At 32.8% G+C, this 71,447-nt stretch overlaps 8 protein-coding genes, 1 long non-coding RNA gene and 1 pseudogene across 10 annotated transcripts; 6 read left to right on the top strand and 4 right to left on the bottom strand.

Moving 5' to 3' along the window:
- Positions 1-16,825: 16,825 nt before the first annotated feature.
- LOC146920578 (Homeodomain-like superfamily protein) lies at positions 16,826-19,973 on the top strand. The gene is made up of 6 exons (XM_085713996.1): positions 16,826-17,574; positions 17,931-18,007; positions 18,308-18,368; positions 18,569-18,641; positions 18,863-18,932; positions 19,432-19,973. Exons 1-6 carry the CDS (start codon positions 17,427-17,429, stop codon positions 19,834-19,836), a joined length of 834 nt encoding a protein of 277 aa, XP_085570122.1. The 5' UTR covers positions 16,826-17,426; the 3' UTR covers positions 19,837-19,973.
- Positions 19,974-26,230: 6,257 nt separating this feature from the next.
- On the bottom strand, positions 26,231-28,445 carry LOC146920577 (uncharacterized). Its single transcript, XR_015011833.1, has 3 exons — positions 28,120-28,445; positions 27,872-27,958; positions 26,231-26,414 (listed from the first exon to the last, which is right to left on the bottom strand). It is a non-coding gene; the product is annotated as an uncharacterized LOC146920577 (long non-coding RNA).
- A 1,137-nt stretch (positions 28,446-29,582) lies between these two features.
- LOC146920575 (uncharacterized) lies at positions 29,583-41,772 on the top strand. Its single transcript, XM_085710732.1, has 10 exons — positions 29,583-29,599; positions 29,898-29,995; positions 30,089-30,183; positions 30,291-30,326; positions 31,207-31,225; positions 40,551-40,567; positions 40,652-40,709; positions 40,893-40,964; positions 41,151-41,257; positions 41,602-41,772. Exons 1-10 carry the CDS (start codon positions 29,583-29,585, stop codon positions 41,770-41,772), a joined length of 690 nt encoding a protein of 229 aa, XP_085566858.1.
- Positions 32,123-35,676, top strand: LOC146920576 (uncharacterized; annotated as a pseudogene).
- Positions 41,773-43,091: 1,319 nt separating the features above from the next.
- LOC146920574 (uncharacterized) lies at positions 43,092-45,155 on the top strand. The gene is made up of 7 exons (XM_085710731.1): positions 43,092-43,173; positions 43,290-43,415; positions 43,515-43,638; positions 43,752-43,874; positions 43,963-44,201; positions 44,310-44,444; positions 44,856-45,155. The coding sequence occupies exons 1-7, from the start codon at positions 43,135-43,137 to the stop codon at positions 44,967-44,969; spliced, it is 900 nt and encodes a 299-aa protein (XP_085566857.1). The 5' UTR covers positions 43,092-43,134; the 3' UTR covers positions 44,970-45,155.
- Positions 45,156-59,202: 14,047 nt separating this feature from the next.
- LOC146920573 (uncharacterized) lies at positions 59,203-60,339 on the bottom strand. Its single transcript, XM_085711163.1, has 2 exons — positions 59,440-60,339; positions 59,203-59,355 (listed from the first exon to the last, which is right to left on the bottom strand). The coding sequence occupies exons 1-2, from the start codon at positions 60,337-60,339 to the stop codon at positions 59,203-59,205; spliced, it is 1,053 nt and encodes a 350-aa protein (XP_085567289.1).
- Positions 60,340-61,050: 711 nt separating this feature from the next.
- Positions 61,051-61,530, bottom strand: LOC146920572 (uncharacterized). The gene has a single exon (XM_085711162.1). It carries the CDS (start codon positions 61,528-61,530, stop codon positions 61,051-61,053), a length of 480 nt encoding a protein of 159 aa, XP_085567288.1.
- A 1,823-nt stretch (positions 61,531-63,353) lies between these two features.
- Positions 63,354-66,302, top strand: LOC146920570 (uncharacterized). 2 transcript variants are annotated; one of them, XM_085713995.1, is made up of 11 exons: positions 63,354-63,795; positions 63,866-63,962; positions 64,045-64,166; positions 64,292-64,376; positions 64,484-64,619; positions 64,865-65,019; positions 65,112-65,232; positions 65,328-65,531; positions 65,575-65,652; positions 65,766-65,822; positions 65,914-66,302. In XM_085713995.1, the coding sequence occupies exons 5-11, from the start codon at positions 64,593-64,595 to the stop codon at positions 66,085-66,087; spliced, it is 816 nt and encodes a 271-aa protein (XP_085570121.1). In that variant the 5' UTR covers positions 63,354-63,795; positions 63,866-63,962; positions 64,045-64,166; positions 64,292-64,376; positions 64,484-64,592; the 3' UTR covers positions 66,088-66,302. The 2 variants fall into 2 exon arrangements, with proteins under 2 accessions (XP_085570121.1, XP_085570120.1); XM_085713994.1 differs by having other exon boundaries at positions 65,736-65,822.
- Positions 63,504-64,386, top strand: LOC146920571 (uncharacterized). The gene is made up of 4 exons (XM_085711161.1): positions 63,504-63,636; positions 63,866-63,962; positions 64,075-64,166; positions 64,292-64,386. The coding sequence occupies exons 1-4, from the start codon at positions 63,504-63,506 to the stop codon at positions 64,384-64,386; spliced, it is 417 nt and encodes a 138-aa protein (XP_085567287.1).
- Positions 66,303-67,500: 1,198 nt separating the features above from the next.
- Positions 67,501-68,764, bottom strand: LOC146920569 (F-box protein At3g07870-like). Its single transcript, XM_085713993.1, has one exon. It carries the CDS (start codon positions 68,762-68,764, stop codon positions 67,508-67,510), a length of 1,257 nt encoding a protein of 418 aa, XP_085570119.1. The 3' UTR covers positions 67,501-67,507.
- Between the last annotated feature and the right edge of the window lie 2,683 nt (positions 68,765-71,447).

Genomic DNA, 71,447 nt, shown 5'->3' with positions numbered 1-71,447 from the left:
GGTCTTTGAGGGTTATAACTTGGCTTGGCTACAAAAGAAATGTCATATGTGGGGCAATTGAAATCAAAAAGCCTATCAAAGAGGAACATTCCTTGTATCAACCATTAAAATTCACAATCTTTCCTACCAATCATTACAAACCCTTGGTGCTTAAACATGAAGCACTTTGATCTTGACAACTTATTTTCTTTTTGGATTTTTCTTTCTTTTTTTCTTTTTCTTTTCATGTACACATTGTTTTTCTTTTCTATTTGTATTTACAACAACATGTTGTCTTGATCAACGATAAATTTACACCATTGTACTTGACATAAGATTTACATCTACCTTCTCTCCCCAACTTGAATCAAAATACACCCTATTTGAATGTTCCTTTACTCTAAGGCAAAAGGGACAAATAACAATGAAAGTTTAGGGTTCAACAATTAAAAACAACTCAGAGTCCTAAAGTGCGTCAAAAATGAACTGGATATTGAAAAGTTTTAAAGGCAAATTCATCAAGCATTGTGCTTATGAATTGACAGTTCAAAATTGAGGACTCCGATTCATTTGGCTCAAGTGGGTTAGCAAATACTCGCTCTTCTCACAAGGTAGGCTATTTGTGGTCAAGTACGTTTCTCTCATTAACAAAAATATGCCTTGATCACTTCCATGCCTTCACACAATTTTAAAACAAATATCGGATTTAAAATAACACAATTGAGTTAAACAATGAATCCGGTCTCCTTGCATATGTACAAACATTTGAGGTTTCCTCACTTTTAGGCTAGTACTACGTGGTTCACAAACAAATATATTATTACAAAGAACTAAATTACATGAAATTTGTGCAAAGTACCCGTTTCACATTCAAGTAAAAATCTAGAAAAACCGGAAACTTGTACCTTGGCTATGTGCTTTAATCAAAACAATGAATCATTATCAATCATCTGAGATATGCTCACTTTGGCTATCTTTCAAGCACATTGCAATTTGAAGTTTTGAGCATTTTTTCAATTTCTTTCAAACAAGCAATAGTTATAACCAAAATAAACTTCCACAAATTTTTAAAAATAGCTCAAAATGAAGTACATCCACAAAAATAAAATAACACAATACGTTACTAAAACAATACTAACAACCCGTAATTAAAACACATTGTCTTGACACACATCACAAAACAACATCCCATAGTACGGAACAATACATAATTCAAAACATCACTACTAGAGTCATACATAACAAAGTAAACATCAACAGAAGCAAATAGTTCAAAGAATAATTAACAAAAAGCAATAAAAGATGAGTTCTAGAAATAAGGAATTGACTGAAAGCATCTTCAAATGTTCTCAATTCAGATGTGCTTTCAAGTTCTGCTCCCTAAAACTCCTCCTCTTCGTAACTCTGAGCGTCTTCACTAGAATTTGTTGCACTCACCACCGCATCCGGATCATGTAAATCTGCCCCACCCTGATCATCATCAGCTGGATCATCAATATGCATATCTGAAGAACCACCCCCTCCATAGACAAATGGCATGTCCCCAGGCCAAGCACAATAAGCCTGAAAAGCCTCTGGGAAAGGAACCTGATGGTCTGCCACCTGTGGGTAACCGGCATGTAGCTGCATCCGGTACATAGAGTCATGCAATGATGTCATAGCCCGCTTGTTTGCATCCAGGTAGTCCCAAGTATAAGTAAAACACTGCCTCTGAGCTGGGTCCATGTGTGAGAAATCATCAGCTGATGTTGGAGCTTGAGGTTGGTGCGATGAGGAAGCTCCGGTACCTTTCTTACCCTTTTTCTCTTTGTCACTGTGCCTTGCAATGATAGCATCAGTGATTGGATTCTGCAGCTCCTCATGGACATGGCTAGGGATTTTAATGCGGAGGCTAATGATCAACCCCATTATCAATCCAGGAAAGGCTAAAGGGACCCTATCCTTGTTGCTTAAAGCAACATCTTTAAGTTCTTCAGCAATGATGCGGGCAATGTCAACCGGTTGATCGGTGAGAATGTAGTACAAGAGGGGTGGGATATCTATGGTGCAAGTGGAGAGGTGACTTTTGGGTTTGACATTAAACAAGATCAGTTTCAAGAGGGTTTGAGCAATGGGGGTCATGTTACACTTCTTCACTGTATCCCTCCCAGTCACACTCTTCTCATACCCCTTCCCCGGTTGTAGAATTGTTTCTTGAATGGCTGAGTGATCCCAATCCCCTTTGTTTTGTTGGATGTGGAAGGGACACAGCTCATCTGGGGTCTTGAGTTTGTACGGTTTCCCAAGGTAATCATTGATGCCTTCGCGATCAAAGGTGATCACCCTGCCCCTTACCATGGTTGTAAAGCTAAAACCCTCTCCTTCTAGAGGCATGGCGTTCGCATAGAACTTACGCACAATGTCAGTGTTGAGTTGAGGGTGTGGGGCAACCAGTTTCTCCCATTTTCTCTTTTGAATGATGGCCGCCAACACTTTGTATTTCCCTTGAGCTGAGATTTGGAACTGCTTGTCATGCCAAATCTTTCGGCTGCAGAGTTCCTGAAACCTTTCCTGATGGTCAGCACTAAAGAACCTGTGCTCATCATATGGCCTTGAAGCTTCAACAGTTTCAGATTGTTTCCTTTTTCCCCTAGCGGAAGCAGATGCTTTTTGTGAATTTTTAGGTGCCATACCTGTTAATAACAAAGCCAGGAAACCCATACAATTCACAGGACAAAAGATTAGAAAGAATTACAGTCAAAGCAGAATAAAAAAAATTCTGGGTCCAGTGAATTTCGCCAGGCGAAGGCTTAGCTCGCCATGGCGAAAATGGTTGAAATTTTCTGGGTTTTTTTATGAACACCTCGCCATGGCGAACTCAATGGCGAGGGAACCCAGAATTTAGAAATTTGCCCCTTTTTCACAAAAATTCACCAGTTGTCATACATTCCTTCTATTTTGTAACCCCTTAAACTTTTACAAAGTAATTTCGACCTAAAGGACAACACAAAGATGGACAAAATCACAGGTTCATGAATCTTTTTAAATTTATACCACAAAAATCCTTTTTATTAAAAATTTATACACAAGTTTCAAAAAGTTGTGGATTAATCATGAAAGGAACAATGAACCAAGCAGAAATGATTCTGTTTCATCTAAGTGGTTTGGGTCATAAAGAAAAACACAGATCCAAAGTTATCCACTACCCTAAGGTTTGTTCATACACTATTCATAAATTAAATTGAGAAATTGAGAAGAACACAAACCTGGTTGAAGTTAAATGCAAGCACAAAAATGAAATTGAAGATGAAAGTGGACTTGATTGCAATGAGGGTTGAAGTTTTGTGGAACTTTCTTTGGAATTTTAGGGTTTGAAGTTAGAAAATAGGGTTGGTGAAGAGAGAGGAAAAAGAAACCGAAATTTTTGAGATAATGAGGGTTAATGGGTGGTTGGGAGGAGTTATGGTGAGTTAGTGGCATGGGAAAACGTAACTGCCATTTTGGCATTTTCGCCAGGCGGAGGATTAGCTCGCCATGGCGAGGTTTCTGGTAAGCAGGTCAAATGACCTGTAAATTTCGCCAGGCAGAGGCTGAGCTCGCCATGGCGAACTTGAAAATTTCAAACCCGAATTTTTTCTTAGGTTGCTTTTGTTTTGGATTGACTTTGTTATGCAAATGACTCTAAACCCTATTATGCATTAAAACACTAAATAAACTTACAAAATTGGGTTGCCTCCCAACTAGCGCTTGTTTAACGTCGTTAGCTCGACGCCTTTTCCGTTAGGGTGGCCAAAATGAAACGGATAGCACATCATCTTTCGAAACCCTACGTTTTGGTAGGAATTCCATGAACTTTAAGTACAGATGATGAGGAGTCCATGACCTCCTTAACTTTGATTTGAACAAGGCACAAATTTCATCAACGACTCGATCGATTTCTACCTTGTTCACCTTCTTTCCCCTTACTTCCATTAAATCTTCCTTGATTAGTAACCGTTCCTTTTTCTCAACCACCATTGCTTCTTCAATATCAACGGTTGTAACTTCCTCATTTTGAACAACAACTTCTTCAACAATCTCTCCGACTCTTTCAAACATGTTTGGATTTTTTTCTTGTTCTCCAAGAGTGGATTGATTGTTGGCTTGGTTATCCATGATTTGTGCTTGAATCAACTCAATTTGAAGTGATAAAGTCTTCAATCTTTGGTTGGTATCTTGCATGTTTATCATGGATTGTCGCATGAAGATGTTCAAAGTATCTTCTATCACCTTGTATCTCTCATCTTCATAAGAATGTTGCTGATACTGAGGATAAGATTCATACTCGGGTGGAGTATAGAAGTTGAAGTAACCATGATCAGCCATGATTTTGGCTAGGTGGTGATCCTAAAACGGAAACAACTAACAAGAAACTTTTCTTTGTTTATCAACAAGGGGTTAGTACAAACAACTATCAAATAAAGAAAAAATATTTACAGATTATATACAAATGCTTAAAACGATAAATCAATCGTTCTATCTATGATAACTAAACACCATTCCCCGGCAACGGCGCCATTTTGATGAAGTAGTTTTGCATCAAACAAAATAAGTATTTTTGTATCGTCTCCACAGGGAATAGTGCGTTATCAATGACAGTTTAACATCGACTATCATTCCAAGTATTAAGAGTACTTGTTTGTTTGAATTGAAATGTAACTAACTAAACTAATTGCAAAAAGTAAAAGTTGAGATAAATAAGGATTGAAACTTGTTAGGAGTAGCGTTCCTTATCCAAGCGTCACACGTAACCTAATGATCCATACGAATTCTAGCTTTGTAAACAACATTATCACAATCAATTCTAAACTATCCTTCGTGTCCAAAGTGATATAATTATTTCTACGTTATCGTTTAAACATTCGTGTCCAAATCCCTTAAACGATAACAAAGTCGATCAGATAACTTAATCGACTGTGTCCAGCCTGGTTAAGCATCCGAAAGCATTAAACTCTTGATTATGGTGATTATCACAAGATTAACAAAGATGTCAAATAAGTTAACCTAAGATATATTGCTACTCTAGCTCTAGATTCAAGAGTTTGTGTCCAAAGCATCTTGAATCTCATTGAAAGCATTAACACAAGAATAACAACAATATTGAATATAAATTGCTAGAATCATATATTGCAAGATCAAAAGAATTACATGTTTAGCAAGATCAAGTACCTCTCGTCCTAACAAAGAGTATTTAGCTACACATCATCATGGAAGCCTTGCAAGGATGGATTGAAAAGGAAGGATTCATTACACTTGTGATGTCTCAACAAAGAAATAAAGATCCAACTTCCAAAATCACTCTCACTCTATATGATCTACCTTATTTCTCCCTAAGAAATATCTACCTATGAAAACTATCAGAAAAACTAAGATAAGAACTAACTTAATATCTAGAAATGAGAGAAAATGAGCTTTTATACAAATCTGCAAAAGTCAATTTCGCCTGGCAGAATATTACTCGCCATGGCGAGCTCAGTTTTCTTCACCAATGGGATTCTGCCACGTCACCAAAAATCAGATCAAACCGCCTTTCTTCGCCTTTTGCCTCGCCAGAACTTCGCCTGGCGAAATTTCTCGCCATGGCCATCTCAGTGGCGAAGTGGCCTGGTGCTCTCTGGAAGTCCTCGCCATTTAGCTCGCCTTTGGCTCGCCATGGCGAGCTGGCCTTTGCCCAAATTTGTTGTTTTTGCACTTGCTTGATGTTTGGACACTCAATTCCTGCACAAATGGGTAGAGTAAGATGACTAAAGCGTAAAAGGTCAAAATTTCACTTTTCTCTCGGCTTTTCCCTGGATAACTTGTGAAACAAGTAACAAACGTGCCATAAATAAACATTAAAAGTACTACTTCCTGGCACTTATCACACCACTTGACCATATGCCAATGCATATCTGATGAATAAATCTCTAAGATTTGAGATACCTGCATTTTTTGCCTTACAAAATATCATCAAATCATCAGCATAAAAAGTATGGGAAGGAACACTAACATGTCTAGTTCCTTTAATGAGTTCAAGCTTTCCATCATCAACTAATTTAGAAATCCCTCTACTCAAAACATCTTCAGCCAGACAGAATAAAAGAGGGGATAAAGGGTCTCCCTGTCTCACCCCTCTAGTACAGTTGAAATAACCTTGTGCTTTTCCATTGACAAAAATTGAAAGATATGCAGACTTTAAAATAACTTCAATCCAGTTGCAGAATGTTTCATTAAAACCAAAAGCTCTCAGAACATGAATTAAGAAGGGCCATTCCAAAGTGTCAAAAGCTTTGGATATGTCTATCTTTAGCATAATGTTACCTCCATAAGATTTATTATGTAATAAATTAGCAGCTTCTGAGGCAATGCACAGGCAGTCTCTAATGTCTCTATTTTGAATAAAAACTTTTTGCTCTTTAGAGATGATCTTTGGCATAAGCTGAGCTAGTCTATCTGCTAAAATCTTAGAAATGATTTTGAATTTAAAATTTGCCATAGCTATTGGTCTATAATGATCTACTGAAGAGGCATTTGGATTTTTTGGAATCAGGGCAATAATATTAGAATTGAAACCTGGAAGAATCCATCCTTTTGTGAAGAACTCCAATTCTGCATTTTCAACCTCCTTGTTGACAATCTGCCAGTATTTTTGAAAGAAGAAGGCATCAAACCCATCAGGACCAGGAGCACTGTCCTTGTTTAGACCAAAAACTGCTGCCTTGATCTCCAATGATGAAGGGAGAGTGGTGAGAACTGCATTTATGTCATCTGTGATTAGTTTAGGGATTACTTCATCTACAAGTAACTGGTCCTGCAAAACAAAGTTAGTACAAAATAAAGACTTATAATAATTAACAATATGATTAGCAATATGTACAAAATAAAACATTGAGTTATATTTATCATTTTCTATAATAATATTAGTGGACAAACAACCATTTTCATCATTGAATGTTTGAAACACTATCTGCTTAGTTTTTCAAAATTACAAACATATTCTCAAGTGTCTTTTTAATTAATCATTTTGATCCCCAGATCAAAATTGTTTTTTATTTTTTATTTTATCATTTGATACATTTAGAGATCAAAATTGTTTTTCTTTTTTTAAGAACGAGACCAAAATGGTTGTTTAAGCTAAATTGCATGCACCCACCGAAGTGTTAGAAATATAGTGAGTGGGGTTACATGCCCGCCTATCCTCGCCTCTCGACCAAGTTTTTTCATATGTAGGAGGATGTCAAAGATCAAACAATCGACAACTTGCTTAAAGTGTCTAAATCTCTTATCACCTGAATCAATTCATCGCTGGTTGAATACCTTTAATTAACAAGTTGCTCATTGGTAACATTCACTGTATTTAAATTTAATTATTGCTTTGACCAAAAAAAAATTAATTATTGCTTTTTCGATTGATATTTTACTGAACAAAATGTCCAATCATAAAAAATAAATGAAACCAGCCCTTCTCAGACTCTAGTCAACACTTTATAAGAATCTTATTATTATTTCTGCTTCTTAATTCATCTCCGTACATAAGTTGGTTCCAATTCTGTAAACAATCGTTAATGAAATGAAATTTCAACAAACTTCCTATATTTTCCTTCAAAAAAAAAAACAAACTTCCTATATTTAATTTGACCATCTTCATGCATTAATATTTTGAGACAACTTTGTTTTTTTTTTATTGGTCAAAAACAATAATGAAAAAAAAGAAAAAGAGAGGGTAAAAAAATAATGTGGGTATGAGATAGAAAGTTGTACAAAAATTATCACAAAATAATTGTAGAAATATCATTTCTCTAATATCATTTTTGGGTCTTCTTTCCTTTGCTTGTTTTTTCTTTCCTTTTCATAAAAAAAATAAACGAGTCTTTTAAGTGAGCATTGCCAACACAAAAAATCTCAAAACTGTTACACTTTACAACAAGTAAAATATGCCTACACATTCACAAGTCTTAGCTTAACTAACAAAAATGTTAAATTTGTAGGTCAGACCTCGTGGCGGAGGTTCAAATTCCACCTCCTTCACTAGTATGATGAGTCAATTTATAATGATTAATATCATTTCGTCTATCTAAATAAAATATAAGTCTACACAAAGGAAAATTCAAAACTAGAGGAGCATAGCAAACAACTCCTCCCTTCTTTTTCCAGCATTATTATTTTTTTGTAAACGTGAAACTTTAGGATTTTTGCTTGGGTTGATCCTCTCCTCTACTTCAAACATTGCTCACTATTTCAAGACATTAATTGCCCTGTAACAAAAAGGACAATGAATGATCACAGAACAATAATGTTACAAGTGGAATGAAAACAATTTTAATGACAAGGAAAAATTAGGTTTTATTTGGTAGAGTACAAGGAAAATTCTTGACCAAAATAAAAGAATACAAGGAAAATTAGAATAACAAAAAATTCAATATCATTAATACGTGAGTGATCAATATTTTTTTTTAAAATATCACTTTAGAGTTTAGACTATTTAACTTGCTTGTTTTGTGATCACAGTCAAATTATGAGTTCATGATGAATCGTTTTTTCCTTTTTATTGAAGCGAGTTCATGATGAATCCTGAATAATGTTAAACTGAGTTTATTATTTTTTTCCTTTTATGATACTCTAATGTAAATTAGTACTAATAGCATTAGCATTAGTCATTAGTCATTTTTGTCTGTCCTTTTGCTTTGGAATTGAGTTGTCCATGTTGAGGGATTGATTTGAACAATAAGAAGAGAAGGTATCACGTAAATAAATAAGTTAATTTCTACTTTTTTAGCTTAATTGAATTGTGGATCCATATCCCTACATCCCTCAGTACAGTGTAACAAACTATATAGTCATTCGATCAAAATAAATAATATTCCGTTGCAGTGTATGCAGGGCTAGTCTAAGGGTAAGACACCCTAAACCCTAATTTAAGCTTCCAAATTTTGACCCAAAATAAAAGTCGCAAAATAAACCATTTCATTTATAAAGAAACACATATAAGATGGTGAGTGCGCCTGTAAACATTGTTCGATTTTGTCTCGTGTCATATTTGCTTTCTTTCAATATTTTTCTTCTTTTCTGTAAAGCTATCACTTTTTCCACTCTATGAGTTTCTCACGCATTTTGTTTGGATTTTAAAATCCAAAACGTTTAACATGTTTTGGAGGGTTTCATGGAGTTTTTTTGCCGTTCGGATTCTACAATCCATACTTTGCAAGTCACCCGAGAAATTAAATATGGTGAAAAAAGAAGGTGCATTTATGTGATTTAGCTATAAATGACATTTTTTGGGCTAAATACACGGGTCTAGGCCCAATGCACAACTAACACAAGCTCTTTTTTTTTTTTTCCCAGTTACACAAGACTTTTTCTATTTCCTTACAAAAATAAAATGTTGCACTTGCTTTTAGAATAATGCAATTATGTGACATATTTTATATTTTTTTTTTGTTATTTTAAAGTGATGTTGAATTTTTAATACACGAACGATTAATAGTTTTTCATTTTTTTTTTTGTAGAACTCGTTACTTTGATGTTATTTTCGCTTTAGACCTCAATATATGCTAGTAGACATTAATTATTTGGGGTGACATAAAGACAGAAGTGCATTCCATGTAGGAAATTTTGTTTACCATAAAAAACGAAGGGACTAGATGAGAATAAGACAAATAAGATTTGTATAATTACAAAGAGGAAGACTTGCTTGAACACAAATACAAATAAAAAATGTTTGGACACACTCACACAAGTAGAGAAAAATAAATCAAAAAAATTTAGTCATATCATTTAATTATTTTTTCTTTAATTTTGTTCAATTATGTGTGTGTGCCTAAATACTTTTTTCTTGTCTTTGTGATCAATAAAGAATTTCTCAATTACAAGCTGTATTCAACAGATGATAACTCCCTCAGAAAATGCTTCAAAAGTTGTCTACTACAATTATAAAAAGAAAGTTGTTGATGTCAACCTTGGAGACACAACTTATGGTGTTGGCATGCGATTTCAAATATTTTCCCATACCATGCAGGCTGTGGCCAAATCGAACATGTGATCCATACTACTAGATTAGGTTGTCAGGCCAACTAATTATCATGTGATTTAGATTTTAAAACTATATAAAGTTTTCATTAATTTCTTATTTTATTTTGACCACGTTAATTGTTTGTCAAGTCAAGCTAATTATATGCTAAATCTAGAAGATGAAATCGGTCAAAACTAGCCAATGATGTGTGGGGAAGGTAAAATAGTCTATGCATGTTTAACTTTTTAGCACACAATTTTGTTATGAAAAGTACTAATACTATGTCCAATTCTTATCATGGATTTGTTATTTCAACTACAATAAGTTGAAATTTTAGAAAAAAAAATCTATCCAAAGGAAAATGGCTTTATATCAACAAATCAAAGTAAGTGAATAATGTCTGCCACGACTTTTTTGGTGCTATGCTAGCTTCTTGTTTACAATCAATTCTTCATGAATATTACTTCACCTTTTAAGATCATTTTCAATAATTAATCATGGGACAAAGCAATATATGAGACATTTCTTGTGTTTTTTTGTCTCAAGGAAAAATGGACCCACGAAACAAAAGGAATAATATCTAGGCATGCAAGATGCAACATATTGAGCACAAGATGATAAAAAGGGTGTTGAAAAGGACAGAAGAAAACACGAAGTCTTAGATCTTGAAGGATTATTTTTTTCTTCACGGACCAAATGATACTTATCTGTTTTGTTTATAAAGTGAAGCGAAAAAGGATATAATAATCATAGAGGAAAGGGTTAGAGTCATATCCTGTTGTTAGGACTTGGGATTGAAGAGAAAAATAAAGAAAGATGAAAGTTGGGCGAAATTTGAATTTTGGTTGAAACGTACCGCTCATAACGGTAGTATTGTTGCAGGTTCGAGCCCTATACTAATCCTAGCACCCCCCTTCTCTTCACCCGATACAAGAAGGCAGTCAAAGTCCCCTCCACTATTCGTTTTATGGGAAGACATTGCGTTCCTAGTCTCGATTTCCCTCATGGCACTGCCCCTTTAATGCTACTAACCATAGGGTATCTATCTTGTGATTCAACCCCGGCTCAGTATCGATAGTCTCAGTCTTTTCTTGCCCGCTTTATGTTTGAGACATAAGTTACCCATAGAAGAATTATGGATAATTTACCTAAGATCGATGGAAATTAACAATATATAGTTCATAAACAAACTTTTGTGTGTTTACTTGTGGGCAAAAATACCTTATATAATTTTTTTAGAGGGAAGAGCATGTATGTTTATAAACTACATGTGACTAGTATTTAGAGATGTTGGATAAATTACCCACAATTATTAAAGGATAACAAAAAAAAAACATTATGTTTTGACGGGTAACATGGATTGAAAATTGATGAGAATAAAGAAAGTGAATAATTTATGGTATACACCATCCATATTAGATCAATAATTGATTGTTATTTCTTAAAAAACAAAATACTGAAGGTGGAAAAAAAAGGAAGGAATGTTTGAATTGGTGCTCATTTTTAAAAACAAAACTTTAATCATTCCATCTTAAGATCATTTTAGTAAAACTTTTAATTGACCACATTAGAAAACACCATAATTTTTATAAAATATTAACTTCATTTGAGATAAGAAAGACAAGGTGAAGTTATATGAGGTAAAACACAATACAAAGTAAAACATGAGAGAGATGCAGAGAGACAATGGCTCTGTTTGGTAAAAATAGCGGATAGCTGATAAGCTAGCTGATAGCTTTTAGCTGATAAGCTAGCTTATAGCTTTTAGCTGATAAGCTAGCTGATGACTGATGACTGATAAGCTAGTTGAAGTGTTTGGTAAAATTAGCGGTTTAACTAGCTGATAAATGTAAAATGACATAAAAGGGTATTATTAATTCAAAATATAAAGTTTATATAACTTGATATTTAAATATTCAGGAATTCTTAATTCAATTTTGGTTTTTAAAAAGTAAATAGACATTTTTACAAAAGACTTAAAACAATTTTATATGGTTTAGAACCTAATAATTGACAGTTACAATGAATTTTTTTTTTTGAGAGGACCTTCTTGAAATTTATTTTACTGAATTATTAAATACATTATCAATCAAGAAGGGATAAATAGACATTTTTACAAAAGACTTAAAACAATTTTATATAGTTTAGAACAAGGGAAAAAAACAATTGAGGTATATTATCATTTAAAAATAACACACAGGGGAGGTATACACACACACACGTCCATCATTATATTAGAGTTGTTGAACTGCAATATTAATGTGCTAAACAAAAGCATTGTACGCCGTCCAGTAGCATTTTTTTTAAATTATAATATATTATAAAAGGTAAATATGGGTTTTAATTAAAATAATAAGGGTAAAAATGGAACAAAAGATGATAAGCTATAAGCTATAAGCTCAAACGCTACTTGGAATAGCGTCTGAAAAATAGCTTATAAGCTCGTGGAAATTCGTGAAATAAGCTATAAGCTCATTGTAAAAAAAGTTACCAAACAGAGCTTATTTTGTCAGACGGACTTATAAGCTATCCGCTATAAGCTATAAGCTCTTTTTATGGTCTTACCAAACAGAGCCATTATATATGTATGCAGAGTAAAGCATACAAGAGAGGGAGGGAGATGAAGAGAAACAAAATATGGCTAGTTCAATCCACCCTATTCGGAGTCACTTTGCATTCTCCACGAGACAGACTTCCTTCACTATAATCCATGATTACAATACTCAAAGCATCTACCCTAAAATTTCATAAAACATCAATCTTTTCTAAATCCATCACTTATTACCTATTTATCCAACCATGGTGGATTACTCAGAAACGATCCTGACTTAGATAAGTCAACTCCATCTTCTCACACTTATGAGATCCAAGTGTTTAGAGTTTCGTCAGGATATCCCAAGTGTTTATAGTTTCTCTAGAATATTACACAGGTTGCCAGTACTGGACAAGGTGCATGAGCTTGTATCTGCTTGATACAAAGTCATTTCTAGGATTGATAACTCTCTAAGAGATGATATTACATGAAAATCTAATATTAAATTAAGTGTGCTTGAGACTGCTTGATTCATTTACTTCGTGTTCTATATTACTCTCACTTGAGAGGATTTTTCATAAAGTTCATAAATCATATTCTAAACTTTTTCTTGATTTAGTATCAATTCGAACCCATTCTTTTTTCTTTTAAGTGTGGTATTGGGAACACCTACATTGGTCTTGCTTCTTCTTTAGATTTCTTGAAGGCTTGGCTGGAGGCAGGGCCGTCCCTGGGGAGGTGCAAACAGCTCTATAGAGCTGGGCCTCCCCAATTTTGGGGCCCAAAATTATTTTTTTTAATATATAATGCACAAAAAATAATAATATATACTTGTAGCATTGAAAATTAACTATCAAGGAAGACGTGACCCAGCGGTAAAACATGCTGGTGTTATGCTAGTTGACTGCGGTTCAACTCCCTGTAAAGGCAATTGTTCATATTTTTATAGTTGACTGTTTTATAGTTGACTGCGGTTCAACTCCCTGTAAAGGCAATTGTTCATATTTTTATTATTTGTATTATTTTTCAGCATGATAGGTGTCTTTTGGGCCTTTTTTAATGAATTTGAGGTCTATATTTTCAATACTCTCTCTTCTCCTTCTAATTCAGTTCAACTATAATCTTTTTCTCCTTCTATTTGAGATCTAATGGCCTTTGTCATATTTTTCTAACAACAAACATTATAATTATTCTCTAAAAAAATAAAATTATTTTTCAGCATGATAGGTGTCTTTTGGGCCTAGTTTTAATGAATTTGAGGTCTATATTTTCAATACTCTCTCTTCTCCTTCTAATTCAGTTCAACTATAATCTTTTTCTCCTTCTATTTGAGATCTAATGGCCTTTGTCATATTTTTCTAACAACAAACATTATAATTATTCTCTAAAAAAATAAAATTAAATAAAAAAACACTATAGTTTTTTTCTCTCTTTTACAAAAAAATTGTATTTTTTAGGGGCCAATTTTTTCCAAGAGAGCCGAGCCTCCGATTTTATAGGGACGGCCCTGGTTGGAGGAAGATAGCAACATCGACAATTTACACGTATTGAATAATTTTTCTTTTATATCGAAGAGAGTACTATCGTTGAAAAATAGATGTTGGATAATTAAAAGAGATCAAATACAAATAAAGTTGTTGGATAAGATGTACGTCACTATATTTTTTTTTATTGTTGTCTTCATTTGTTTTACAGTGAACTCTTTAAGATGATGAGTTTTTTAAAGATCAACTTCATTTTACTTCAAAAGATCGTTCAGATAATAAGCACTGTGTGCTCTGAACTTTGATCCATAGAACAATCCATATGATTATTAGATGTCTCTTGTTGAGTATCACCCAGAGAATTATTGAGGTCAGGTGATTGATGTTGGCGTTGTTGTGTTCACTTCGTTTAGAGGATCGTCTCATTCAGACAAATTGACCGATTTCCTTTTGTGTTGACCCATAGAATACACATTTTACCTGATTTTCTTACGCTTGGAAACCTTTGCTATGTGTTCATACTCTGATGATTAATGTACTTTGGGTATCATGCACACTTAAACAATGTTAATTTGTTCCTTAGCAATTAGAATATCATATGATGACACACCTTTGCTTTGCTTGTTATGTTATCATCAAACCTTGAGGTATAAGATACTCAAATCAAATTGATTGATACAAATACTTCATTTGTTCATTTTTACTCGTCGCATTTGTAGAAAAGATTGTTTCTATTTACTTATAGCTTTCAAAAATCAATCCAACGTTGATTATTATTTCTTCGGTAAAATCCTTAGGTACTTATGAGTGAAGTAAGATAAAGTACGGGTATTGTAGGAAAAATAAAAATAATTCTATCAAAAATAACAAAATATATAAATTCAATTGATTTGTGCAAATAACTTTAATAGTATGTTTGGACTAGGTGATTGAAAATTTTATAGAAATCAAAATTTTAAGCAATTCAAATGATTCAATTGAATTGTCTTCGTCTTTAAAAGTTATGGTTTGGATAGAATAATAAATAATTTCATTTTTAATATTTTTGGGCTACTTTGTAAATTTTAAAACTTTTGGGTCAACTTTAAAAATTGAAAAATAAGGGTCATTTTGCAAATATTGAAAAATTTGAGGGGCTGATCTGTAATTTTTGAAAATTTGAGGGGTCAACAAAATAGGGATCAATTTGCATTTTTTGAAAATATATTGGGGTCAATTTTAAAATTTTGAAAAATATGAGGACAAAAATGCAAAATTTGAAAAAATTGCGAGAATGAACAAATTTGAAATTCCTATCTTTTAGGTGTCATTTGAAATTCTTTAAATTTAACTTGGACAAAATACTTCACAAATTTCCATCATTTTAAAAATTCTTCAAATTATTATTTAAACAATGAAATTTACCTAAAAGGTTTATATTCCCTTGAAAAATATCATTACCTCAAAACATTCTCTCATCCAAACACACTTTAGAAAAATACTAAAAAAGATTGTGATTGTTATTATGACTTACATATACTCTAGTATATCTAGTATCCACTACACTTTTACGTAAAACAGTTTATCCGTCTTCGTAGCTATAAAATTAAACTCTTAAAGATAACTGAGATCAATTAAGAAGACCGAAATATCTTATTATATATGTTTTTATATTTGTTATTAGACGTTGAACAATTATGATCAAACGACTAAGGATATGAGTATATACTTGATTCTATCTACTTTTCTTTTTTGAGGGAATGAATCTATCATCTATCTACTTATTTAGCGAATTTTCATTTGTCGTCCCCATCAATAATATTTTTTGAGGATTAGTCTTCAACTTTCAATAGTTACCTCTTCTTCGGTAATAAATTACAATTGTTAGTACTGTGTTAAAACTTTAAAAGTCAATCATACCAAATGAAACCATATTATTTTTTTATCTTATGGTCTAAGTGACTTTTAGATTCAAAATCGAACCAATTCACCCGCAAACACCCTAATACCACTAATTTCCTTCTCTTCCAATCCCATCTCATGATCCATGTGCCTAAGTGACCTTCTCCTTTGTTTTGGATTCTCAATCACATCCTTCTATTTTGGTCTAAAATAGAATATTCCATGTTGTCCACTCCCATGAACCCTTCTCACCCCACATTATGCACCGTCCAATTTCCCTAATAAATTCACCTCTCTTCCATCACACGGATCCAACGGTTAGAACACGCAACAGGATGGGATACAATGTTTCCAATTAAAAAAACTTAACATCCACGTTATTGCCTCAGATTCCTCGCCGAGATTTTCTCTAACATGTTCGTTAAACAATTTAGGACATGCTATTTTCTACAACAAGGTGAGCTGAATACATTAATTAATTAATTTTTATATTCCAATGCACCTAAATGATTCTTGCATAATTATATATATTTTTGGTCAAGGGCATAATGATATTTTAATAGAATCATGGAAATCGGTCCCTATAAACATAACTCAGTTGACAAAGAACAATGCATTACTATATACAGGGGTCAGAGTTCGAGTCCCGAACATCCTACTTATTTACTTTAAAAGGTAAATTCTAGCCATTCATTCTAATCAATAAGTAGTTGACTCATAGCACATCGGTACATAAAGTTAACTCGTTGCCAAATTGATGACCTTATTGTAGGTATTTTATCAGGATTCTTTGAAGCTTTTGTCTTTTGTCACCCTAATGAACTATATGAAACCTAATAAACTTTGGAAAGTAATTCGTCTAAATTTCATAATAAAAAATTATTTTAATAATACTCTTTAACAATGACATATATTAATTATTAGAAATTGTTTGACAATGTTAAGAGTCCTAGCTCAACTATCAAAAACATCAAAATTATTTGATTGATTGTATGATCGAGTAGCCACATCTATTCCATTTGTGTGAGTTTTTAATGACAATATCAAATCACAACTCTTTCACTTATGTATGAGTTTTCAACAATTATTGTTATTTCGTGGATCTACTGAAAACAAAAGAATTTTCTTGACAATTATTTGAATCACTGTAACACAATTATTTAAACTCCAACCATCACCGTATTTGACGCTTTAGTTTTTGTTGCTTCTTACTCCATTGAGCCATTTTTTCTTCTTTTTCTATTTTATTTGTCACAACACCAATCCTCTGTTTTCATCTAATCAATTATGTTCTGTTCTTCTGACTTGTTTTGTTTCTAGTTCAATTCCTATAGGTTATGATTACTCATCAGAGTCTTGTTTTTGTCTTATGAAATTATAGATTCTGCCATTTTCACTAGCTAAAAACATTGTCACTTGAAGAAGCTATAGTGTTTGTTTACTATACCTTTGAAGACTTTCTTGGCTACAAAGCAAAACCTTCAAGTGAGATTCATTTGAATTTTCCATTTGGAAGTTGAAGATAGAAAAAGGAGGAGAAGGTATGATGGAAAGTGGAGGGAGAGGAGGAATTGAAGGGTATGATGGAGTGATGATGACGATGACGAGAGACCCGAAGCCGAGGTTGAGGTGGACAACCGATCTTCACGACCGCTTTGTTGACGCTGTCACAAAGCTTGGTGGCCCTGACAGTATGTACCTCTTCTTTCATCTAGTTTTGTTAAAGTTTTTAAATTATAGTCGTATTTTTGTTGCTCTAGCAAAGACATAGAAAAATCTAAATATTGCGCTCTAGTTCGTAGTTGCAGACCTTTATTTAAAATTCTAGTGTTCGATACACATTCAAGTTAACTTGAAAGGGAAGTTTTTTGGTTAGATTTGACATTGAAAGGAAGTGTGATGGAGAATTTGGGGTAGTCCAATTGTGAAAGCTTATGATTCTAAATATTTTCTTATTAATGGCTTGATTGATGTATGTAGTGTTTCTTAGCTTGTCACAAAATGATATTAATTTGCAATGTTATTTTTTGTTTGCTTTTGTGTTTAGAGGCGACTCCTAAATCTGTTCTAAGGTTAATGGGATTAAAAGGTTTGACATTATATCATTTGAAGAGCCATTTACAGGTAACAACTTCTACCACCTTTTTAGTCAAAAAATAAAATAAAATTTCTACACCTTTTCTTTTGCCTTTTTACATAGTGATGATATATTTAATTTATGAAGGTATAAACTAGTAGTTAATAATAGGTTGAGAAGTGAAAAGACAAATTAGTATTAGTTATAGAGATTATATTATCATTAATTAGAGAATGGTGCACTTTAAAGGGTAAACTAATTGAAAAATAAATAGTTGAAGCTTGAGTTTGTGATAAAATATGTACGTGACTTTCTATAATGAAGAACATTTTTCTGTTAACTTGCAGAAGTATAGACTTGGACAACATGCTCGAAAACAAAATGAAGAACAATTCAAAGAGAATAATAGTGAGTTCATTACAAATTTTGAAAGAGTCTCAAATAAGTGAAGGGTGTGTTTAGCTTGACTTGTTTGAGAGAGTTTATGAAAAGAGCTTATGAAAATAACTTATGATATGTTCATAACTTCATAAGCTTTTTTCAGATAACTTTCATTAGCAATTATTTCTATTACATTTGGTTGATTTTTTTGTCTTTCATCTTTTTAGGATGTTCCTATGTAAATTTCAGTAACCATTCTTCAGGGACTAATACCAACTATGGAGGTGATAATGAAGGGGGGTATGTTTAGAATTTAATCAAAATTCACTTATCTTGCTTAATAGTTATTATTATACGTATGACTATATTTTTCATGAGCCAAATTCTCATCTCTTTCAAAAAAAAAAAAAAAGAGAGAGCCAAATTCTCATCTAAAACTTCTTGCCTATGTAATTAGCATTTTAATTTTTAAGTAAATACAACTTATTATATTTCCTAACTAGTTTAACGACAATTCACAGAGAAATCCCAATAGGAGAAGCACTAAGGCAACAAATTGAAGTTCAAAAGAGATTGGAAGAACAACTTGAGGTACTCTCTCACTTTTTCTTTTACTTGCACTATAAGACACTTTTTAAAATTTTACATGTATTAATCATTTTTTTTACAAAAATATTCCTATGTAATTGACAATTGAGAAAAGTAAATTCATTATCTTTAATTTTATTTTAAAAACATAAAAGCACTGCCTATAATGTATCATGCCCGGTCGTTCGTTGTGTCCTTCGCACCATACAATAGGACTCTTCTAGAAAAATAACGCATTTTTTTTTTAATAAATTTATTGCTAATATACTATTTTTTTCGTAATACCACTAAAATTAGTATGTGAGTCTTATAATAAGAGACCTAAGGAGTATATATATCCTTAGCCCTAACTAGTGAATTTCTAACCAATTGGACTGTTTAATTCTAGGTACAAAATAAATTGCAAATTAGTATGTGAGTCTTATAATAAGAGACCTAAGGAGTATATATATCCTTAGCCCTAACTAGTGAATTTCTAACCAATTGGACTGTTTAATTCTAGGTACAAAATAAATTGCAAATGAGAATAGAGGCTCAAGGGAAGTATTTGGAGGCAGTGTTAGAGAAAGCACAAACAAGCCTTTCTCAAGATGGACAGAGCAATCTTAATGCATCAAAAGCTCAACTGGTTGAGTTCAACTCAGCTTTGTCAAATTTCATGGAAAATATGAATAAAGATAGTAAAGAAAACATACTAGGCATGAATGAATTCCATAATAAGAATCATGCTCAAGCTTTCAATTATCAAGAAGTACTAGGGACAGAAGAAAATAAGGAACTAAAGCCTCAAGTTGAAGGGGGTGCAATACAGCTAGACTTAAACATTAAAGGTGGCAATGAACTTGTATCTGTAGATGGAGCTGAAATGGAATCAAATATGGTTTCATATAGGGTATACCGTTTTTGAATTATCATATGCTTAACCATTGAAGTGAATATTCTACTTTCCCTACATTTTTTTTGGAGAGAAATTCTACTTTCCTACATATGTATTCCATAATTTTCTCTCTATTGTTGGATAAAGCTAAGATAACATGTTAATTATCTCGTTATTGTCTAAGTTTATTCATAGTTTTCTATTTTCACTTACACCATAGAAGTCATAATTGATTTTTCCATTTGTCAAACACATGTTATATGTTTGATATCACGGATAATTTAGATGAGTAACTCTTGAATATATACGACCTTAAATACATTTTATTTAGACCCACATAGTTGATAAAATTTAAAAAAGAAATAATTTAGTCACATCACTTAATATCATTCCTCTTTGAAATTTTATTTTTTATGTGCTTAAATAAAATTTATTTAGTGTTGTGACTATGTAAAAGTTGGTCAATTTAGAGATGTAAAATTGATTTGTCATGTTTGACTGATCTCGAGTATAATTAATTTTTTTCAATACAATTTATTTTAACTTGAAATTAGAATTTGATGTTTTTATGCCTATTGTTTTTTTATCACAGAAGTTAGCTTTTTTTATGTTTTTACGACAGATGTCAATAATCAGTTTGTTTGATTAATTTTTTTAGGATAATAATTTATTTGATTACTCATTTATCTGAATTTAAATATAGACGTCTATCAACTACTTTTCTCTTATTTCAAACTAATTGAACATTGAACTAATATATACAGGGGGTTGTTAACTTGCACCCACCTAAAAACACTAAGGTGCAAGTTAACAAGCTGCATCTACTAGTTATTTACCAAAACACCCATGTTTTTCTATTATAAACAAATATTATTTATGCTATTTACAAAAATGTCCTTTTAATTAAAATAAAGTTTAATAGAGACAAAAGGGTGTTTTAGTAAAGTACAAGTAGGTGCAACTTGTTAACTTGCACCTTAGTGTTTTTAGGTGGGTGCAAGTTAACAGCCCCCACACACACACACACACATATATATATATCTGTTGTTAAAATTTATAATTTATTGTTGAACTCATTTTTATACCAGTATATTGAAAGGCAAATGTTTTATACCAGTATATTGAAAGGCAAATGTAAGAAAGTTTAAGGAAGGAATGCTTAAAGTTAGTGGACCCCACTAGAAAAAGGTTCCTCACTGTCACAGGTGAAACTTAAAAACTGTGATATCTTATTGTTACGACAGAAATAACCGTATCATCTTGTTGATTTCATACAGTACTCGGTTCACCTTTTTTTTTTTTTTTTTTCCTGCACCACAATTTTGTTCTCCGTTGCTTCAGTTGCCACTTACCTTGTACTTTTCTTTCTTGTTAATTTTTCTTAACAAAAATCCCTTGTTATTGTTTAATCAATAGTATTTATTTATTCCCTCCACAACCTAGGTGCTAGCATTGCAATGAGTTTTTTTTACCAATGAATTTTTTTTTTTACAACTTGAGATCCTTCACCCCAAGGGTGATTAATTTTTTATCCAACCACCTACGTCAGTGAGATGTCCCTTTTTAACAAATATAAGTAGTATTTAGAGGATAATAAAAAGTTCGGGGTTTGAACTCCAACCACCACAAAAAAAAAAAGTTAAAATATAATAAAAAGTTGGGGGAGTTGAGCTCACTACCCCGGTTGATTCCGCCCATATCCAAACGAATCGCTTCAAGCCACGAAAGTTCAGAAAGACATCTTCTAATAAGAGATGTAAATCCAGCAGTCATCTTCTAATTAACTCAAGGATTCAAGAATGTTTGTTCTTCAAAAAAAAAAGAATGTTTGTTGTGATTGTGTTGTTGAATTGAGGAAGTAGAGGAATTTTGGGAAGGTGAGGGAGGGCTTTAGTGTAAAAGGATATGAAACTGATTTTGATATTTAGTGTTGTATGTGATCAAGTGTGAGTGTGTTGAATGTTGATGCTTGTGGTGGATCTTGGATGATTTTGTTGTATAAACACAAATTCTTAGTTGGTGCAGCGGTTAGTTTTGTTTAGCTATTTCCCCCTACTCATCATGTGTTCAACTACTCGCAAGACCATTTTTTGAAAAAATAAAATACAAAATAATCACCAAAAATGGCATCAAAGACTAGAACTCGTGTTTAGCTATTTCCCACTACAACAAACAAATATTTCTGTGTATTATGTTATGTGACCAATATGAGATATATTCGAAATCTAGAGGGGTGTTTATGGCATTTCTCCATCCCAAGGAAGATCCGTTGGTTGAACGACCTATACACCTTCTCCAGGGCTCGTAAATTTTTTGAAAAAATAAAATACAAAATAATCACCAAAAATGGCATCAAAGACTAGAACTCGTGTTTAGCTATTTCCCACTACAACAAACAAATATTTCTGTGTATTATGTTATGTGACCAATATGAGATATATTCGAAATCTAGAGGGGTGTTTATGGCATTTCTCCATCCCAAGGAAGATCCGTTGGTTGAACGACCTATACACCTTCTCCAGGGCTCGTAAATTTTTCATAATCATTTGCTTCTAAATATCACCGATGAAGATTTATGAATTGCAGAAAATAAATAACTCATTAGATTGAATTAAATTTCAATTTTTTTATAACATCGAAAATAACTAATAATATCTGTACAACTATTTTGTGACAGCTTTTTGATAAATTTCTCTTTTATATCCATATTGTGCTCTTACTTTTTGCAATAACAAAAGAGAAAAAGAAAGTTGTAACAAAAATTGTCATAAAATAGTTGTACAAATATAATTATTCATTATTTTACTCTATTTATTTTTTATGCCTTTAGTGGTTGATTGGATTTTGGGTGTTTAATACCATGAGATCAATTATAACTTGCAATGAGGTGAGTTGATTTTTGAAGGAGGTAGCGAAAGAAAACTTGCATGAGAAGAAAATGCGGAAGAGGAAAAGGTGTAGGTTGTGAAAGAGAATATGGAAATATGAATGAGGGATTTGAATGGCAAAATTTGAAAAACTTATGGGTTTAGATCCTCTTTTGTAGCCTTTTCTCTTATACACTCTCAAGCATCAAATCTTAAAAAACAACATTTGGTTTGTATGTAATCGAATTATTTTCTTACTCAACCGCATGGTTTGGTTTGGTTTGTGGTTTTCATTTTACCAATTGAACCAAACTAAACCAAACCAAACTGCACCATAAGAAAAATGTTAATTAAACATATCTCATCTAGACCAATACTAATAGAAACTCAATGATAACTTTTATAAAATGACATAGTTTTTCTCTTGTTAGATCTTTTCTTTGCTTTTTATTTAAAAAAACGTATTTACGTGCTACTTGAAATTTTAGACAATGATAAAATCTTAGCCTTTTGCATTTATTACAAAATAGGATTACATTTAGTCCATGTTTTTAACTTGGTCTATGTTGTTGGAACATTGTAAAATGAAAATGAAATTGTAATATTTAATGAAATTTAAAACATTGCTGAAAATATGTTGTGTTTCAGCTTTTTAACTTGATTTTAATGTTGAAAACAAAAAATTGTATCGTCTCGAAAAAATCACACCAACCGATCTAACCCAAACTACATTGATTTGGTTTGGTTCGGATTTTTTTTTAAAGTTAACCGAACCAAACCAAACCGCGTATTTTTTAATCTTATGGTTCGGATGACTTTTACCCTTAAAACCGAACTAAACTGCACCGCAAACACCTCTAATCGTACCTAGGTCAAAAAAAATTCCAAATTTTAATCAAAGTTTTTTAATAATATAATTTGCCATATTTTAAGTGACATTGAAAATTAAAAGTACTTCTCATTAGAGTGTCTACTTACCAATTCAAAAAGGTATTTTAAAAACATAAAATCTAAGTATAAGGTTCAGTTGACTACTTAAATTCACCTACTAAATATCAAAATCAGTTTCATATATACTTCTACACTAAATTTCAAATATTGATTATTTAATAATATTTGATTGATTCAAACGCGATGATGAGAGTCATCACCAAAACAAATTTTCATATTCCTAAATTATTTTGTTTTTATGTGGTTCGCTGACTTTTAATAAATTCATTTATATTTGACAAAAACATAGGTAGACTAACATAATACATATTATGTGAATATTGATAAAAACATTGATATAGACGTGGCGGAAATATATTTTCAATTGATAGTAGAAGTTACGTATACACTCTTTTTTCCGGATGATTCACTTGTCATAATACCTCCTAAAAATATGTTTCAAAAAATGTATATGAAATATTCTAAAGAAACTGTCGAAGACTATAGAAATTGTACAATTTACAAACTAAAGATAGTCAAAATCAATGAACTATAAGCGATATATAGAGGGTTTGGAAAATATGCTTTACTCAGAATTTCAGAATAGAGCCAAAAAGTGTATGATATAAATCATCAAATAATATTACACATCAATGGAGCATTGTTTCTTGAACCAGTAACTAAAGAAACATAAATACAAATTCTACCTAAGAATCTCTGTGGCATTCCCATACATAGGTTATTTAAAAACTTCATAGAATCATCTAATCACGATTCAGTCTCATACACTTTTTCAATCTCCAACCCACATTCACTTTTTTAGTACATATTCAATCTTATATTATAATGATGATGATAATGTTCATGATAGAAGGTTCACAATTAATGAGCATCCCTTTGAGTAGCCTTTGGTTCACTAGACAAAATCGGTTTCATATACTACTATAATTCCACCTTGCTGATTTGTACTAAAATTAAAAAAAATTGGTGTTCGAAACAACTTGTTTAACTGCTTTACGTGTTTAGTAGAAGAACATTTATGTATACACTATTTTTATAATCAAGTAAGAAATATGATTAAATCTTAGTTTTATAAAATTATAAATTGTAAACTGGTTTCGTAAGATAGATTTTTAAAATAAACGGAAAATAATTTATAAACATGTTGGGAGTTTTTTTTTTCTGAAAAAAAAGGGAAGGGAAAATTTTAACAAGTAAAGTGGCATTGAATGCTCGATTTAATTGTTTAAGTTTTTTTTTTTTGAGGGAAGTTTAAGTTTCTTTTTGTCTAGCATAAAGTTTCATTTCATGTACATCATTACCCTTTTCACATAATCATACACGTGCGTCTCTTATATTACATATACATGAACAAGGTTGACCACTTTCTTTAATTTACAAAAAAGGTTGACCACTTATCCTACATATTCCATATTTTATAATGTACTTGTTCATTTCATAAATAGACTAAACCAAATAGGGGCAACTATTTTCCGAGAAAGGAGGGAAATTGCGACAAATTTTGTGCAAGAGAAGAGGAAATGAGACAAATTGTGGTAACAACATATAACGGAACGTACTTTTTTACTTTTGAGGGGTGTAATGGAACTTACTTGTGACACAAAAAACCTTTAAAAAATAATTTGTAACAATTGACTAATTTGAATTTGTCCATTTAGGTGATAGGAAGAATCCAAACAAATTATATATGAGTGCAACTATACAAGAAAAAATTACTCACTCCGTCCTTTTATACCAAAATTCTCTACAAATTTTCAGATTCATATGATATTCTTTTTCTAAATATATCACTCTTAATATTATTAGTTTGTCTTAGAATATAAAAAAAAGAAACATTGAATACATTAATAGACCAAATGTATTATGTAACCAAAAAAAAGACCAAATGTATTATAGTAAAAGTTATACATATTTGAGACTAATCTATCGCTTCAACCAGTTTTTTTTAATACCCACAATTTTTGCATAAGAGGACAAAGAAGTATAATTTTTAACTTTTATAAATTATATATATTATTCCATTGACAGAGCAAAGAAGAAGAAGGTGACCTTAAAATGTAGCCAAAAGAGACAAAAATTGATGCACTTTGAGGCTACCAGTAAGTTACAGTACATGTAATAATACAAATGCACGTGGTTTACCATACCAGATTCGCGTAACTGATTTCTTGCATTGCAAGGATCAAATGAAATTCAACAAATTGTATTAAAAACTTTTTGGGTTAATTATGTTTAAGATCTCTATAAATAAGCGAGCTTCCAACATTGGTCCTTATTTAAATTTTATTAAATTTTTCATCCCCAACGTTTTTTTCCGTTTGTAAGTTTGGTCCTTGCCGTCAAACTGTGCTGAATAGGCTAACAGAATGCTGACCAAGACACGCCACATAGACATTTCAAGTGACATGGCTGGCTGCCATGTGGTAAATGACATCATATGTGTAACGCCCAAATAAAAGTGTCTAGAATTTTAGAAAGCGTTAAAATTTAATACCGGGTACATTAAATTTCAATATAAAAATTTACCTGTGATGACTGATAATGTGCATATGTCTTTAGGACTCCTGATTGATTATCTAATAACTTTACATATTATCTAGATAATATTTGTACTAACTGACGAGCACAAAATATTATACAAAATCTGATACATAATTCCCATAAACTGATAGGGACTAAAATACATCACAACAAGTCCTTAGACATACTTCCACATATAAACATCATCAGTGAAGCACCATAATCAATCTGTAGCCTTTACTTAATCTTTCCTCTTGGATGACTGTGGACCTGAAAAATAATAAATGGAATGGGATGAGACATGATGTCTCAGTGAGCTCCACCTATCCTAGGCTGCAGACAATCTTTGGGGATACCTATGATTGTCCTCTGTCTAAATTCAACCTCTCTGAGGTTATACATCTTTAACCTGTAACTCTGATATCATAACATAACTGAATATTTAATCTCAATATCTAACAAGTGTGTTAGTAAAGTTAGCGTTGAACAAACAATTATCTGAGTTGATTTTACGAATAAACCCAGGTGGAGTAACCCCGGAATTTATTCCTCTGATAACCGGTATATATAAATATTTTCCAACTGGCGGGAAACCCAACTGACGGGGATACCGGACTCCTCTGATTATTGTGGGGTCATCCTCACGGATAGTGCCCGTTCCAACTGGCGGGAACCTTTCGTATCCAACTGGCGGGATAGCGAAAGCCACAATTTAATAAATCAATTAATGTCATATTCTGTTATTTAGAATTAAATTCTCGTCTCTAACTGAAAATGTGTCAATAACTATTCTCTTCTCAAAAATGGTATTTTACCCGGGTTAGTGACTTACCCATAACTCTTATTCATGGCCAATTTACTCTAAACATTCTTTTACATAAATAATAATGCTATATGGTAGTACGTAATTAGAGGTCATAATAATACATTTCGGCTACACGTTCGGTAATAATGAGAATTTGTATTCTTAGCCAAACCAAGCCATTATATTACCTTAAAAGTGTAAATTACATTAGTTAAGATTTGAAACAAAGTAATAAAACCAACAATTCTCACTTTCCAAAATTATAGCCGAAATGTGCATATTTATTCATACTTGTGCAAAACTTGTCATAATAATTTTTCCTCTAACTCATACACTACCATAAGTATAATTATCAATATAAAACCATTTTAGAGTACACTAGCAAGGGTAAATATCTTAAGTCATAATGTCTCTATGTTATGTCCTAACATACTAGATCATAATCTATAATTTCTAAAGGCATAATTTATTCTAAACATTCTTTTACATTAATACGCATAGCATTATGGTAGTATGTGGTTGGAGGTTCTCAAAACACTTTTCGGCTACATATCCGGAAAAATGAAAGTTCAATCTGTAACCGCCAATGGTCGTGTATTCATTAAAAGTTTTTCATTCCCATTAGCCAAAGATAGGAAAATACCAAATATTTAACAAATTTCTAATTTCCGGAATCTAGCCGAAATCATATACATATTTCAAAAATGTATTGAATCCTTGCCTAATAATTTTCCTCCAACTTCTATACTAACATAAGCATGACAATTAACATAAAAGCAAATTCTAGAATATATTAGCAAGGGTATTAAGCCTAAAACATAATAGCACTAACTATGTCCTAATGCTCAAAATCATGATTTATCAATCTAATAGCATAATTGGACTACCCAAAAGGGAAGGTTTACTAACTAAAGGAACTCACACTATTGTGTTGGTTCCTTTGATGATCTTTGTGGAAAAATTTTCACTTCCAAGCCACTAGTTAAGTTACTCCTCCTTCCAATAGCTCCTACAACATTCAAACATGTCACTAACATCATTCCGATAACATTTTAAACACACTAAAAGCTTGAATTGGAACAATTTCACAAAATACAATTTTTCCCCAAATTGAAGAAAGAGGGGCGGCCAACAAAGAGCAAATGAAAGGGAACCAATTTTGTTGCTTACCTTGCTCTTAAAACATTATGGGTACCTCTTTAAGCATGAATTTTAGCAATTTCCCATGGATTTAGAAACAAAAATGGAAGATTGGACAAAGAGGGAAAGGGGCGGTTCACTTAGATAAGAAGGGAGGGAAGAAACTTGAACTTGTTCCTTGTAACTACACCACTAAAGAGCTTGAATCATAACCTATTGAGTGATTTTTGGGAGCTTTGATGAATTTGTGAAGATTGGGGTGAAAGAAGAAAAGGAGGTCGGTTTGGTTTTGTGAGAGGAAGGAGAGAATTTTGTGAAAAATTTTGTAAAGAGAGAGAAGTGTTGTGTTTTTGTGTGAAGATATTTTGTGTGGTTTTCCTATATAAAATAAACTTGGCCACCAAAATGTCTATATTGCCCTTGGTTCTAAAGGTTTGTGGGTAAAAATATCTCATTGATAATTTGGGTGAATAACTGACACAGAAATTGACAGTGATTTTATGCGGGATATTACAATGTTTTTGGTCCCTATAAAATTGGGATATTTTAAGTTTAGTCCTTACTTAATTTTAATAGTGCTTTTAGTCCATATAAAAAAATTATGCACTCAGTTTTATTTACAAGTTTAAGCATAATTAAACAACATAATGTTCTTAACACTTGAGGAATTTTTTTTTCAAATTCTTACAATTTTAAGCATAATTAAACAAATTTAGATTTAGTAGGGACTAAAACTGAGTGCATAATTTTTAGATACATGTGCGTCTCTTATGTTACATACATGAACAAGGTTGACCACTTTCTTTAATTTTAAATAAAAGTTTGACTACTTATCCTACATATTCCATATTTTACATGTACTTGTTCATCTCATAAATAGACTAAACGAATTAGGGGCAACTATTTTCCGAGAAAGGAGGGAAATTGCGACAAATTTTGTGCGAGAGAAGAGGAAATGAGACAAATTGTGGTAACGACATATAATGGAACATACTTTTTTTCTTTCTTTTGAGGGGGTGTAATGGAACTTACTTGTGACACAAGAAACCTTTAAAAAATAATTTCTAACAATTGAATAATTTGAACTTGTCCATTGAATAATTCTCTACAAATTTTTAGATTCATATAATATTCTTTTGCTAAATATATCACTCATTAATTAATATTACTAGTTTGTCCTAGAATATAGAAAAAAGAAAGAAACATTGAATACATTAATAGACCAAATGTATTATAGTAAAAGCTATACATATTTGAGTTCAAAATAACTACATAAATGCAATATATGTCAATGTGGGTTCAAAATAACTACATATCCTTTGTTACACATTATCAAAATACCCTCCCACATAAGGTGTGTACAAGAATACATAAACCCATATTTCATTACATTTTCACCCACACTCACACATATTCTCTCTTTCATTTTCACTTCCATTCATCAGATTTTCCTTTCCCTTCATCACTTTTTCTCACACTTTCTATAGTGCAAGATGATGAGTGAGTCCGAGTTAGTAACAAACACAGAATTAGCAACTGAAAAAAAGAGAGAGTTAGTCACTTCTCTTGTTATGATTTTTGAATTTGTTGATTTCAAACTTTATTCATTGTTTTGTTCTGTTTTTGTTTGCATTTTGCTAGTATAATTTCAACTTCATACCTATTTGACCGATTGTTTTTTTTTTTGCTTTTTTCAACTTTAGTTGATAGTTATACTTTCTCTTGTTCTAGTGTCTGAGATAGTCACATGAATAGAGTAGCTTCAATTTCATCATAATTTCACTTTTTTGGTAATTGTTCTTTCTCAGATCGGATGAGTCCGTGAATGAAAGTGAAAATCTAAATGCGGCGGATGCGGATGCGACGAGTTTGTTGTTGAATATAGGAGACGAATCAGTTGATAAATGTAATTCTTTCTAATTTTTATTATATCGAATTGTGTGTTAGTGATAATGAATTTTATTTGGTTTAACTTTTAACAATAACATGCATTTTTCAGTGATTTCTCAAGGCATAGATGCCGTTGATGTGAAGAGGCTTATTGATGCAGATATCTCATCTTGCCATCAGCTCTTGCTATTGCATTCAAAGACGGTGCAACATTCTAAACATCTCAAATATATATAAACGATAATAACTGATGTGTGAAATTAGTTTGCACCAAAGTCACTGACAATGCTTTGTTCTTATTGTTTTTACAGAGTTTAAATCAAATCGAAGGTATGTCCTCAGATAAAGTGGATAATAGCACAATCTATATGTACTAGACGTCCATCCGTGTGATGCACGAGTAAGTTTTATTGACTTATCATTGATAGTTATTGTATTATTGTATATGAATATATTGATATAAATGTTTTTTTTAGCAAATGAATGTTTGTTATATAAATATATTATTGAATATATTTATAATATAAGTTTTTAAAGTAAGAATATAAGTTAATTGTTTAATATTTTCTTAACATTATTTGAATACTGAAAATAAAAATGGTATAAAATTAACAAATAAGTGAAATAAACCACTTACATTTAATGTCTCCTGCACTCTTAAAATGAAAATAAATGAAGTAGAAGAGAGGTAGAATAATGAAATAAAAAATAGGATAAAAACATAAGTTTATGAAATTTGTAGAAGGTACATCATGAAATTTGTAGAGCTTTTTATAAATGGTAGAAGGTACATCATGAAATTTGTAAAGCTCGTTTGAATCGTTATTGTCGTGTATAAGAAAATTTTGTAATTGAAAATATAAAACATTTTAATAAGTTTATGTTTTATGAGGAAATAAAAATATACCCTTTGTAGTTCATATAAAAATATACCCTTTGTATCATACAATAAATCATAAATTATAATAATCTTTTAGTATATCATAAGTTTATTGAACATACTACTTTAATGAAAAAATTATGCACACAATTAAATAGCGCATCATGGCAAATGCTTTTTTATTTTTGGGAGAATTTGTAGGATTATAAAACTAAAAAAAACGTGGGTTAAATCATGGGTGGCTAAATCCTCTCCATTATTATTATTATTTTCTATTTTCTTAATTTAATTCCTATTTTTTAATTTTAATTTCAATTTTAAATATTTTATTTAATTAATAAAAATAGGGAAATAAAATTGTGGAGGGTGGTAGTTATAGGATTATAATAATAAATGATTTTCTTAATTTAATTAATAAAATGAGAGCTCTTAAGGGAAAAGTCATGGTAGAGCTTGTAGGATTATGACAATAAAGTTGTGGAGGCTAGATAGCTATATGATTATAACTATAAATGATTTTTTTAAAATTTAATTTATTTTAATTAATAGAATTAGAGTAATGTAGGGAAAAGTTATTATAAAATTTGTTGGATGCCGTTATAGTTGGGAATGTGTGTCTTCTCCGGCACCTCTAGCTTTTTTTTTGTTTAAAAAAATGACACATTTGTAAAATCTCATTATAATTAATGCATAGATAGAAAAATATAATAAGGATAGAAAAAAGAATTTCATAATTATGCAAAATAGTAAGATTAAGATTGTATCAAACATATTAAAATCAAATCAAAAGGAATATGGAAAAATGAAAATAAAATCCTCAAAAGGAAAAAGATGGATTGAGATTGTACTAAACATTGCAAAATGAAAACCAAATAATGCTTCTCTTTATTTTTTCGGCAGATTATAAGAGAAAGTGATAACATGGGATAAGAATGGATAAGGAAGTTGTTGAACTTTCCCATCAAATATTGTGTGCATGCATCAAAAGTGTTGCCCCCAAAAAATAAATCAAAAATAAGAATCAACAAACAACAACTCTAATACAAGGAAGAGGGAATGATGAGATGATGCATGAGGAGAGAAGGAAATAACAACCAAAGAAAAAGAGGAATGTATTGAGAAAGGTGGAAAGTAAACGCGCAATTTGTAACAACTGCATGTAGACATAGTAGGTGTGGTTCGAAGAGTTTATTGGTTATGAATTTACTCCTATGTACCGTGTATTTATGAGCGATGTTGCTTGTGGACAATTTGCTCATGAGAATGGCGGGTTAGTGAGATAATAGGCGGGTTTTTTTTTTATGTGTGGTATGTGTGAGTGACATGAGTTAATTAGTGGGGATATATAAATTATTTTTTCTATTTTTTAATTTAATGATTAATTAATAGAATTAGAGTTTTGGAGGGAAATTTTTTAGGAATAATTTGTAGGATTATAATTATAAATGACGATGTTGATACTACTAATAATAAAGGGGATACATAAAAGGAAAGTCACTTAGTAATCTCACTAATTAATATTAATATGCTTTTATACTTTATATGTACTAGCGAAAACATTTGAAAATTATAAACGGTGTTTTTTTTATGAAATTTTGATTTCTATTAAAACTAAAAATATAAATGTAAGTTGTTATAACAAACCAAGCTAACCATGATTATCTATTTTAATGACACCAACAATATAACAAAAAAATATAATTTAAGTTCTTTTTTTAATGACACCAACAACAATTTTTATTATAGAAAAAGTTGTTTAAGGGTATAATTGTGATAATGAAAAAGTGAGTATAAATATACTAATCTAGTTTGTTACACTTTTTAAATGATAAAGGAATATATATATTATTGGTTTTTTTTGGTTTGTTTATGTTATTATATGATATTTAAAAAATCACAATTTTTTTTCTTTTGTTTTTTTGGTTTGTTTATGTTATTATATGATATTAGATACATGTTTATTAATTAGTTTAGTAATTGTATGTTGTTTATTTATAGATAAGGTTGAGGATGTGGGTGATGATCTGGGTGATCGAAAACCTAGAGTTGTCGATTCCATTAAGGTTGAAGCTCCCGTTAAGGTCGAAGCTTCCGTTAAAGTTGAGGCTTCAAGCGTCAATTCCGATGTATGGAAACTTCGTGACAACGAAGTAGACACGGCTCATTTCTTTTCGACCTAAGACACATGGAAAGATAAAGACCAATTGCTCGGCTGGGTCTGTCGACAAGCAAATAGGGCTGGATTTACGGTTATCATTAGATCTTGTGAAGGTAGAAATGCTATGTTGGAGTTGGTTTGTGAACGGAGCGGCAAGCACAAAGTACCGAAGACAAAAGTGAAGCATGAAGCAACATGATCAAGAAAATGTGGGTGTTTGTTCAAGGTGCGTGGATATGTCGTTAGGGAAGACAATGCTTGGAAATTGGCTATTCTTAATGGCGTTCACAACCATGAGATTGTGCCGTATGTAGCAGGGCACCTTCTTGCTGGAAGATTAACGGAGGACGACAAGAAGATTGTACATGACTTGACCGATTCTTCGGTGAAACTAAAAAATATTTTGACAAATTTGAAGAAGAAAAGGAAATAGTCCATGACAAATATCAAGCAAGTCTACAATGAACGTCATAAATTCAAAAAGGCAAAAAGGGGTGACTTGACGGAGATGCAATATCTAATCTCAAAGTTGGAAGAGAATGAATATGTTTATTACGTAAGAGAAAAAAAGGAAAGTCAAACCGTTCAAGACATATTTTGGACTCATCCAACATCAGTAAAGTTGTTTAACAATTTTCCGACTGTTTTGATAATGGATTCCACATACAAAACCAACTTGTATAGGATGCCATTGTTTGAAATAGTTGAAGTCACCTCAACCTATTTGACATATTCGGTTGGTTTTGCATTTATGACGTCGGAGAAGGAGGATAACTTTACTTGGGCTTTGCAAATGTTGCTTAAACTTCTTGGACCAAATAGTGATATGCCTAAGGTGGTAGTGACCAACAGGAACACGGGTATGATGAATACCGTAGCAAATGTTCTCGCCTATAGTAGTGCAATACTTTGTTATTTCCATGTTGGCAAAAATGTTAGATCAAGAATCATCACCGATTGTAAAGTTAAACAAAATGTTGTTGTGGTGGATGGGCAAAAGAAGATTGTCGACGAGGAGAAACATGGTAAGTTAGTTGATACCATATTTGATGCATGGGAAAAATTGGTTGAATCTCCTACTCAAGAGTTATATGCTGGTAATCTATTGGAATTCCAAGATGCTTTTGTAAGGATTATCCAAAGTTTCTTCACTATGTTCAAGAAACCATTTTGAAGCCTTTTAAGGACAAACTAGTGAGGGCATGGACGGACCTTGTGCTACATCTTGGCTGCAGGACCACGAATAGAGTTGAAGGAGCTCATGGTGTGGTGAAGGAATATTTGTCCGCCTCCAAGGGTGATTTGCATACTTGTTGGCAAAAAATAGATGAGATGTTGGCAAACCAATTTGGGGAGATACAATCATCGTTTGGTAGGAGCGTTACGGTTTTGGAAAATCGATACAAAGATGTCACTTTGTACTCCGGGTTGGGGGGTCACGTGTCTAGACAAGCCATGAACTTTATTTTTGTGGAAGAAGAGCGTGCTAGGAAAACCTTGTGCATCGAGAAGAAAACTTGCGGGTGTTCAAAGGACGTTGTATGACCTACCTTGTGCATGCTTCATTGCTATGAAAATCCGTTACAACAAGCCCATTCGATTGGATGAGATACACCTGCATTGGCATAAGTTGTATATGGTTGAAGAAGAAAGTAATGAAGATTTGTTTTCGGTCGCGGAGGAGTGGCGTGGTATTCAAGAACGTATCGAAAAAGTTCCGTTCCAAATGAAACTAGAAATCAAAGAGGGTTTGCGGTTGTTAGCGTTTCTGGAGACCACATTGTTGTCACCACCTCCAAGAAAGGTTCCAACCAAAAGAGCTCCCAAAAAAATTAAAACCGCACGTAGGATACCATCTTCGTGGGAGACTATTGATTCTCAACATCTGGAAAGTCAATCTTCACCACGAAAAAAATCTTCACAACCTAAAAGAAAAGGTGCTCACATTGACATTTCTCCGGTTCCGGTTCCTACGCCTATCTCGGTTTCAAGAAATTATGATCCATCGAGTTCTATGTATTACATGCCAAAATTCATGAGACCATACATTGAGAGAATTGTGGATGTTATTGGTGATGGACATTGTGGGTTTAGGACTATAGCCGAATCCGTGGGTTTGACGGAAGAAAGTCATGTTATGGTGCGGATAACACTTATTAAAGAGTTGAAAGAGCATAAGAGCAAATACATCGAGATATATGCGAGCGAGACCCGCTACAACTACATCTTGGATGGATTATATCCTCCCAAAAATGCTAGTAATTTTGCACCTCCCGACAAATGGTTGACATTGCCGGATATGGGACGCATCGTTGCATCATGTTACAATAGGCCGGTGTTAGAGATGACTACCCACTTAGACTACATCTCTGAGACTTTTTTCCCACTTAGAGGTCGGCCTCCGGTTAAACCGAAAAGCAACATGATTTGTCTTGGTCTAATCCCAAATCATTTTGTCCTTCTTTCGTTGAAAGATGGTTGCCCACTACCTCCATCATCCACGGAGTGGAAGCTACACAAGAGCGAAGAGGCGGCAACATGGGAGGATTAATTCTTGGATCAACACGATCATTTCCGAACACTCATGGACATTGAGCTAAAAGAGAGACCGGTTCCACCAAAAAAAACCAACAAATCAAGACAATCCTATTATGTTTGATGACGCTCTGGTTAAAGCGAACACCGAATTTGAAGATGTTCTGGAACATTTAGATGATTTACTTTTATCAGATGATATATGACACTTTTTGGTCGGTGTTAATCTGTTTTTTAGTCGATACGCGCCGACGTATTTTTTGGGATATATAATGTAATGACCAATTTTTTTGGGTGATATGTAACTAACCTTTAACTAATATATATATATATATATATATATATATATATATATATATATATATATATATATATATATATATATATCAATATATTTGAGTTTCGCATTTATTATAAATTAATGTCCTTTACGTGTAATGTGTTGCATAATGTGGAAAATTTGACGAATTTCAAACAATTGTGAAACGTTAACGCATTATCGGTTTTGTGTAATGTTACCGAATAATTGATAAACTATGAAATGTTGGTGTTTGTGATTGCTGGATGTTGTTGCTTCGGTTTGATTTTATGCGGAATTGCCGTTTGAAATTACAGGTACAAACATGCCAAAATGGCTGGAAAAACCATTGCAGACTGCACTGGTTCTGTTTACTGGTGTGAACGGCAGTTAACTGCCGCTGGTGCCAGCGGTTGTTAACTGCCGCCGTTTTCTTGAGCGGTTGTTAACTACCGCTGGGGGCTATTAAGTAATTTACATGTGTCAATAGGAAGTATTCAATGTCGGAAAAGCAATGTACATTATTTTTAATAACTTTAATTGATGTGGACAATGTGGTCCCTTTGAGATTAACTCATATGATAGGGACATTGCATAATATATACAAAAGTTATGGTTTAAACCTCAGATACCCCACTTACACTCAAAAGATAAATTTCTAACCACTACACTATTTTAAAAAAAAAACTTTAATTGATGTGGATCGTGTATGCTTTAGCATAACTCTCAAGGCTAAATTTACTTGTGATATGCTTATTTTCAGTATTTTTTTTACGATACTTAATTTTTTTATTTTTTATAAATTTGTAAGCGCCTTGACGGTAAAATTTGTTTAACTTTTTTTTCAATTTATTTTTAAATAATTTAAAATGAAAATATGATTTTATTTTTACGTTAAAGACAATTTTATTAATGAAAGTCTGACAATAAATCAAATGCCAAGACCGCAAAAATACAAGACGGAGTCTCTTCGATTCATATGGAATCTAAATTATGAAGAACATATTTAGCTAAATAATGAACACTTTGGTCGGTTTCATATCTAACTTGCGAAAATTTAAACTACGAAAACAAACATTAAAACTAATAGAATCTTTAATAATAGAGACGACATGGTTGGAAGATTGTTGATGACCATTCAACGCCAAGACTACATTAGAAACTTTTAATTCTGTTATAAGATTCATAAAAGACGCGACATTCGCAAATTTCAAACCTTTCTGTATGGCTAAGGCTTCTACAAGCTCTGAATATGGTAATGAAAAAACTTGTCAGCAACTGGCAGCAACGAAAACACCTTCATTGTCTCTCACCATAATATCAATACCCAGTTGGCCCCTCTATTGGACATGCTGCATCAACATTAAGCTTATAGAAACCACTAAAAGGAGGTGTCCAATGAACATTAGATATTGGCAAAATTGGATCTCCACTTGGGGTCTCCAACAACATCGTACCAGCACTCTTAAAATTCGCAATAGATCTTTGTGCCTTTTGAACAGTGGGAGTCACATCAACATCAGTCCCCTCAAAACATTTCTTATTACTAGCACACCATATTTCATAACACAAGACCAAAACATGGATTATAATATCCTCATCAGCTTCAATAATATTTTTCTCCTACCATTCCTTAAAAGGTACGTACCTGAAATCTTACAAATTAAATATCACGCCTAAAGAGGAAGCAAATTATATATGCTTTGATCAATGACACTCCATAAACAGGTGTGAAATTGTCTTGCTATGTTGTCCACAAAGAACACACAATGGATCAATACTTATTTCTTTTTTAAAAAGATCAATTTTTACTAGCAGTTTTGCATGTAGAATCCTCCAAGAAAAATGTATGTGTCTTGGAATACTTTTCGTTTTCCATAATTTTTTCCACACTTGACGATCAATGTTATGAATTGAGCTATGGGAAACATCTACTTCACGCCTTGCCTTTAAGAAATTGTATGAACTCCTAATAAAAAAAAATAGTTGGTCGTGAAGCACCCCACACAAATTCATCTTGTAATTGAGAGAAAGAAATTGACAATTGAAGAATTTGTTGAGCCTCAAAGGGAGAAAAAATTTATTTATTAAAGGTACATTCCAACACAGAATATCATGATGAATGACATCGGAGACAAATATAATATCACAATTATGGGGTTTAGGAGACCAAATCTTGTGTCTATTTTGATAAAATCTGAGACAAACATAAATGTAGATGTACTTTGTGGTGATAAAATGTAGAAGTACTTCGGGTTACGCATGAGGTGTAGTAGTAAAATGGTCAACGGCTCAGAATTGCATTTTCAACAAGCATATATGATCAAACTTCAGAGTGAAACTAAGCAATTTCAATTGACTAGGCGTTAAGAAAACAGGGATGCTATATATGTTCATCAACATCTTAAACCATGTGTTTGGAAATATATGTTCTGCCACGACACGCCCTACCACTAATTTTTTAGAAAAGCCATTATTTGATGATAAATTTCAATGAATAAATTGATCTAAAAAAGGAATTTATAGGCGAACAAATAGCCTTGGAAATTATTAACATTTGAATAGTTATGCTCTTAAGATCGGATCATGCGACGCATGGGGCATATATATTGATATGGATATGGTTCGAAGAGAAGGGATCACACACCTTACCTATAAGTGGAGAGCGACTCCAAAGTTTTGGTCGACATGGTAACTGGGAAATGTAACATCAACGGGAATGTTTCTACCTTGATTTGGCGCATTCGTGATCTAAAAAATATAAGTTGGGAAGTTCAAATCAAGGTTTTTTCTACATTACCCTCTCTTGTTTAGGGGATATTTACCCCTTCAAGATATCAACCAATCAAAATGTAATATACAAAAGTAACATTAAATGTCAAATAAATGAGTCAATTTTTTCTATAAAAAAAATAAATTTTAATAAGGTAACTTTTAATTTTTATTTAATCATATTTAAGTATACAATCTTAATTAATTTACACTATAGAGCTTGTAACAATTAAAATTTCACATCAAATTCAACCTATCATGGCTGTGTTTGGTAACACGAATAAGCTAGCTTATAGCTTGTTGGACTAGCTTATAAGTTTGTTTTGATATAATAAGATGTGTTGGGTAAAAAGCTTCTTCCACTAGCTTATAGCGTTTTTTGAGAAGCTATTTCAAGTAGCTTTTGAGCTTATAGCTGATAGTTTTTTTATATTTTCTTCCAATTTTAACGCTATTAATTCAATTTAATTGTTTTTTAATAAAACAACATGTTCATGGCTTAAAAAATAACGATCAAGTTCATAGCTTATTTTTTAATAAAACATCTGTCACGTTTTCTCCTTTGAAAAAAACTGCCATGCTTTATTTTATTTTTTAACTAGTAATAGACCCGTGCGGTTACGCACGGGTCACGTAACATTGTGGTAATCATATAAAAAATAATTACTTTGTTAGTACTATCAAATGTTTTTTTTAATATATTATATATAAAAAAATGTTAAAAATTTGAATCGCGTATGTTGTGGATTTTATTTTCTTATGTACACGAAAACAAATTTTTATATACACATATAAGAAAGTCAGTAAAACAAATTTTTTAAAACTCGTGATTATTTTCAATATTTACACAGCACCCGTTGCAGATTTTATGTGTTTATATATTCATAAATAAATTTTTATGTACATATATGAGAAAATCGATATGATAAAATTTTGAAAACTCGTGACTATTTTCAAAATATCAACATCGATGTAATGTTTCTATTAAATAACTTTTTATTTTATATTTAAAACACCAATAAATATTTGCACCGCACTCGTTGAAGATTTTATATACTTATATATGCAGAAGATTTTTTTGTTTTAACAATATGAAATAGTCAATATGATAAAATTTAGAAAACTCGTGACTATTTTTAAAATATCAACATCACTGTATTGTTTCTCCAAAATACCGTTAAATATTTACACCGCACTCATTGTAGACTTCATGTGCTTATATCTCCAAAATCAAATTTTATGTATACCGATATGAGAAAGTTGATATGCTTAAATTTTGAAAACTAATGATTATTTTAAAAAATTTAACATTATTGTATCGTTTCTATTAATTTTTTTAAATATGCAAATTATTAAGATTAAGAGATTAAAATTGATGAGAACAAAATGACGATATAGAGAATTAGTTAGGCTTGAAAGTGATAAATCTGAAAAATGAAGATACATAGAGAATTAGTTAGGCTAGAAAGATAAACAAAAATATATATAATAATTTTTTCAAAATGAATAAATTTGTATTTTATTTTGTAAAAATGACGATTAAACCCATAAAATTAAGAAGATTGTGAGGATAATCATGAAATTTTACGAGAGTAGGATTTTCTAATTTTCTTATTATAGTATTAGTAGTAGTAGATTAGTAGTAAAAGTAGATATTTAAATTTGTTGTGTGGAATTGAAAAAATAGTTGTCTGTAATTATCATGATAATATATTGGCTTTTAAGAAGGACAATTATGAAATTTTGTTGGATTTTGATTTTGATATATATTTTTTTAATAAATATATATTTTTTAATAATTTTTTATATATTGTTAGTAGATTAAAAAAACAAATAATATTTAAAATTTTAAAGTGTTCCAAAGACTTATTAATTTTGCAACAAAAATACAAATATTGGTGGAAATTTGTTATATCAACTATTAGAAGCTGCTCAAAGCCTTGTGGTTAGTAATTGATTGTATTATATGAAATTTAAATATTTTAGAATACTTTTTGTACTCTATAACTCAATCTATTTATGAATGCAGGGTTCTATAGATGATTTTATTGAAGAACATATCAAAGGAGCAACTGAAGAGCAGAGAAGTGGGATTAAATGAGCATAGTGTTTTTGTATTTATGTCTCTTTTAAGAAACCATATTATCATAACCAACACACATGCACACTATATAATTAATGAATAAAATTTTAATTTCAATACTCTGTACATACACTATATAATTAGTCAATGAAATCTTATTTTTGTTGTTTTATTTATGATTGAGCAGATGAGACAATTGCACTGTTAAGATCACATCTTGAGAAGACATCTGATCTTGATGCATTGGTTAGAAGAGGTATATTACTATTTAGGACAAGAATAGTATTTTCTTACTACTTGTTTTTGCTTATGATTAAAGCCAGCATCATATAAAATTTTAAATATATTAATACGCTTTCTTTTTATTTACTTCGAAATATAGAAGCACTGGTGGCAATTAAAGACATGCTCATGAGAAGGGCAGAAATGGTAAGACCCCACACTTATGCTATTGTGAAAGCATTCAAGAAGCTGATTGAAGATGAAGATAAAGAAAATCAGTTACTATCCCATGAAATTTTTGTTGCAATGATTTCAAATAATCTTAAAGAGGTACATTCTCTCTGTTATTAAATTTTATAGGATAAGTTTTTGGTAGAGAAAGTCAATTTCTTAAAACTTTCTTGAATCCACTATTCACACGATAAAATTTTCTTTTCTTATACTTCTTAACAATGGCTCATGACACACTAGCATTACCAACCATAAAGTAAATGCTCAATTAAGAAGAGATATGTGTCATTGATGTGTGTCTAGATTTAATTTAATAATAATAAATATAAATATAATAATAGATAGATTTTCTTACTGCCCTTGCATGTTATGTTATCATATCTAATTTGACGTTTTCACTTGAATCCCATCTTAGTTGTTAATTGGTTTTCTATCTTTTGCAGGATGACCAATCTATGGTTTTAAGAATGCTGTTGCAATCTACTTTGGAGGCATTGACCCTGCCAAATCCCAGGACTCACGTATCAGCATTTCAATTTTTAGGCCTCCTTGTTCTTTGGAATCCTCCTTTTTCGCCTGCAGATGCCGAAAAGGTTGTAGTACTTACCATCTAAAAAAAAAAAATTCATTGTCCTATTTTTCATATAATGTTTGTTTGGTTAACTGATTATTGAGAAGTGTAGAATGTTTTTGAGGGATGACAATAACATGTGATTGGTACTTGTTTGGTAACAGATTATTGAGACATGTGGAATGTTTCTAAGGGATGACAGTGACAATTACACGGAGCATGATAAAAGTGTACGGTAAGTTCATTTTTGAATAAATTATTTTGTTAATATTTTAAGTTTTGATAATTTTGAGTAGTTGCTTATGAGAGTTCATTATCCGTGCAGCCTTTTCTCCTGTCATCCCAAAACAAAAATGATGTTTTTGGTGAAAGTCTTGGTTTATAGGTTCCGATTTTTAACCAATGCACCAAATGATTTGCATGATAAGAATACATTCGATCACCTGGCCTCTTTACTGAATGGCATCAATCTGATTGTGTGCTCATTTACAAAGTCGAAGTACCAAGACTCAATCGATGGGGCAAATATTGATGTGTGGGAAGAAACAGTTTCAATCTACTTTCGGAATTTATTTGACTGTTTTCCCCTTCTCTTAATCAGTCAACCTACAGATAAGGTACACATTTATATTCATTTGACTTATTCTAATATATCTATGATTCAATCTATCTATGCAGATGTATTTAGAAAATGTAATTTTCATCTATAAATGATAGATTAGTCTATTATACCTTGACTCTTCCTGTTTGTTGTGTTGTTGAAACAAACAAATATTTCTTTGTAGGAGAGTAATGAAAGGCTAATTGACCTAAACCTTGTCATAGCAAAAACATTCTTTCAATGTCTTCCTCAGTACTCGGAGTATTTGGGCAATTTTCTAGGTTTCATTGGAAACGTACTGGACGGAAAGGTTAGATCAACCGCTAACTCATTTCTAGTTTTATAAGTGAAATTCGTTGTAATTCCATATCATAATTTATTTGTAATGTTCAAAATGTAGCTATGCAAGGTTGAAGAGTCGAACGAAGCATTATGGTCAGTACACTTAAATGAACTTGTGTATCTGATTCCAAGAATGATTTCATTTGAAGCAAAATCAACAAATAACAAGCCATCTCATCTTTTAAAGGTTTGATTTGCCACTTAAATTATTAATTATTACTGCAAGATATAAATGAACTCATTGAGATGGTTTGATGGTTAAATATGTATAATCAGGGACACAACCAATTTCCTCCAATTTTTAACTGACATGCCTTCTGTTTTGGGTAGTTTCCATAATTTATCGACATTTAAAGATCAATTTGTAAAACTGGTTTTGACATGTTGTGTTGTTGCATTTCTTATTACTTTCAGGCATTCACACATGCCTTCAGGGAAAGTAGACCAGGCTCTTCATTAAAAATGGCTTGCTTATATGTGATTGAAGATATCCTGTTGCCTGTGAGTGTAATAACATTTTTATCCTTTGAATATTTTAAGTTATATCTTTTGAATGACCTTTTAATCGATATACGTCTCTCTCTTCTCCATTTTACATACTTTTGATTCAAATCAAGATGCATACATCCTGTGTTTGTCCGCGGATAGATAGTCGAAGAAAGTCAGAATATGTGGATAATATAATTGAATGGATGAGCGAGTTTACATCATTGTTGAAGGAACTTTCCCCTGCTGAGTCTTTGGTAATCTATTTTTTATTTCAATGATAGTTTTTTTTTTTAATGAAATAGATAAACATGTTTTAGTATTTATGTTCAGTGATCATTGTTCATTCATTATAGGTAGGAATCCAGTTACTACTTAGTTTTGGAAAATGGGTTCAAGAAGATCCATCACTTCTTGAGATGTATAATAAAATACAGGGTTCATTACCTGATTTTTTGGGTAAATGTAATGAAGAAGGAGGTAAGATCAATCAACTGATACTACGTTAAATCAACTGATACTACGTTGCTTGTAAAGTTTCTATTTGATCTCTAATGATGGCCTCTAATTTGATTGATTTTTTTATATTGCAGAGCCCCTAAATGGTCATTTTCTTTGCCTTCCCCCATCATCTAAAAATATGATGCTGTCCTGTTTGATGAATTTTTCTAGTTTGGAATGGCCTCTTCTGAACTTTCTGCTTGAATGTTGCTCAAGTGAGCTTTTTATGGCTGTTTAAATTTTCATCTAACATGATTTCTTTTGTTTTTTCTTCATATTTATTTTGTTTTTTTCGTATTGCAGGTCCTAGTATCGATTTTGATACGATATTCGTATTGATTGGAATTGTAAATACATTTGAGATTCCTGATGTGAAAGTCGATGATTATATAAATTTCTCATTTGCTTTGGTCTCGCGATTCAAATCTTGTTCTTCAACTTTGAAGAAGATGGGAAATATGTTTGGCTCTTATATGAAAAAGAATGCTGTTTATTTTGGTGAAAGTTTTCATGTAATTGAGAATCTAGTTGTTGATGCTATTGTAAGTTCTTTTATATTTGTTGTGTTTATTTAAGTGATGATTGCTACTTTGTTTCCTACAGGGGCTGTTGCATTACTACAATTCTGATTTTGTTATTTTGTGCTATAGGTGGGGGAGCTTTATGTAGATAACGTTTTTACACTCTTAAAGATGATTGCTTCCTTAGTTGAGGTCACACAGCTCACTGAAGGAAACCTTTTGACCGTTTGCCCATATTTGTTCAAGTATCTCAAAGATTTGGGGGTAAATCTTCTCACTTATAATCCTTGGTATATTTATTTTTATTTTTTTGTTTTCCACATCTATCCATTTCATGTCTCATTTTATTCTTTTGAATTTCCTAGACCATGTCTTATATTTTAAAAAAAAACCATGCTCCATGTTGCTTAGATATGCTTAACTCAACTAGTGTATGCCTTGATTTTCCTATATTTGATATGTTATCATAATTTTGGAAATAATTGCTGATTGAGATTTCATCAACACATACAATAAGAGACTTCTTTTATGTTTAATTCTTTCTAATCATAATCAGGTTTTAACTACACCTAGTTTATCCTGTTTTAATTTACACTATGTTCTAAGTTGATTGAGATTTGAGACTGTCATCTGGTATTTTTTTTTTTGACAATGATTTGTTGGTTTGCTCTTCAGGAACTGAAGCAGCTAAATCAATTGCCTTCATCCGGTGATAATCATTCATTAGCTATTCAGGTGGCAGTTAATATATGGGAAACTGCACAATGCTATGCCAAAAAGCATTACTAGTTGGACAATTCAATGACAGAGATATTTTTTTTTTTTTTTGGTTTGAATCTCATTACACAAAAACTCAAACACAATTGTTTTAGTTGGATGAGTTAGACAAAAGAATTATTGAGGTGGAATTCCGGTGATGCTATACATTTTGGGTTACGGGACTATTATTAGATATGTTGGATACTCGGTTCTAACACTTGAATGTTGTCCCCAATCACAATTCTATGACTTTCTTTCCCCACCATCTGTCTTTCTCAGGTGCTCCTCGTTTTATATACTATTTTATAATCGGAAGCGTACTTCACGTTTTTCAAATTATAAAATCTAATATCTCTAATAATAGAGTAGTATCTATATTTGATTTATAGAGATGACATAATTTAAATATGACAACAATTTTTTGTTTTTAACAAGTTAAAATGAAATTAGATTAAATAACAAAGTAAGCATCTCCTCAGTGTGCCAGAGAGAAGCTTCAAGTTCGATACAAAAAGTCACAATAAAGCACAAGTGACATAAAAAACACTATTAACCCACACCCAAACAATCAAAGAGGCACCGCCACCAACCATAATAACCTACATAAACATTAGCAATTTTTATCTTCAATTAACTTTATCAAACAACTTAGTCATAGATTTTTCCTTATTAGTAAAGATTCGATCATTTCTTTCTTGTCAAATGACCTAAACGCAAGCAAACCAGATTAAATGCATGAAAGATCGTCGAGCTTTAGAACCATCTATTAAATTAGCATAATGCACACAATGATCCAAAATAGAACTAGGGTCAACCAAAGAGAATGCCAAACAATCATGAACCAGAACCCAAAGAGTGCCAAAAAAAATTACAATTTAAGAACATATGATTTGACGATTCCTCCTCACCACAACCACTGGTACAAAAGTGTGCTTCATTAGTAATAATGTCGTGTGAAACCAAATTATCGGAAACCTGTTGCGAAGAAGTCGCCACACAAAAACTAAAATCTTCAAAGGGACATCCTTATGCCATACCAAATCCGAAATTGAACTCATCATTTGTGTTTGGGAACTAGTGAGATGGAGATACACACTGCAAACGGAATAATCACCGTCCATGTCTAAATGCCACTTCCACTCATCTTCCATATCAACCTACAATTGCACGTTAGAAAGAAAAAGCGAGCACTCCTTAACCAACTTCTCTTCCCACGCCGAAACTTCCAAACCTCACCCCAACCTAAAGCAAACATATCCGCCACCGTTACTGTCCTATCCGTCATCAACTCAAACAAATTTAATAATGTGACAAAAAATTATGAACTCAACGCAATTTCATAATCCATTTACACTAACATCACCATCGAATAAAAATTCAGACACATCAAATAAATCATGCAACATCAATAAAAAACACAAAAATATTGTTCTTAAAAATCATCGAGTGTCTGGGTTTAACATTTAAAGCCAACATATATAATTGAGAAAATGTACATTTTTGTTAAGGGCGCTGCTACTTGTCGTGACTAAATTCCTCGCAAATATTGTACAGTTATTTATTTATTTATTATTACCATACTAATGTTAATCCGCAACATACTATTAAAATCAATCACAAGTCTGCAACACTACGTTCACTTTTATCTCACAATTCTTTTGTACAATAAACCATTTTTATTGCTAATTGCTGCACAAACTTTTTTTTTCCCACTATGACAGCATTAACCGGATTTGAACTGGAAGAGGTGATGAAGGAGGTAGATAAGTAGATTTAGGAGTGCTTTGTTTTTCTTCCTTTTTTGAGTTTATTTTTCGAATTGGAATGAATTTGATTCCAGTTTTTTTTCTCTCTCAGTTTGGATGCATTTGATGATAAATTTGGCAAGGAAGATGAAGAAGAAGAAAATAAATTTTAAAAAATGTTTATTTTATCTAATCATTTTTAAAGAAACTAGACTCTAACTTGTGCGATACACTCGTATGCTAGAGTTTCACTTGTAGGTATTAAATTAGCTATATCATTATTTTTAGAGTTACCTTCAATAATAATATACTATTAAACCACTGCAAAAAGCAACAAATAAAATGTAAAAATTATACCAATTTAAGCTATTAACTTTATTTTCTCACCAAATAATATCATCATATTGTCTTCTTTAATTACCTTCATATTTGATTACATTCATGTAATTAAGAACAGCTAAAATATTCAAATTGAAAGGTTTGTAAGAGTTTTGTATATAAGTATCAAATTAAATATATTATTATTTGTCACCATCATTAAATGCATTATATATATATATATATATATATATATATATATATATATATATATATATATAATATGATGTTCAAATAATGACTACAATGATACTATTGAAAAAAGATTAAATTATGTATTTTACATTAGCACTTTCATATACCTTTTTAAAAAAAATAAAAGAGACTCCATAAATGCAATGTATAAAAATACCTGAATAGATGGAATACTATCCTCATCAGCATGCATTTGTCGTGAATATCATGTTGATCTCATTGTTACCATCCAATAAATATCCACATTTGTAAAATAAAAAGGAACGTGAGCATGGGGTTGAATGGAGCGGGGGGAGGGAACGAGGAGGTTGTACTCTTGAGAAGTTAACGTGAGCATGGGGTTGCATGGAGCGGGGGAAGGGAACGAGGAGGTTGTAAAGGAGGGAGGGGATGTGGGCGGGTCGAAGGATGCGAGGGTGGGTGAGGTGGTGGTTCGGGTGAGGGGTTTGGCGCAACTGAAGGAGGTCGCTCCGGATGCTAATGCACGACAACCTCCTTGTCAGAAGTTGTTCCGGATGTTTAGGTCTCAAGAGGACGATCTGAAGTGGGCTCGTAAGGGCGTGATCGCTACGATAGCTAATGGTGAGGTAATTTCGGTGGTTCAGAACAGAGTGGAGGACACCGAGTTTACGAATCTTGATATCATTCTGATGGGGGCCGACAAGGTGATTAATCATACCTTATTAGATACATATGTTAAGACTTTAGAGGAAGCAAATAAATTTTTTGATCATCTGTTTTCTAATATTATATTGTAAGATGGGATAAGAAGGTGATGCCTTTTCAGAGGGGAGCCTGGCTGAGGTTATATGGTATACTGCTTCATGTGTGGAATGAAAAGTTCTTTAAGTTATGTGTCGTTGACTGTGGTCGGTTTCTCTGCACGAATAGTTGTTCGTTGGATAGGGAACAATTTGACTTTGCACGGGTGTTGGTTGCAACGTCTTCTTTGGAGATTGTTAATTCCGTCGATAAGTTGTTAATAGACGGGGAGCTCGTGGAGGTTAAGATCATTGAAGTATAGGGGTTCAATCTTAGGGAGGATGCATGTCTTTTCGAGGAAGATGATAGGACCAAATCGTCTCAGTCTAATCAGGAGGATATACTGGGGGACCCGGAAGCTGGTAACAATGTCGATACCTTAGTTGAGAAATTAGTCGACGAGTTAGCGGTGGAGAAGCCTAAGGGTTCAATCTTTGAGGGACATGTGGACCAAGCTATTCATGCTTCTGAAATTGTGGCATCATCGACAAGGCTTGCTAGTAGGGTGCAGTCGTCAGGTAAGGCAGATGTCGCATGGTTATCTGCAAGAATCCAATTAACTCAAAATTCGATTTCTAGGGTGGGGTTTTCATTGTTTTTATTTTTTATATTTTGTTTATAATTTTTGTGTTTTAAAAATTCATAATTAATTCATCTTTAGTTGAAAAAATCTAATTTTTTGTGTAAAGTTATATTTTAATGTCGTAAACATGTTTGAAAAAATTTATGAAAAAATTCAACCTATAAGTATTTTTTTTTTTGGACTTCAACTATACTACAAGGTAAAATGTAATAAGAATATCAAATCACAGAGTTAGAATATGTGCTTTTTATTTTACACGGTCATTTTCAGACTTCGTATATTTTGCGGGGACAATTTCAATAATTAACCTTTTTTTAAGAAAAAAAATTCCACTCCAACTATGAGGTATTGGTCTTTTTTTAAGAAAACTTATTGTTGTTAAAAGAGTTTTTCTATCATGGGCAATTGAGTATGTTAAGATGTTCGAAATAGTAAATTTATTTTGAAACTTGTGTATTTTACATTAAATTTATGACTTTCTAAATAAAATAGTAGCATTACTTTCATATTTTCTACTCTAATTTTATGTATATGCATTGACCCCGCAATTTTCTGGATCCATCCATGGTTGTAAGTTAACCATTTAAAAACGAGGATTAGATTAGTAGCCTATGTCCGCTCCTATTGTGATCCCTTTTAAAGAATAAGTTTATGCGTCTTTTCGTATCTGGAAACTCATTGAGATAATGTGTATATCATCATATGTTGTTGTTCTTTTTTCAAGTATTGAATACATTGAAGAACTAAGGTCTAAGGAGAATTTAATAAGATCGTTGGTCGCTCAATTAGTTGGAGTCTTATCCCACCTTTTGTCTAGGATTAGAGTCACTTTCATTGACATACGATTAAATGTTTTCAAATGTATTAATTGTATTATAAATGACCATTTTCCTTAATTTTAACTACTCCCCCGTCTCATATATAAGAAAAAAAAATCACACTTATTAAGAAAACTAAAACATATTAGTTTGAAACATAGTTTTTTTTGTTATCTTCGAAATAAGTTATATAGGAAGATGTAAAAACAATTTTCATTGATAGTCGATTATAGAGAAAATGAAAAAGAGAGCAAATTGAATGTACTTTACGGTATGTCTTAATTGGCCAATAAGCTTCCTCGTACAATGTTGATAAAGTGAAGACATTCTTCGTTCAATATAAAAAGAAATCAATACAAGGGAAGTGAAGGAAAAGCTCCAAACTGTATGCTAGCAAATATTAAAACTGAAATAAAAAGTTGGCAATAATTAACTCCAAGTGATTGATAGAAAAAAACTTAAATGTTGCTTCTTGTCTGAGTCTTTTAATTCACCATTTGATGGTATCTGCAAGAATCGAATTAAACATTTAGGAGGCATAATCAAATTGTAAAAACAGTTAACATAACATAATATACAATTAAAAAAAAAAAAACGAACCATATTTCAAAGCAAAAATTAATAATTCAAAGCATCACTATTTTACGAAACAACTCAATTCAGCAAATGACATTTGTGGAAACATAAAATCAGAGTTATCAGCATGTCAGCATAGTCCCAATCATCTACCATGATTTTGAAACTAAAGAAGTTCCAAAAACTTGTCTTATGATTCCGATTTCTGAATATACAAATAATTATGATTTTCAGAACAACAATTTAAAATAGGGTCGTTAACTTGTGCCGTAAGGGCACATGTTAAGTAATCCAAAAAGAACAACTTTACATTGAAAAAATCAATCTTAATAACCACACCGTAGTGAGAGAAACTCCAACTTCTCTCTAAGTTTTCCTTCTCTTTCCCTCATCGAGGAGGGGTGGTTTTAGATCATTTTTTGACCTAAAATCACCCCTCTGCATTTTTTTTCCATTTCTTTCGATCTAAATAAATGATTTTCACAAATATCAAGCATTTTCTTTTGTGTTTTTTTTTGTGATTTCGTCGTCTGAGTGCGACCTTGTGTTGTTCGTCGTCTTGTGCGGCGTTGTTTGGTTTGGCATCTTGTTGCGATGTTCGTTGGTTCATATTGAAAGATCAACTTCAGTCAATCACAGATTCAATCAATGATTTGGACGTCAACGTTGCAGATCCAGAAGCAAGAGTATTCTGGTGATTTAGATTTTATCATATTATTTGTAGGCATTTTGTCGTTGTATGCTATTAACTTGGGTGCTGTGAGTTTGTTCACAGATTCATCCTTTACGTTTTTAGCGATCTTGATTCTGATGTATTCTATCGATTTGAATGAATGAATATCGTTTTGTTTTTGTCAAAAAAAAATCAATCTTAATCTTAATAATATACAAACATGAAGCAACAAATAGTAAAAAATCAAACCCCAATCCAATGTGTCAATTTCTTAAGCATCCAATGCCAAATCATCAATTCTTGAAAGCTCTTTTTATCATCTAAAATAGTAAGTAGGAGCTTTTTAACAATTTTTAAATGATCAAATTTCAATTTATGGAACAAAATTTAAAATAAGTTGATTTCCCTCCAAGAAAGGTTGCTATCGGGCCTTTTTTTAGCAAAACAACAAAAATATAATTTCAAATTTGGCCCATTTACTAACCCGGCCCAGCTCTGGCACCCAACCCGTATCAGCTTTTATCTGTTTCATTAAATGCATTTTCTGAAAAGAGACCATCTTTCCCTTCATCTCCGCCGATTACCAAACTCTAACCCTCCAAATGAACATTTTCATTTGCTATGAGACAAAACCCCATCTGATCAACCCACTTATAATTTTTCCCAATTGATGATTTAATCTCCAAACCCGTCACCGTCGTTCTTCACCAAAAAATGAGATTTGCCATTCAAGGTGTTTTCACCCCAAGTAAATTCTGGATTTTTTCAAAGGAAATCTCCTATAATCTGTATTGGAGTATGCAACTGAAGATAAGGATAAATTGGAGGTAAAATTTTTAACCCAATCCGATTTCAATTCCCCCCCCCCCCCCAAATTCATCCCCAAATTTTATTGTATTTTAATCCTTATCTAACCCTAGAAATTTAGTATAAAATGGGTCATTGTGCGTCTGTCCAATTTGCCCCAACTTTGCAAAGTGTTAAACATTGCATTGTTTTCTTTCTCCCTCCTTTTACTTTTGCATTCAAGTAACTTTAATTTTGGGGTCTTATAATTCTTGATTTTCAAACAATTTATCATTTTCGAAACTAAACAAATGGCCAATTGATAAAGCCAAACCGCAAGTGCACGGTCTATCGAAGTAATAGTAGTAAAAGAAAGTATCGTTTCGACAGGGAGTTATGAATTCAATTAACTTTAGATAACGATTAGATGAAGGTTTTGAGAATAAAGTTTGGATTTTTAATTATAAGAAAATAACAATAATAAAGTAAAAGTGCCTTGGGATATTGGTTCATCCTAATGACAAATTCTTCACTAGCCAAAACCTTAACTTCTAATCTCATGTTTTACACCTTAATTTCTAAAGACCGGTTTCCCTTTAGCCCATCACCTTTTCGGTAAAAGTCTGGTGAGAGTTTACCCCTAGTAACCAAGCCTATTTCGCTGACTTGATTACTATAAGAAGCTTATAAGGATTGAAACTACACATGTCTCAATAATTGCAAAGACTATTTCGCTGCCTTTGCAATTATTGTCTAGATTCACTTGTTCCAATATCAAAGCTCCGCTTTCGCTTTATGAATTGATATTTGGGATGATGGATTAACAATTATCAAACCCTCCACTTTCGCTTCTACAGTTTGATAATGGTTAATTGATGACAGTCAGTCATGCACTATTTTTAGAGTCTTTTTCATGATATTTTTGAGTTCACAAGCAAGTTTAAGCAGCAAGAAGAGCAAGAAAAGCAAGAAAATTGGAACAACTGCAAGCTGCCAATCGTATTGCGATTTTCACCATCGCAATACGATTTTTAAAGTCAGAACGCATGTTTTTGAAGAAGCCAAATCGCAGTGCGATTCCTCCTGGCGTGGTACGATTGCAAGATGGATCTGGAAGGATTTTTAGGGTTTAAGGCCAAATCATGATACGATAATTGGCATCGTGATACGATTTTGGTGCGGCCAGATTTGCCTAATTAAGCTGAAGACAGTCTCAAACATGAGAAAATATGACAAAATAGGAGGTGTCAAGAAGTAATATTAATTAATGGGCTTTGTTGGTCCAAAAAGAGAAAAACCACGTGAGCTAACTTGGAAAGAAAGAAAGGAATTAGGTTTGGAAACATTATAAAAGAAGCCACACTATTGAGGTTGCAAATTCATTCACGTTTGGCATAAGGTGCATCACGTTTTGGAACCAAGTGTAGCCGCACGGATCCCGAGAACAGAGAAGAGGCAAGGCTTCACGCATGCATAAAGGAAACAAGGCATATCAATTGAAGAAGTTCTCAATATCAAAACATTGTAATTTCTTTATTTATATTGCTTAATTCTTTTTATCTATGTCTAGCTAATTCTCTAGAAATTAGGTCTGAGATGATTTTATGTAACCCTAATTGAACCATGTTGCTGTGAAACTTTATTTATTGTGAATGATTATTTAGTCTTTATTCAATTCAATTGTTCTTAATGCTTTTTATATCCTGATCAAATATAAATATGATTTAGTGAGAATGAATGACTACTGACCATAGCTTTCTACTTAGACCTAATTGAATTGTTCTAATAAACATGGTTAGTCTAGGAATGGATAATCGTTTATTAGTGATATTAAGTTAACGTGCTTTAAACCTTCAAAGATTATTAGACCACCTAAGGAATTAGGGACTGTAGTTTAAGAGGAGGGTCCTAACTCAAGGGATTGATTAGGACTATTTTGTTAACTATCGTGGGACTAGGAAATCATTCATAAGAATAGGTGCAGCATACCAATTAGGGGAACATAGATGATTCGAAAGACCTAATATCATCTCTCTTTATCTTTTCCAAAACTATATCTATTTTCTGTTTATTTACTTTTTATGCAAATCAAATCTACTGCCTAGTGGCAAACAAAATATTTTACACATCCTAAATATTAACCTTATTGCTGAATTGAGATTAACACAGTCCTCGTGGGATCGATATTTTTACTACTTCGATAGCGTTTTGGTACACTTGCCAGAGATCTATCAAGTTTTTGGCGCCGTTGCCGGGGACTGTTGAGTCATTTCAATTTGGCAATTTTGTTTTTTATTTAGGATTTCTGTCATTTATATTTTTGTATATATATTTATAAAAAAAAAAATTTATGCTCTTCTTTTTCTTCTTATTGTACTGTGCTACTGAAAAGTTTATCCAAGTTTTGCAGCTATGATAGACAGGGTACTCCTCTATGACACAAAAGAGATTGCTAAGTTGCAATATAAAAAATATATGCTATCTTTTAAGATCAAAATTTTGGACCACAAAATCTCGAGTTGTGGTCATTATGAGGCAAATCAACCAGGTAGTGATGGTGAAGGGAAGAAAGAGGTGATCAACATCGATTACAATACTCAACTTCAGAATATTTTAGATGATTTCTTGGTGTCAAATCAAGTTTCATTTGAGAAGTTTGATGTTCAGTGTGGTGATCTTGTTAAGAAAGCACATGAGTCTCAGAGGAAACTGGTTCAGATGGAGACTGAGTGTCACAAGGTTGTGGTGGAAGAAAATCCAAAAGTGAGGAGTGCTGACATTTTCCTGAAGTCTGAACAAACATGGGTTAAGGAAATCACTCGTGTGCAGATGGTTGCTTGTCCTTCTCTAAGGTGGGAGAGCTTAAATTCCAAAGGTTTAACGGTGAGAGCATGGGAGCATCTACATCTTTGCTACAAATTCATGAAATTCTTACCAAACAAGAGGAAGAAGAAGGATGATGTGTTCTTTCTGACATATTTGCCACCCTAACAATGGTTGAAGCGTCAAGCTCAATGACGTAAAAGAAAGCGCTTGGTGGGAGGCAACCCATCCTTTTTATTATGTCTTTATTTTCAGTATTTATTTCTACTGTTGATTCAAACAATTTGTCTTTAATTTTCATTTTTGTTTAACTCGGTTATACCCCCCCGTTAATGTAATTGTTCTTGAACTTGTTTATTATTGATGAATTTGCTTGTTTGTTGACTTTTTCCAGTTTAGTAACAAATGTTTGATCAAAGTGATATTCCAAAAGTTCAAAAGGATGAGTGACTTGGTATTTCAAAGGTGAAGTGTACGGCAGTTCAAGATAGGTAGTCACAACTCCCAGAAATCTCAGCCATAAGGTTCATTGCCAAATTTTATTTTTCAATTTACATATATTAGAATATTCCATGCATCTACATTTCTAGAACTTGCGAATTTTCTCTATTGTTGATTGATCTTTGTCATTAGCACACTGAGGCAAAAGTGCTTGGTCCTGTGAGCCTTTTGAAGCCTACCCTGATTTTAATTGTTATATATTATCCATTTCTTAGCCAATTTGAGCCGGTAGGATTAGAACTTTTTGTTCGGTGACAAACTACATTACAAGTCTAGAGACTTTTAGGATTTGTCCCTTAATGTATTTTATGAGTTAAGGCATTGTAGAATGTTGCTAAAGATTAAGTTTGGGGTTGCTATTGGAATTTGCAACCAATTAAGTTTGGGGTGGGGGTACTAGAGAATAAGAGAACAAAAATGAAAGAAAAAGAAATTGTCATGCAAAATACACACAAAAATGGTGTATGAAAAAAAAAATAAAAAAAAAATGAAAATGAATGATGAAAAGAAAGGGACAAAACATTGAAAATCCGAGTAACTTCAAACTCGAGTGTCCCTAAATTGTTAAAAATATTCTCTAGTACCTTTGCATTGATTGTTATTCCACAAGGTGAATGAAGTAAGGATTGAATTTTGTACTTTAACTTTCGTAGGAATGCCTAACTCAAATTTTGTGTAACCTACTTATCCAAATATATCCCACCTTTCACCTAAGCCCCGTTATAACCCTAAAGACCTCAAAAGTGTGTAATGATATTGACTTTGATTGATATTTAGAAACTTTTCAAGCGTATGGTAATATGTAGACCTGCATGTCGACTGGTAGAACCCTATTTCATATTGATGCGAGGAGTTGTGAATTGGTGGATGCGAACAAGTCAAACTAGCTCATCTTCAGCTAGTAAGGTGTTGAACTTTTGGGTACTATCGCTTGATCAGGTAATTGTTATTTTACTGTCGATTGTCAATATTGCAAGTAGATTCCTTGAGGACAAGGAATGGTTCAAGTTTGGGGTTGTGATGACAGTCAGTCATGCACTATTTTTAGAGTCTTTTTCATGATATTTTTGAGTTCACAAGCAAGTTTAAGCAGCAAGAAGAGCAAGAAAAGCAAGAAAATTGGAACAACTGCAAGCTGCCAATCGTATTGCGATTTTCACCATCGCAATACGATTTTTGAAGTCAGAACGCATGTTTTTGAAGAAGCCAAATCGCAGTGCGATTCCTCCTGGCGTGGTACGATTGCAAGATGGATCTGGAAGGATTTTTAGGGTTTAAGGCCAAATCATGATACGATAATTGGCATCGTGATACAATTTTGGTGCGGCCAGATTTGCCTAATTAAGCTGAAGACAGTCTCAAACATGAGAAAATATGACAAAATAGGAGGTGTCAAGAAGTAATATTAATTAATGGGCTTTGTTGGTCCAAAAAGAGAAAAACCACGTGAGCTAACTTGGAAAGAAAGAAAGGAATTAGGTTTGGAAACATTATAAAAGAAGCCACACTATTGAGGTTGCAAATTCATTCACGTTTGGCATAAGGTGCATCACGTTTTGGAACCAAGTGTAGCCGCACGGATCCCGAGAACAGAGAAGAGGCAAGGCTTCACGCATGCATAAAGGAAACAAGGCATATCAATTGAAGAAGTTCTCAATATCAAAACATTGTAATTTCTTTATTTATATTGCTTAATTCTTTTTATCTATGTCTAGCTAATTCTCTAGAAATTAGGTCTGAGATGATTTTATGTAACCCTAATTGAACCATGTTGCTGTGAAACTTTATTTATTGTGAATGATTATTTAGTCTTTATTCAATTCAATTGTTCTTAATGCTTTTTATATCCTGATCAAATATAAATATGATTTAGTGAGAATGAATGACTACTGAGCATAGCTTTCTACTTAGACCTAATTGAATTGTTCTAATAAACATGGTTAGTCTAGGAATGGATAATCGTTTATTAGTGATATTAAGTTAACGTGCTTTAAACCTTCAAAGATTATTAGACCACCTAAGGAATTAGGGACTGTAGTTTAAGAGGAGGGTCCTAACTCAAGGGATTGATTAGGACTATTTTGTTAACTATCGTGGGACTAGGAAATCATTCATAAGAATAGGTGCAGCATACCAATTAGGGGAACATAGATGATTCGAAAGACCTAATCTCATCTCTCTTTATCTTTTCCAAAACTATATCTATTTTCTGTTTATTTACTTTTTATGCAAATCAAATCTACTGCCTAGTGGCAAACAAAATATTTTACACATCCTAAATATTAACCTTATTGCTGAATTGAGATTAACACAGTCCTCGTGGGATCGATATTTTTACTACTTCGATAGCGTTTTGGTACACTTGCCAGAGATCTATCATTAATCCATGTTAAAACGGTGAATCTAAATTAGAAATTACGGCTACATGAAATTAGGGTTAAAGCTATGTTCGATTAGGATTATGTCATTAGACTTATCCAATAATCCCAAGACAAGAGAAGTCTACTCACTAACGTTCATCGTAGACATGGGGGAGAAGAGAGAAGGCATAAAATAAATAACAAGAAATAAAAGGTGAACTTTATTTAGAAAACAATTGTCACTATTGATTCCAAGAATAAAGATGAATATTTGTGGTGGAGAGCTACTCTATTTATAGCTTAACAATCGACTTAAAATCTAAGCTATTACAAGGGCCTTTCGGTAATTCTAAAACATAGTAACTTGGCCTCGAAGCAAAAGCAGCAAAAGCAATCCTGGGAGGTGGCACGATCGTGCCAAGCTTTTGACTTGGGGGAGACTTATTTTTGTCTCCGAATCTTCGTATTTCGCTCCAAATCAGCTCCAGACTCCTTTCTTGTGCTCCAAGGCTCCTTCCACCATATATTCGTTCCTGAAATATAAAATATGCAATTGTAGTAAAAAGACTCAAAAAGGAAATAAAATTTAAATAAAATAAAACTAAATCTAAATAAAACTAAACTAAATAATGCATAAAATTAGACTAAATATTGACTCATCAAACTCCCCCACACTTGAATCTTTGCTTGTCCTCAAGCAAAAGACAATGGATATAGCAGCAATAAAAAGATTAATTATGGAAATGCAATTGAAAACAACATGTCTCTTTGCAGGCCTTGTCTCAAGTATACTAATCACAATTTCAAACATTCCTTGTGAACCTATTCAACCCAACATCAAGTCTCAAGTGAGTGTGTGTGTGCAGTCCAACCTTTTTCTTGCTCCTGTATAAGACATATATTATGAGGAACAGGTTCTATCCTTAATGCTAAAGTAACCGAGAAAAGTCCTTTCTTCATTTCATATAAGAGTGATGGGAATTTGGTTAAAATTAGATAAGATTAATAATTTAAGCACAAGGGGCTGCAGATGCTTAGGGGCTATCTATCCTCATAGGAAGTCTTTCTGGATGTAATTGTCATTTCCTCCTAGATTCAAAATCACCCTAAGCAGTGCTGCAAAATTTTTGATTCATCTCCGCGTAGGAAGTCTTTTTGGATGTAATTGTCCTTTCCCCCTAGCATTGATGAATTTATTTTCCTCATTTGAGGGATTTGGAACTTAAGTTCAAATTTGGGAGTCACCACCACAATTAGGAAGTTAGGGATTGTCCTTTCCCCCACATGTTGGTGCCATTTTCCCGCCCCTTTTTAACTTTAACAATTTAAGAATAAAACAATAAAGCACAATTGATTAATTTCCCACACAAACTTATACTACTTTTACTCTAAAGACTTTTAAGGGTCTAAGTTAACACTAAAGATAGAACGTGCTCCTTAAAATACCTATTCATACACTTGCTCAAAGATTGCAACTGGGTGCTTTTCTCATTGGAGATTTTTCATAATAAAACAAGATGTGGGTATAGCAAGAACACAAGAAACCACTTTCATGTACAAGAAACAACAACCTTTAAAGAAGAGACAAAACAAAAAATTTATGCCATATTTTACATTAAAAACGAGCTACTTAATCATGCCTTTCGCTATAAAAACAAAACAAAAGAATAAAATTCAAGGGAGTTTGGGACACTACGACTCTAGCCACTTTATTAGGCCCCCCCACCCCCCCCCCCCCCCCCCCCCACACACACTTAGGGGAAGCATTGTCCTCAATGATTCAAAAAGAAAAAGAAATTAAAAGAGAAGAAGAAGTAGAAGAGGAAGAAGGAGGAGTAGAAGAAGAATAGGAGAAAGAGAGAAGAGAGAAGGGAAAAGAGGAAGAGGAAAGCTCACAATGTCTATTGAGGTCCATAAGGAGGACCTTGGAGTTGTAGGTGTTGCATCATTCGGCGGAGCATCTCATTGTTTTCTTGTGTTAATCGGTTGCCCCTTTGAACATCATTTCGAAGCTCGAAGATTTCAACACCTTGCCTTTGTTGCTCGGTGTTTATTCTTTCAACTTAATTGTGAATCCATGCCCATCTTTGGTCTTTATTGAGCTTATTGGTGTCATGGCCATGGTGCTCTTCCTCATTGTGCAATGTAGCACTTCCTCCCACATCATGGTGCAAGTTAGCACCTTTTCCTTCATCTTGGCCTTGCTCATCATGTACCTGGTCATTATCAACATACAACAAATTTTCTTCCACCTCGATGTTAGTCCGAGATGGGTTAGGAAGTAGAAGCAAAATAGGCACATTTAGTTTGAGTTGGTATTTCATGGGTGGACGATGTTTTATGAAGTTCATTGCAATGAGAGTTTCAATGTTTAACCTATTGTTTCCCTCAATTTTGTTTATCCCCTCATCTTTACCCACTCCAAATTGCCTAAATATGTATGTGATAATCCCCCCCACCACTATCTCTCCTTTACCGGCAGGCCTAGTACCTACATGGTCAAGGTAATCAAGCAAATAGAAACAAGTGTTCACGGGGTGGTTGTAAAGCATTGCCCATAACATGAAGAGCTCATCCGTCCTAGTGTTCCCCAACTCGGTTCCACCCCAAATAGTGCAAGCTATGATCCTTTGAAGGTACCTAAGCACGGGATTATGAATGTTACTAGCTTTGTTGGATCTAGGGATAAAGTCCCTACGGCTGGTGATGCGTTCCCAAAAGATAGCGGGTTGATAGTCAACCGGCTTTAAACTTTGGTCCCAAGAGTCATGTATATACCCCTCATTTGCAAAGCCTAAAGTATCACAAAAGTGCTGAAGAGATATATCATAATCAACATTCATTATCCGGAAAACAACTCTATGGTTAGGGTTATCATAATTCAACTTATCCTTAGTGAAAGTAATAGAACTTAGAAACTCATAGGTGAAGTTCTCATAACCTCTCATAGGTCTCAACATCTCAATCCAACCTATGTTTCCTAACAACTTATAAACATCATCCATAATCCCTAGCAATTTCAAACTATAAGAATCAGGATATCTAGATGGATGCAAGGGTTTAGAGATTAGAATTTTATACCTATCCCTTTGCTTGTTGTCTTTGAACTTGATTCCATGATTCTTTTCTTGTGCTTGCTTCTTTAAGGGAGGTCCTCCGGAAGAGCTTGCTGGTTCCTTACCACTTCTCCTTGAAGCCATTGTCCTTGACCTTGAGTTGACTTTGTGTGGTTTAGTGAAGGTTAGGGTTTAGGAAAGAATTTTGGTGCAATAGGGTGGTTTAGGGTTAGGGTTGATGTTTTAGTAAGGTTTATGGGTTTGGTTATGGAGATTGGTTGATAATTTGTGGTTTTTGGGTTAGGTTTTATGGAGATAAGGGTTTGGTGAATTATGGATTTTGGTGGATGAAAGTTGTTTTTGATTGGTGGTTTGTGTTTTGAATGAAGTTTGTGATTGATTTGTGGAAGAATTGGATTGATTTGGTGGAGTTTTGATGAAGATATGAAGGTTTGAGGTTTAATGGTTATGGAGCTTTTAGAGAGATGTTTGAAGGTAGAGAGAGGTTTGTGTTTGAGAATGAATGGAGAAGAAGAGAAAAATTGAGGTTATAGGGTTATAGATGTCGGGCACGGCCGTGCCAACTTTATGGAGTTTGCATGGTTTTTAGCTTCACAATCTGGCACGGCCGTGCCAGCCTTAGCACGGGCCGTGCCAGCCTTAGCACGGGCCGTGCCAACCTTCTGGTCATGGGGACTTCAAAATTTTCACTTTTTCTTGAATCACACTCGGACAATTACCTACAAAACAACTTAAAACAAAGAAAAACAAACAAAACAAAAACAATTAAATGCGTGGGTTGCCTCCCACGAAGCGTTCGTTTAAAGTCATTAGCTTGACGATCAAAATGTTTCTCTATCCGATACCTAATCTCTCACTAAGGGACAATGGCATCAAACTAATATTCTCCCCCAAATCACACGTTGCTCTTTCTATAGTCTTGGATCCTATGACATATGGTATGGAAAAACTCTCTGGATCCTTAAGTTTAGATGACAATCTGCTTTGAATGATTGCAATAAATCTCCTAAACTGCTCTTCTAACTTGGAATCATCAAACCCTTGTGGGAAATGAATTTTTTGCTCATATGGTGGTGATATGTGAGGCTTACCACTTTCTACTACAACTTTCTCACTTTGTGGCTTTTCACTCTCTACCTCAACCTCAATTTTCTTGGTTTCCACAACGGGGTCTTCTAATTGCTTACCATCCCTAGGTGTAATAGCATTTATCGGGCTTTTAGGGTTGGTTTCAGTTTGACTCGGGAAGACTCCGGAGGGTAGTGGGGAAAAGGTTACCTGTTGGGCTACTTGAAGGATTTGAGTCTCAAGCATTTTGTTGTGAGTAGAAAGAGAATCCACTTTTGCAGAAAGCCTATTGAGAGAGTCATTCAAAATTCCAGCTTTGACTTTAAACTCTTGGTTATGCCTAATGTTATCTAATTCAAAATTTTCTATCAAAAGTTCCAAGTCGGATTTTTGAGGGACTCCTTGGTTGTTAGCAAAAACAGGTCGTGTTGTTTGTTGTCCAAAAAAAATTTGAGGGGTGAAATTTTTTTTGACTATTCCTAATCCCTTGATTAAATTGAGCATAGTTTACTTGCTAAGGACTTCTAACAACACTACCTAGTTGACATTCAACACGAGTATGACCAAATATTACATAATCCTTACAAGGTGGTGAAAGGGGGGAAAAGGTCCATTGATAAAGGTTTTGAGCCATGCCTGAAATCAAAACAGTTAGAGATAGAATAGAAAAGAGAGAGAGAGAGAGAGAGAGAGAGAGAGAGAGAGAGAGAGAGAGAGAGAGAGAGAAGGAAATAATATATATATATATATATATATATATATTTTTTATTTTTTATTTTTTTTTGTCTAATCACTATTAAAAAGTTAATCAAATTACAACAACTCCCCGGCAACGGTGCCAAAAACTTGATAAAGTCAAACCACAAGTGCACGATCTATCAAAGTAATAGTAGTAAAAGAGAGTATCGTTCCGACAGGGAGTTATGAATTCAATTAACTTTAGATAACGATTAGATGAAGGTTTTGAGAATAAAGTTTGGATTTTTAATTATAAGAAAATAACAATAATAAAGTAAAAGTGCCTTGGAATTATTGGTTCATCCTAATGAAAAATTCTTCACTAGCCAAAACCTTAACTTCTAATATCATGTTTTACACCTTAATTTCTAAAGACCGGTTTCCCTTTAGCCCCTCACCTTTCCGGTAAAAGTCCGGTGAGAGTTTACCCTTAGTAACCAAGCCTATTTCGCTGACTTGATTACTAGAAGAAGCTTATAAGGATTGAAACTACACATGTCTCAATAATTGCAAAGACTATTTCGCTGCCTTTGCAATTATTGTCTAGATTCACTTGTTCCAATATCAAAGCTCCGCTTTCGCTTTATGAATTGATATTTGGGATGATGGATTAACAATTATCAAACCCTCCACTTTCGCTTCTACAGTTTGATAATGGTTAATCCATGTTAAAATGGTGAATCTAAATTAGAAATTACGGCTACATGAAATTAGGGTTAAAGCTTGGTTCGATTAGGATTATGTCATTAGACTTATCCAACAATCCCAAGACAAGAGAAGTCTACTCACTAACGTTCATCGTAGACATGGGGGAGAAGAGAGAAGGCATAAAATAAATAACAAGAAATAAAAGGTGAACTTTATTTAGAAAACAATTGTCACTATTGATTCCAAGAATAAAGATGAATATTTGTGGTGGAGAGCTACTCTATTTATAGCTTTACAATCGACTTAAAATCTAAGCTATTACAAGGGCCTTTCGGTAAAACTAAAACATAGTAGCCTTTCGGTAAAACTAAAACATAGTAACTTGGCCTCGAAGCAAAAGCAGCAAAAGCAATCCTGGGAGGTGGCACGGCCGTGCCATCCTTAGCACGGGCCGTGCCAAGCTTCTGACTTGGGGGAGACTTATTTTTGTCTCCGAATCTTCGTATTTTCGCTTCAAATCAGCTCCAGACTCCTTTCTTGTGCTCCAAGGCTCCTTCCACCATATATTCGTTCCTGAAATATAAAATATGCAATTGTAGTAAAAAGACTCAAAAAGGAAATAATATTTAAATAAAATAAAACTAAATCTAAATAAAACTAAATTAAATAATGCATAAAATTAGACTAAATATTGACTCATCACCAATCTTGCTGAGTTTTCTCCAATTTCTGAAATATCAACTGAAATTTTTTTCTGGAATGTGAAAGCTAGGGTCATTCGATTATGGCAAGTCTCTGACTTTAACAGGAACACTTTGCCATTTTCGACTGAGATGGTATTGATGGATGAAGCTGGAAACAGAATCCATGCTACCATAAAAAAAATCCTTCTTTACAAGTTTAAAAATGACATTTTTGAAGGGAGATGCTTTAGCTTTGAGAATATAGGTGTTGCTAACAATGGGGGTAACTATAGGACCACTAGACACAACTTTAAACTGAACATTCAGTTTAGCAGCGAGGTTGTTTTTTTTTACCAAATCTCTCAATCACCAAGTCTCCATATAATTTTGTTCCAATCCCTGAAATTGTTGGAGGGGTCTTATGACACGGATTACTTGCCTGGTAATATTATTTGTTTTCTTTTTATAGTTTGGTTTTACTCTAAGTAGTTTTTGGTTGCTGTTTATTTCAGACCTCTGTGGATTTTTGACTGGTGTTGGTAGTGAAAGGGAAATACAAAAGGGTGGTAAGACTTACAAGTTGAATGTCATTGAATTGGAATCACTTGGGTAATGTTCTAACTCCTACTTTATTTTTTTTTTTCTTGGAGTTATAGTTATTTTACTTATATAAAATATTTTTTAATTTTAGGCATAAGGTTTAGTGTACTCTGTTTGATAGCTATGTTGATGATTTAAACAACTTTATTGCAAGTGGTGATGTCCAGAATGCCATTGTTATCATTCAACTTGCTAAAACAAAAATCTTCCAAGGTAAGTTTCACAATAGAAATTTGTTTGCATTGATAAAGCCAACAATTTAGTTTTATTACTGTTTTTTTTGTTTTTTTGTATGTCAACACTTTAATTTGATATCATTCATATCCTTTTCGTTATAGACAAGCTTCATGTCCAGAACTGTTTGAATTGTACAAGAGTTATTTACAACCCAACATGTGCTGATGGTTTGACGCTAAGGAATAGGTATTCATAAGTTTGACTTTGAAAATTGTTTTCCTTAAATGTTTCTTTTGTTTTCAATAAGTTACATTTATTGATGTTTTTTAATAAGTTTTAATGTTTTGTCTTAGGCTTGTTGAGACTCCTGACACACCTTCACCACTATCTCTAACACAACTGCTACCTCAAACCAAAGTTGACCCAAAGGAGGAGTTCCTTTATCATACTCCTAGAGCTACCATGCAAGGCCTTAAGGATGCCTCTACTGTGAGTTATTAACCTATTGCTGTCAGTTTAGTTTTTCAAATATCAATGATAGGGAATCATATGTGTTTAACAATGATATCTGTCATTTATTATTGTTTTATATGTTTATAAACAACAAAACTGAAAGATGAGCATGTTAATATTTAAGAAAGTTTTTATTTTTATGTTGTTGCTGATTGAATTTTATGTTTAAGTCATATTCAAGTCCCATTTAAAATTAATAAGTATTGGTGTTTTGTTGGTAGGATTCTGTCTTTGTTGTTGTGGGCACCATCAAGAGAGTGGTGAACAAGGAGAACTTTTGGTACACTGCCTGTGTGTGTTCCAAGGCTGTCATTCCAGATTCATCTATGTTCTTTTGTGAAAAGTGCGACAAGCATGTTAGAAAGGTTTTTCCTAGGTAATTTATTTTACTCATATGTTAATTATGAATGATTTCTGGACATTACAAGTCTCCACCAGCAAACACTCATTTTATATACTTTGTGTTAGGTATTGCTTGAGGGTGAGGGCCATTGACCAGACAGATTGTGCAACTCTGGTCATCTTTGACAGAGATTGCTCGACCCTCTTTAATAAGAGTTGTGCTGATCTCTTAGCTGAGCATGAAGTGGTAAGCTTTTAGTATTTTAATATTATTCAAAAAACTGTTTCTCTATTACATTTCCTTGGATGATTTTATAAGAAAATGGAATATATTTTTGATAGGCTATCCATGAGGGTCAGCTTGCACCTGAGCTTGCTGCACTTATTGGGAAGACCTATTTATTCAAAGTGGAGACCAAAGCAGATTTCAGTCCACGATTTGAACAGTCATTCCGTGTGCGCAAGATATGTCTTGACCCTGCAATCATGAAGGAGTTTATGTCAAAGTGGGAGAAGGAAGAATCCTCATTCCTCAAGCTAACTAATGTACGATCCTCTTTGGACTGATTCTGTTTTTCATATTAAACAGGAGAGTGCATCTCTTAGTGTGTTGATGGACAAGGGCAAGCACACAATGCACATAGGAGAATCCAGTCTTTTATCTCAAGTAAAAACATGACCTTACTTTTCTGTTTATTTTAAAACCACTGAGTTGATGGTCTGATATGGTGTATTTCATATATAATTTAGGATCCAATTTCCCTATCTGAACCTGTGCAGAAGATTCAAAGGCAGCTTGCTAAGGTTCCTCAATCTACTTCTGATGTGGTCAAACAGGTTAGTATTTATTCCCCACTAAATTGTTAATTTGGTTGATATTTGTAGTGTTTTACTATTAATATACTGCCATGCTTATAATCAATTTCAGGATTTGATGACTAAGTTTGGAGGTGTTGATTCAGAGCCTGATTGCCAGGAGATACCCCCCTCACATTCTGCATCTTCATCCAGCAAAAGGGCATCTCCCACAAATGATGATGATGACATGAATGTTCCTATTAAGAAGCTGATTAGGAGGACTGTCAAGATTGAGAAGATTTAGACAATCTTCTTGATAGCTGTATTTTGAATACAAGAACTATTAGTCATTAATATCTTAAGTGACAAAAGTCTTGATGTTATTTTCCTAAGTTGTAATGTTTTGGTACTTTAACACTCTGTCATTTTGGACATGTAATGGGGATGTAAACTTAATTATGACTATCTGTTTGACTTCATCTATTATAATTAGCAGTTATGTTGTTGATTTATTATGAATTGATTTGCATTCTATTATTAGTCTGTTGGATTTATACCTAGAATTAATTTGACTTTTTTTTTTTTTTGACAGAAGAATTAATTTGACTTTTATACTTATACTAACATGAAATGTTTATTTTTTCAGGATTTTGAATGAAATATGTATGGACATCCATAGATCAAACATTGAATATGCACAAGGTATGTATTTCTAGGACTTCATTTGTGTTTTTTCAAGTGTTTCGATTGATTATTTTAAATATATACTGACAACTTATTACTTTGCTTCTCCACAGGTTTGAATGTGGGATTTAATATAACAACAAAGAGAGACCATTGGCTACTTAATGTCTATTTCAAATACCTTAATAGTTTCATTAGTGTAGTCAATTAGGTTTCATATCTTGGAGACACAACTGATGTAATGAGATCAAACTCTTTGTAATTTTAAGTTATTATATAATAGATCAATTCCTATTACACTGGTTTTATTTTATATACTTAATAATTCGATTTTATAAATTGTCTATTATTTAATTTCTAATTTTAATTCCTCACATGCATAGGTGAACCACACTTAAAAATAGTAATAATTTTCATTGTATAATAATAAGATTTACATTATAAATAGCCGAAACAAAATTTGGGAAAATCCTACAAGTACTCTTTTATAACCAAACTAAAATACAAGATTCAGTCATGATTTGGACTCAACCATCCTATATGAATTATGAATTTATTTTAAAATTGTTTATAAGTTAGAATTCATGAACATATAAATATCTAAGACTCACAATAAGAGATTTGTATTGTTTAAGAAAAATGCTCAAATAAGTAAAATCTTTAGTTTGAGAGGGGTAAAACTAAGTAAATGAATGCTTGGCCAAAATCATGGGTGGGAGATGTTCAGCCCATTTATATTATTAATTCCATAAAAGGAAGTTGAAAAGTCTTATTATTTTATGAAAACAGAATATTGTTTATGTAACAATCCCATTAAGTGTTTATTTTGGTTGCAATTTTAGTCGACTTACCTTTGAGCAATGCCACTAAAAAACTTTTTACGCACGGGTTGAATTCCTAGTATATTAACATTTAAGTAGTTGAATGCACGACTTTTGATACGTATATTTCTATAACGAGTTCCTTAACATGTGCCCTTAAGGGCACAAGTTACCATTTTTGCCTTTAAAATAATATATTTGAACCAACATCCTTATTCCTTACCATGAATTGACACTCTGCACTTCAATGTTGTTTCCTTTCACAACATCCTTCAATGATACAAGACTCGGAATATGAAAGATTGATTCAAACAAGATTGATTCGTCCCCTTCAACACAAAAAGTTGTCAATCGATGTTTTTCGGGTTCAAAATAAATAAAGGAATTCCAAAGATGGGACCTCTGAAGCAATAAGGCTCCCTCACCATTCTCAAAGTGTTTTATTGGCCTACATACACCAAAACGCCGAGGACGAGGAGATCCTTTGAAATTATCGCTGTAATAAACCTTTGTCCATGATTCACCGATACCATATTTCTTCATAAGCCATACTACACAAGAGTCGAAAGTTGTTTCGCATATGTACAGAAATCCCTTTAATTCCACCATGGTGATACGACTTCTAAGAGGAGAAGGAGGAGAAGGGAAGGATTCAAACCTCTCACTTTCAAGGTTGAAACACAATATTGAACGTATCTTTCTATCAAAATTGATCCAATGAAGTACTCCGTTCACAGAAGCTGCATATTTAAGTTCAAGGCTCAAAGATGAAAACTTAGGATCAACTTCAACATTCCTCCATGTTGTTGTTCCTAGTGTATGCACTTCAGCAGCCATAACATCAGATTTAGAGCACCATCTATCATATATCTTCCACATTCTTATCACCTTATATTCATTAGTTTTAGGTTGGAAGCCAAAACCAACACATATTGGTTTTCGATTAGGCGCAGTTTCTGGAAGTCTTATGAACTCACCTGTGATTGGGTTGCAAACAACTAAATGGTTTACACTATCTGGCTCACGTAAACAAAGCAAGCCATTGCAGGAATTCACCACAGCAAATTTATCATCTTCTGGATAGTAAGAAGGTAAATGACATGTTGTATTTGCATTACGGAGAGGAAGCTTGAATTTTGGGTCAAATTTGGTGTAGACAACTCTCAACAAATTTTCAGGTTGGTACTCAAAAAGGTGCAATGTATTTGACACTCGTCCTGAATCAGCGTTCCGAATCATTAAACCAAGTGATGCACGTTCAAAGTATAATGTGGCAAAATATGAGTCTGAAATCAGTGCATTCCATGTTTTACAAACACATTTGCAAATGGAAACAGCTTTGATGGGGAGTTGAAGTAGAATGTGGGTGGTGATTGAGGATGGAAGATCCGGAAAATATCCACCAACTTTCTCTCTTGTTGGTTTGCATTTGTGCCTAGTTGTGGAAGATGCAATTAAGTTACTTTTTCTTTTCATGGTGATGCTGAAACAAAAATAAATTAATGAGAAAATAAAACACATAAGAGGGATTCTTATTTGATACATATCATGTAATAGATGTCGGAAGAGAAACATAGGAGCAAATGGGACGAAACAACAGGTTCCTATCTTTCATTTTTTAGACCTATGTATTAAAAAAATGAAAATTAAACAAAGAAAATTCTAAGTATGAATATTGTATAAAAAAAGGACAGCATTAGTTAAAGATATTGTTTGTATTACCATGTTAGTCTCTTGAATAAGAGAGAAAAGAGAGACATGTGATGAAATTATGTGTCGTTCAACCGTTTTTTTGAATCATTGATTGTATTGTATCGCGTATCTTAAGATACATATAAAAAAAACTATGACTTAAAATATCATATATATAAACTTCAACATAATTCAAATATTGTTAGATATATAAGAGAGGAGACTCATTCATCTAAAGCCTTAAGGTTCTTGGTGGAGATGTTAATGTCTAAGTCTCTTAGTGGTCTTCGAGTTTTAGTCCACTTCCATCTAAAGCCTTAAGGTTCTTGGTGGAGATGTGGAAGTCTAAGTCTCTTAGTGGTCTTCGAGTTTTAGTCCACTGTCGCCCCCACACTCCTCAACGAGTGGTATCTGTGCCTTGATTAGACTCGAGGGTGACTCACACTTGAGGGGAAGATTGTTGGGAATCAAGTGTGGGTAATTATGTCCCACATCGGCTTGAAATATAGGAACTATTCGATATATAAGAGAGGGGACCATATGCCTAAAACCTAAGGTTTTGGATGGAGATGTGATGTGTAAGTTTCTTATTGATCCTATACGTTTAGTTTATTGCCGCTCTCGACGCTCCCTGGGCTCTTCAAAAAATATCATACATAAACTTCAAAAATATTTCAATACTAAAGTTATATAATAAAATAAAAGACTAATATTTCAATACTAAATTATATAATAAAATAAAAAACATAAAACATCCTTAATTCAATCAAAATCAAACATAAAGTGTATTATTATGTTAAGCAACATTATGTATCATACAATACAAGGTGTTTTCGGATATATTGTTAGATAGGTTCCCAGTGGCGGAGCTAGAAAAAAAAGCTAGGGTGGGCCATTAAAATTAACCGTTAATTTGAAAAATTGTTTAAAGCCTCGCAAAATAGACCTATAATTGAATTATTTAAATTTTTCGGGTGGGCCACTACATCACTTTGCGGGAATTTGGATCAACCGAAACCTAAAACCGACATAAAATTGTATAAAAGCTCGCAAAAAATAGACCTATAATTGAATTATTTAAATTTTTCGGGTGGGCCACTGCATTACTTTGCGGGAATTTGAATCAACCGAAACCTAAAACCGACACCAAATTATATAAAATCTCGCAAAATAGACCTATAATCGTTGATTTTTTAATTTTTGGGGGGTGGGCCGTGGCCCACCTCAGCCCATGAAGGGCTCGCCACTGTAGGTTCCACTTAGATGACTTTGAGTTTGGTGATTTTGTCTATATCTTACTCTTAACTAATCATACTCTCTCATATAAATAATTTTAATTTTTCACACGTCAAAATATATTTAAAGTCACCAAAAGACATCATAGTATGCCTAATTACCAAATCATGTTTGTTTCTATTTGTTATTGTGAAATTAGTACCGATCCTGTACACCTTCTCAATCATAGTAACAAGGATCATCGTAGATTTCTACCTACATGACATAGATAGTACAAAAACAACTGGGAATTAAAAGTTTAGGTTTATATGAAACACGGCAACGAATGAATTGTATAAATAGTAAAATCAAAGAGCGTGAAATTATATTAAAATGCTTACATGCTGAGTGAGTGATATCAAGCGATCAAGAGTACGACTTCCACCGTTTTGCGATTTTGATTTTGAGTGACGGCAAATCTTACTATGATTTGATTATGTTAATTCTAATACTAGGTTTAGTTTGCTCAGAACTATATACTTATATATAGACTGATATTGTTTTTTTTAAATAAAATAAATAACTGCTACAGAAATTTTAGCCCAGCCCGAGCTTTTTATTTTTCAATATAAATTTAATAACCTACCTCTCTCTCTCCCCCTCTCCTCCAATTATATAAAGGCACTGAAATTAAAATGTTGCCACTATTTTCGTATGCGTAAGTAATTAGACTTGACTTAGTATAAGATAACGAATAGCATTGACTAGGAAAACAAAAACGTGCACTATACTTTTTCAAAAAGAAACCACTCAATTATAATAACTAATAAAAATAATACTCCCTCCGTTTCAAAATACATGTCCAAGTCAATCACTTCACACATGCCAATGCACAATTTTGACCGTTAATATCTTTAATTATCTAAAGTAAAAAATTATAAAAATTTAATATTTTGAAAATATTTGTCGAGACAAATCAAACAACATCTTACATGCTAATATTTGTATTTATACATTAGTTAAAAAATATGGTCAAAGTAAGTCAAGTGAATAGTGCACATTGTAAAAATTGGACATGTATTTTGACGATTCCTCCTAACCACAACCACTAGTACAAAAGTGTGCCTCATTAGTAATAATGTCGTGTGAAACCAAATTATCGGAAACCTGTTGCGAAGAAGTCGCCACACAAAAACTAAAATCTTCAAAGCGACATCCTTATGCCATACCAAATCCGAAATTGAACTCGTCA

The sequence above is a fragment of the Medicago sativa genome, chromosome 5 (genome assembly GCF_051527215.1).
Source record: "Medicago sativa cultivar Bolivia chromosome 5, Bolivia_mono, whole genome shotgun sequence".
Classification (NCBI taxonomy): Eukaryota; Viridiplantae; Streptophyta; class Magnoliopsida; order Fabales; family Fabaceae; genus Medicago; species Medicago sativa.
The sequence above is the reverse complement of the archived record's forward strand: the minus strand, read 5'-3'. Positions and strand labels throughout refer to the sequence as shown.

Bases quoted from the DNA above. Each gene is read 5' to 3' on its own strand.
- LOC146920573 (XM_085711163.1), bottom strand. From the start codon at position 60,339: ATGGCTTCAAGGAGAAGTGGTAAGGAACCAGCAAGCTCTTCCGGAGGA. The intron at 59,356-59,439 runs GTGCCTATTTTG...GATAATGACCAG, and splicing joins AATACCAACTCAAACTAAAT to GTACATGATGAGCAAGGCCA.
- LOC146920571 (XM_085711161.1), top strand. From the start codon at position 63,504: ATGGTATTGATGGATGAAGCTGGAAACAGAATCCATGCTACCATAAAA. The intron at 63,637-63,865 runs GTAACTATAGGA...TGTTTATTTCAG, and splicing joins AGGTGTTGCTAACAATGGGG to ACCTCTGTGGATTTTTGACT. The intron at 64,167-64,291 runs GTAAGTTTCACA...TTTTCGTTATAG, and splicing joins TAAAACAAAAATCTTCCAAG to ACAAGCTTCATGTCCAGAAC.
- LOC146920569 (XM_085713993.1), bottom strand. From the start codon at position 68,764: ATGAAAAGAAAAAGTAACTTAATTGCATCTTCCACAACTAGGCACAAA.
- LOC146920578 (XM_085713996.1), top strand. From the start codon at position 17,427: ATGATGGAAAGTGGAGGGAGAGGAGGAATTGAAGGGTATGATGGAGTG. The intron at 18,369-18,568 runs GTGAGTTCATTA...TCATCTTTTTAG, and splicing joins ACAATTCAAAGAGAATAATA to GATGTTCCTATGTAAATTTC. The intron at 18,642-18,862 runs GTATGTTTAGAA...GACAATTCACAG, and splicing joins GGAGGTGATAATGAAGGGGG to AGAAATCCCAATAGGAGAAG.
- LOC146920572 (XM_085711162.1), bottom strand. From the start codon at position 61,530: ATGCTTGAGACTCAAATCCTTCAAGTAGCCCAACAGGTAACCTTTTCC.
- LOC146920574 (XM_085710731.1), top strand. From the start codon at position 43,135: ATGGCTTGCTTATATGTGATTGAAGATATCCTGTTGCCT. The intron at 43,174-43,289 runs GTGAGTGTAATA...ATTCAAATCAAG, and splicing joins TTGAAGATATCCTGTTGCCT to ATGCATACATCCTGTGTTTG. The intron at 43,639-43,751 runs GTAAGATCAATC...TTTATATTGCAG, and splicing joins TAAATGTAATGAAGAAGGAG to AGCCCCTAAATGGTCATTTT.
- LOC146920575 (XM_085710732.1), top strand. The intron at 40,710-40,892 runs GTGGGATTAAAT...ATGATTGAGCAG, and splicing joins AGCAACTGAAGAGCAGAGAA to ATGAGACAATTGCACTGTTA. The intron at 41,258-41,601 runs GTACATTCTCTC...TATCTTTTGCAG, and splicing joins TTTCAAATAATCTTAAAGAG to GATGACCAATCTATGGTTTT.
- LOC146920570 (XM_085713994.1), top strand. From the start codon at position 64,593: ATGCAAGGCCTTAAGGATGCCTCTACT. The intron at 64,620-64,864 runs GTGAGTTATTAA...TTTTGTTGGTAG, and splicing joins GCCTTAAGGATGCCTCTACT to GATTCTGTCTTTGTTGTTGT. The intron at 65,233-65,327 runs GTAAGCTTTTAG...TATTTTTGATAG, and splicing joins TCTTAGCTGAGCATGAAGTG to GCTATCCATGAGGGTCAGCT.